This window comes from Lygodium microphyllum, chromosome 17 (assembly GCF_053477565.2).
Source record: "Lygodium microphyllum isolate KBCC chromosome 17, Lygodium_microphyllum_v1.1.10, whole genome shotgun sequence".
Classification (NCBI taxonomy): domain Eukaryota; kingdom Viridiplantae; phylum Streptophyta; class Polypodiopsida; order Schizaeales; family Lygodiaceae; genus Lygodium; species Lygodium microphyllum.
Window position 1 is genome coordinate 19,928,697 of NC_141151.1, and position 72,089 is coordinate 20,000,785.

At 42.5% G+C, this 72,089-nt stretch overlaps 1 protein-coding gene across 2 annotated transcripts; it reads right to left on the reverse strand.

The window, feature by feature from the left end:
- Window positions 1–20,670: 20,670 nt before the first annotated feature.
- On the reverse strand, window positions 20,671–52,888 carry LOC148021651 (uncharacterized). 2 transcript variants are annotated; one of them, XM_087697122.1, is made up of 13 exons: window positions 52,531–52,888; window positions 51,998–52,071; window positions 51,789–51,893; window positions 51,314–51,563; window positions 51,047–51,127; window positions 50,261–50,455; window positions 50,065–50,184; window positions 49,164–49,280; window positions 48,708–49,046; window positions 48,464–48,628; window positions 48,168–48,253; window positions 47,928–48,042; window positions 20,671–21,311 (listed from the first exon to the last, which is right to left on the reverse strand). In XM_087697122.1, exons 1-13 carry the CDS (start codon window positions 52,732–52,734, stop codon window positions 21,210–21,212), a joined length of 1,953 nt encoding a protein of 650 aa, XP_087553248.1. In that variant the 5' UTR covers window positions 52,735–52,888; the 3' UTR covers window positions 20,671–21,209. The 2 variants fall into 2 exon arrangements, with proteins under 2 accessions (XP_087553248.1, XP_087553249.1); XM_087697123.1 differs by lacking the exon at window positions 51,998–52,071 and having other exon boundaries at window positions 52,531–52,885.
- Between the last annotated feature and the right edge of the window lie 19,201 nt (window positions 52,889–72,089).

The window sequence follows — 72,089 nt, forward strand, 5'->3', positions numbered from 1 at the left end:
AATACTTCTTCCACCATTAGACAAACTCTAAGCTTTCCAAGAAGACACAAAAATTAATAGCATATGTGCAACCTTGCTACACAAGAAATCCAACAAGGAGAGTATGGGTTTGTGTTTTGTGTTTGAGATTTTAGTTTTGAGTTTTTTGTGTGTGTTTTTAAGTTTTTATTTTGTGTTTTTTCCTACCCTGACAATGCCTATCTTCACAATCTCAATCCAATGAACCGGTTCCTTCCAATTCGGCCTTCCTAACCTAGCCACATGGGTTTCGGAATGCTAGCAACAAATGCAGATGATCGGAATCCCATCGATCCCATCCACGCCCATGCACAAGCCTTCTATTCAACCACATGGTAGGAGTGTGAGAACCTTGGCAAGTGCACTGTCCTAGGTCCCGGCAACGGAACCAAAATGTTGAGATTAGCACACCAACAATCAGGACTTTGGACGGACTTCTGTTGTTTCAAAAGCTGCAACTCACTTCGGCAACAATCTCTCATCTTGTGTCTCAACACTCCACTTTAACTAACTAAGCATCCTCCTCTTCAACCCAAGAAAGAAAGAACACAAGACTAGCTTGAGTTGTAGTGAACTCACCTAACTTATCTTCTTGTATTTGATGACTCAAAGACTCGAAGATGGTTCCACAACCATGATCAATACGATCCAATGCCATCACTCCTTCGCATCCACAATTAAGCACACCAATGAGTCAAAGAGCTAATAGAGAAGACAAGAAAATCAAAACAATGGCGAAGAGTATCTTACCTTAGTTGCTCGCTCAACACAACTCTCACTCTCTCCCTCTCAGTCACTCTCAACACAATGGAAGCAAGATGATAGACTAGAAAATTTGAATAGAAAGCTTGAGTAGTCACATTGATAGAGCTTCCGCCACATGGATGTGCTAAAAGGGTGAATACAATTGAGGCCTTCCACCCTTACATAAAGCAAGAATTATGGTTAGGGTTAAGGTTTACGCCCCTTTTTCATTTTTCATTTAGGTTTGCATCCCTTTTTTGTTTAGGGTTTGCGCCCCTCTTGGACATCCTGCCCACTTTGTGGGCTCTAAGCCAGTCAATCATCATTGCATACTTCAACCTTAGCCTAATTAGACCAGACCTAAGATATTCTAATTACAAATTCTCATGTATTAACTGTTAAGGATAGACATGATGGTAAGAGTAGTAATGATCGACGTGGTAGAGACCTACAAAGGTCATAGTCTCACAAGCAATCTCATAGTAAGCCATGTAGTCGTAAGTCCTCTCTTATAAGTCATTAATGTGGAAAGAAAGATTATATTCAACCATAGTGACATAAGATACACGATGATAAGTGCAAAGAGAATGGCAAGGGTAAAGTGCAAGAAAAGTTTGATAATTGTAATATTGTCTCTAGTAAGTCCATTGTAAAAATCAAAGAGATAATGGTAGTGCAACCTAAATCAGATTATGTACATCTTAGCAACTTCCTCTCTTCTTGATGCTTCTCAATTGATATATACTTCATCTATATATTATTAATGTTGGTTGCTTGATTCATGGGCTTCTTTTCATGTTACCCACATAGGGATTGGCTTTAGTCCTAATGTAGCATGACAAGTTCTGTTAGACTTGAAAACAACTTGGCATTTGATATTATTGGCATTGGGAATGTACGGCTGCAATTTCCTTCAAGTAGCTCTTGTACTTTACTTAATATACATCATGCATCGGCTTTGACCAAAAGCCTTCTATCTATTAGATAATTGGATGATGCATGCAATTATGTATCTTTTGGTAATTCCACATGGTACATTACCCATGGGAATCTTGTTTTTGGTTAAGGTGCCAAGCTTAGTAGCCTCTATCCTTTATTTATATATGGATCCATTTACCATGTTTTGGTTGTGGCTAATATACCACATGTACCTTAATGGCATATCTTTGGTACATGTTTTTAAAGGAAATGAAAATGCTTACTCGTTTGCAGTATCTTCTACCTCTTGATTACAAATATTTTTATTATCATGACCATTGTCTTTATGGCATGCAAACACACAGTTCTCATAAGAAGTCTTGAATTACATGCATGGGTGAGCCTTTAGCTCTTGCTCATTTTTATGTATATGGTCCCACGGCATGCAAGTCATTGGGTGGTCCAAAGTACTTTGTTATATTCATTGATGATTATTCACATAAGGTTCGAGCATATCCTATTAAGAAAAAATTGGATGTCTTATCTATCTTTCAACGTTGGCTTGCTCTTGTTGAGAACCAGTCTGGGTATAGGCTAAAATGTCTAAGGTCTCACAATTAGGAGAAATATGGACTCTCTTTTTTGCCCCTTAAGGGGTTTCTCTCACCTCTCTCTCTCTAAAAAGAGATTCCAAAATAATATCATAAAAAGAGATCTTCTACAATCAAGAAAATCTCGTTTTTGTGTTTTCAATAGATTTCACCTATTATTTTATTCCCAAACTGCAGGATAAGGTCACTTTTTCTCAAAATCCTCATAACAAAAAAAAATACAATTCTATTTTTTCTAAAAACGCAGCCAATCATTCTTTAATGCCTTCATGACTCTTTAATGCCCTCTTTAGTGCCCTCATGACTTTTCAATCATTCTCATTCTCGCTTCTTAAAAGGGCGGAAGTTAAAAAACGATATAAAATGACGTACACATCATATTTTAAGATTATTTTTTACCCAGAGACACCTTTTTGACTCAAGAGTTTCCTTGTAAATTTTCGTCTTTTTTGGACAAGTATATACCTATTTCTGGGCATTTTTTCATTCCCTCAGAAAGCTCTAGTTTTGTCCCAAATTTTGTGCATTCTTCTCTTTCCCTCCAGAATATGGTTTCTTGCATACGAGTTCTTCTGAAGCAGCATTGAGGAGTAGTTTTGATACCATTTGTTGAAATCAAAGAATCTCTATCTACAACACACTCTACCCTGCTACAAGCCATCTTCCTCTTCAGAAATATGCAGTAAGAAATCTCCGTCTTCAACAGTCTATACTACAAGCAATCCAGTGATAATGGAGGTATCTTTATTTTTTAAATCTTTGTGATGTTATTATTCTTCACAGTTGTTGTTCAGTCCTTAAGCATCAATTCATAGAGACAGAGAGAGAGAGAGAGAGAGAGAGAGAGAGAGAGAGAGAGAGAGAGGAGGGGAGAAGGGGGGGGACAGAGAGGACTGTGTGAGATGAACAAAGAAAATAAGTGATAGAGTGACAGATAGTAAATTAGGGTAGAAGATAAGATGATGTTATTGTTTTCCACTAGCCAAGCTTCAGTATGAATGTGTTTAGGGTTTCCTTGATGAATTTTTGTTGAGAGAGAGAGAGAGAGAAAGAGAGAGAGAGAGAGAGAATATTTTGGATAGAACAGAAGATAAGATTTGATGCTAATTAGAGGTAGATTAAAAGCCAAGATTACAGGCTGATTAGGGGTTGATTAGGGTCTATCAAGACTGAAAGCAAGAGAAAGAGACAAGAACCAACTGGGTTTTAAAAAAAACACAGATATAGTGAATCAAAGGGGTGTAGTTCTGCTATTTGAATGTTAATCCAAGTTAACATTTGCATACTTTTTTTTTTGCAAAATGCAGGTGCAGGATGTACCAAGAGAAAGAGAGATATTCACTTTCAATTGGAGGATGAATATGCACCAATGTTCAAAAGAACTGTGAAAAGAGATGATGCAATAAGATCCAGGATGCAACAAGAAAGAAATGCAGGGAAAAAAAATGTGGACCTTTGGGTTGATGGGTGCATTTATCCACCTGATCCACTCACTCGAAGGCCACCACAATTTGAAGGGCTTACATCATTTGTAAAGTTTGCTTGTGAAGGCAATGAAGGATTGTATGGATACACATGCAGACTTGTCACACAAGGAATAGCAGGGGCTCATCAAACCTTGACAAATATGCAGACAAGATTACAAGGGAATATGCAGTCTTTGATGGAAAAGGATAGATTATTGGCTAAGAAGGATAGAGAGAACCAGAACCTACAACAAGCAATGTCTGTCATTGAAGATGCTATGCATGCTACACACGTGCAGAATATGGAGTTACAGTCTAAAGTCAATGACTTGGAGAAGGAGAATCAAAACATAGAGAGGAAGCTCACAAAAACTTTGGAGATTGGGCCCACTTTAAAAACCAAAGGGGCACGTCGGCGCATCCGATCCGTTAAACCAATTGGCCAATTAGCCAAAGGAAGTGGACAATATCATAGACGGATATATGCTCAATCTACTACAATGAGAAATATGTTTCCTCATGCAGAGAATGATACTATTGCCAAAGTCCTTAGCAAGAATATGGTAAAAAATGCATTGGAAAATCGTAAATTCAGGGACATTGTGGATGGTGTTGCTAGTGAACGTCTTAGGGATGTGAGCAACTTGTTTAGTGCTACAGATGCTCAGGGATTATGTGACAAGGTGGGAATGAGTTCTGAGTCATATAGTATGCTCTATCAACAATTGGATACAGGTTTTAAGCAAGTCTTCAATACTAAGCGAGTAATGCCTCTGCCAAAACCATTTCACGTGAAGAAGGCTCGAAAACAACTAAATGAGAAAGTTTTAGAACTAATTGGTGAGCCTACGCATCTGGAACACACACACATATTGAAGTATGGTTCCAAAGAAGTTGCCTTTGTATTGAATGCATCCAACAACTTTGTATTGGATATATGTAGGGTTCAGATTGCTATGGTCAAGTTTTACAATATGTCTATGGAAGAATGTAGAGGCAAGCTTAAGTTTGTCCTCAAACTTGATGAGAGTGAGATTATCAAGGGGCAAAAACTTGAGCATGTGAGTATAACACTTATGAATCGAGCATTGGATTCCAACATCGATGAAAAACATCCTTTATACTTCAGTGTACAATCGGAGAATGAAATATGGTGGCTTGCAGCATTTGAAGTACCAAAGGAGGACCATGAAGTACTTAAAGTTTTTTTTAACCTCACTAATATACCCAGTGTTATTCAACAGCAAAATAATGGAGCAGTTTTACATGTTGAGGGGTTTGGGGACTATCAAGTTGAATGGCATCTTGCATGTGATTTAAAAACATTGAAGTGTATGTTTGGTTTATCAAATGCAGCAAATGCAAAATTTCCGTGCATATACTGCATGCAAACTAGGAAGAAAGGGAAAGATGGAAAGAAAGAATGGCTTGCCAAGGCAGGACAACAGGGTGCTCCGACACGTGATCAGAAAGTCATGAGAAATGGAATGCTAATTCCAGTGGATCCAAACTGGCGCCCTATTTTGGAAATACCACTAACAAGGGTTCACTTTTGCACATTGCATTGTTTGGTTAGAATAATTGAGAAGCTAGTATATGAATATATATGCTTTGCATACAAGATGCAGCCCGTGTCAGAATCTGATGCTACATGCAAGAAGGTAGAACAAGTCCTCTCTGAAGTTGGATTGCACGGAGGCCAAGTAGAAATAAAAAAGGACGAGAAAAAATCGGGGAAGAGTGGAAATGTTCCTTGTAAACCATGCTTTGGCGGACCCAAGGCTAGGAAGTTTTTATCTCCACCTCGAGATGAGGAAGGCAATATACTAGTACAACAACCAGAGAAGTACGAAGCATGGAAAAAGTTGCACCTTGCTGTTTCAGATTGGAGCAATGGGGGACGAACGAGGATTGCGAAGGCAGAAGTGTGGATACACCTAGATAGATTAGCAGCTCTCTTACAGAAGTTGGGGTTTATGGATGGTGATGCCAATGCATTTAAAGAGACAGCTGCTAAATTTCATAAGTCCATGGTGGAGGCATGGACTACAAATAGCATAACACACTACATGGTCAGTATTATCACCATTGCAAAAAAAAATCATCATTTCGAATTACTTTGTGTTTCTAATCTCTTTTCTTGTGCAGCATATACTTGAAGCACATGGTCCATACTTTGCAGATCAAGGAAGTTTGGCAATATGGTCAACTCAAGGCATGGAAAGATCTCACTGGCAAGCTCGCTGTGCTTTTCAAAAGGCAACTGATCATGGAGGTGGCATCAATGATTCCAATTCTATGAGGCAATTATTCCAATGGTGGTATAGGAGACTAGAGATACGATACGAGGAAAAAGAAAAGAAGTCCAAAACATCTCAAGCAGAATCTATAAGTAGGGCAATATATGAAGTGAGAAAAGCAAGATATGAAAACAACACAGCTAGACAACGGCACGCAGAATGGTTGGCAACCCAAGAGAGAGATGGCAAAAAATGGAGACCTAGATAAAGATAATAATTTTGATGCATTTAGAGTCCACAAGAGAGCACAAGTCCCAAGGATATGACACATCAATACTCATATCTCTAACATGAGATGTCTTATAAATTTTCTTTAAAATTTCAAAGGTTTGTCACTATATTTTTCAAAGTCGATTTCGAACTTTGTTTTTTAATTATGAAAAGTCCATTTTGAAATCCTAAGACAAAGATATGAAAATTCTAAACATTGGAACATTCATTGGCCTAGAGAGAGAGGGGGGGCATGAGGGGGGTGTCAGGAGATAGAGAGAGGTAGGGATGGGGTGGAGAAATGAAATGAAATGATAAATTTAAAATTCATTTACACCACAGTAAGTTTGAAAGTTTCGTATTTAAGTCGTCTCTCCTTTCATTTTTTCCCATTGCTCTCCACTCTACCCTCCACCTTTCTATCCTTCATTATCACAGCCATGGCACGTTCCAAGCTTCCTATCAAAAAGGCGCCTGCGAGAGCAAGAGCTCAACACTCTTCCGAATCTAGTGAGCGTACTGTGAGTGACAAAGATCCCCTGGTGACCGATAACGGTGGCCCTACTGCAGCCAATAATGGTGGCGCTACTGTGGCCAACAATGGTGGCCCTAGTATGGTCGATAATGATGGTTCGCCATTGTCCAGAAATGGTGGTCCACATGCTCCAGCTGCTCCACCTCCCACTACTGCTCCAACTCGTAATACACGCCCTCCAACACATAAAAAGCGAAGATGGAGACCAGGCACAGCTGCGCTATGCGAGATAAGGAAATTCCAGAAGAGTGCCGACTTGATTATTCCTAAGGCACCATTCTCCAGGTTGGTGCGAGAAATACTGCAAGATCTACAGTCAGGGCATCATCACAAGTTCTTTTCGAGGAACCAGGCAAGGAATGTGGGGCGATGGTCAAGCCCAGCCTTGCTTGCTCTCCAAGAAGCAGTTGAAAGCTACTTGATTGATCTAATGAGTGATGGTCAACTTTTAGCCATTCATGCCCGACGTATCACTATTAAGCCCATAGATCTGGTTCTTGTTCGCAGGATCCGCAATAACAAGGATGCATTTAATCTTAATGTCAACAATATGCTTTGAGAAGCTACCTTGTAATTGGATCTATGTTTTTAGCTCAGGTTTGGTTGTAGATTGTAAGGATCTTAGTTTTGGGTTATCTTTCCAATAGACCTTCAAGTATTTGATAGTAGTGGCCTGCAAAATGGAGCTAAATTTTCCCTAGCTCTAGTCGTACTTGGTGCGATGCACTATCTACCGTGTATTTCATAGTTTCGCAATGCTAAATCCAATATGTGATATTCTATTTTGACCATGTTTCGCATTGTGTGAATTTTCAAGTTTCCAATTTTGTAAGTAGTTTTGTTGAGGATAAATTCAATGTGCAACCACGTACACGTCGGTGATCAGTTGTACATGGGCCGATGCACTATATCCTTACTATATTTAGTGGTTTGGCAACAGTATATCTGATGCGATATTCCATTTTACCCATGATTTATTTTTTGTCAATTTTTAAGTTTCCAATGTTTCGCATTGCGAGGTTGACAATACATTTAATCTGCAGTTGCACACACTCATTATCAATACATTTAATCTACAGTTGCGAGGTTGACAATACATTATCAGTGCAGTATAATGCAATTAACGCATTTTCAAAAAAAGATTGAACCGTCAAATTTATAAATCGGAATCTGGTGAAACTTCACCCTCATGCTGGGCATTAGAAAAACTCATTTATATTAAAAATTTGGCCCCATCAGAAGCCTCTGGGTCACCTGTCCGGAGGCTCGCGTTTGGGGCCCTGAATCTGGGGATTCAGAGCCCCAGACGCGAGCCTCCGGACAGGTGATCCAGAGGCTTCTGTTGGGGCCAAAAAAAATTTGGATGGTTGATGTGTCCTTGAGGAGCCTAAAGGTAAAATTTCATGTGAATCGGAGCACTGGTGATATTTTTCCTAAGCGTGGATTCATTAATTGAAATTTTAGGGTTTTTGAAAAGTTTGGCTATAAGTTTAAAGTTACACCTCATTTTACACATTTCACTTTTGAGTTCTGAGTTCTCTCTCCTAGAAGACATGGTACGCACCAAGCAAGCGGCCCGGAGATACCCCCCTGGAAATTCCATACGGCAGCCACGTCCTCCAGCTCCACCACCACCACCACCACGCCAGCATCGCAAGCGTCGATGGAAGCCAGGCACAGTGGCTCTTCGCGAGATCCGCCACTACCAGAAGACCACTCACCTTCTGATACCGAAGGCTCCATTCCAAAAGTTGGTGCGGGAGATCATGGAGGGCATATTGATCATGAACAACAGGAACCAGTTTCCAAACACATCACGCGCGAAACAACCGGATCGCTGGACTGCCCAGGCCCTCCTCACACTACAAGAAGCTGCTGAAGCCTACCTCGTCGACTTATTTGGAGACTCAGTCTATGCAGCGGTGCATGCAAGGAGGGTCACTGTCACCGAGAGGGATCTGCGGATAGTCAGGTTCTTTCGGCGATGGAAAGATAGTCCTCGCGGAGGTCAGCAAGGATAGAGGTGTACAAACTCAAAAGCACATGGAATGTAGCTTCTGAAGACATTTTGTAAAGCCTTGGTCCTAATGGACCCCATGTAAAATTATTATTAATACAAATACAAAGTTTTTGGCGCGTCTTATTTTTGTTTAGTCACTTGATATTTATTTTATTTACGTCGTTGAGTTATCGTTACATGCGTTCGAACAAATACATGTTGCGCACAAATTCGATAAAGCACTGTGTATTAAATTTAGGGTACGAATCGTGTTACATATAAATTCGATAAATAAATGTAACATTCAAGTAAAAAAAAACAGTAAATGACACGTATCACAAACTACATTGCACGCGAATCCAACAAACATCAGTTTTCATTACTTGAAGAGAAGATTACAAAGTGCAGTACATCAGTGATGCGATATCAGTAGGCAATAAGTACATCTATTCTCTCCTAGGCTTCTTGGAGCTAGGCTCCCCATGGTCAGAGCTATTCTTGATCATAGGCAACAATACATTTTGCCCCAATAGTTCCTGTCTAATGACAGTGGGGTCTTCAACACCGGCAACCATGCCACGGGCCACCATGGAGAAAAGTGGGCCAGACCTAGTACTCGTGAATAAGTAGAGAAGCTTCGAACGTCGAAGCAACACTACTTTCTCCAGGCTGGAGTTGGTCGGGATGGTCTTGAAGGGCCCAGCCTTTGTTAGTGCCCTCAACTTCAAGAAGTTCTCTGCAAAAGCAGGGGAGCATGTCTTATGAAATACAATAATGTCGTTGACAAGCTGCCCAACATACTCCTTCAATGCCGAGTCTTGCACCCTTCCTTGGCTACCAGATCGGCCACCCTACCTAGATGAAAACTCATCTATATAGACAATCTCCTGCAACACGCAAGTTCAGTATCAGACTCACTATGCATGGAGTGTGCTGAAGATATATAAATCATATTCATATGAAACTTAACCAGTTGCAGATTCAGGCCCCCAGACGCGAGCCTCCGGCCAGGGCACTTCTGGGGGCCCGATCCCGACAAAAACACATGTGTGTGCTCCCGATGCCCTAGAGGCCCTACTGGTTAAGTTTCATATGAAACCGAGAACATTACCTTCTCTGCATCATCTATATGCCGCTGTAATGGAGCATCCAGGTCTGCTCCTGCCACTGGGCTGCCCTCGTCTCTCTCCTGGGTAGGCACTGCATAGTCGGGTCGAGGACCAAAAAGGCTTTCCTGCAACCGCTCGAACTCCTCATCAGAGATCTGATACTGTGGCGCCGCATCCTCAATCTGCTCCTGGATGCTCACAATGGCAGAGATGTCATCGATGCTCGTGCCATCATAACGAGCCACCTCATCAACATGTGGTGGGGCATCCTGTAAATCAAAATCTATGAAATCACTAGGTGCATCACGCACCATGATACAGTATAGTTCTTCTTCCCTAAGCTCCAACAACTCTAGCACATCCTGCATGAGTAGATATTCCACCCCCTCGATGGTGATAGCAAGGAGAGAAGAGAGGGGTGGCTCTTCGCTCGTGGGCATCTCATCAGGGCAGGGAGGTGGGTGCACAATGGCCAAGCTTTGTGCTGCCTCAACACTCAGATCGAGAGTGATCTCCTCAGGCTCCCTCTCAAAGTACTCTAATAGTGGCCGAGAGGGTGCGTCGATGTCCTCGTCACTGTCCTCTTGCACCTCAGTGCACATAACATATATGGCAAAGGCGGCATCCCTCTCAATGAGATCCATCGTGACGTGGTCCTGTGACGAGGTGGGCACTGCTCTAGCGCGGAGATGTTGCCCCACATGCACCAGGGCTCGACTTATCACCTTTGCATGGCTGGATCCGGCACACAAACTATACAAAAAATCCATGGGAACCCACCTGAGAGTGGAGTCGGGAATAGAGCAAGTGAGAGGGTTCACTGCATCACAAAACGATGCTAGTATACTAGAGTCAGGGTCTACAGCGGAAAGCGAGCTCTCTAGACTCAAGGTCACGCAAAACCTAGGGTATATCTGGTCCCCTATGTGCGCGTAGCATGTGGAACTGATCCATGCGGCGAAGGCGGGAGTGGTAGCCATGGCACACAAAGAGAGAAGGAATGAGAGCACAAGTGTAGGGAAGTGGAGAATGAAAGCGAAAATGAGTTTGGAGTTATAGCTTTTATGTGTCTAGGGTTTTAAATAAAGGTTCTTTATAAAGTTATTAATTCTAAAGTTTCAAATTAAAACTCTTACCTTAGTTTCTTTATTTCAGTACTTTAAAGTCACTGTTAAAATTACTCATACAGACAAACGCTTCGTTCTACATTATTATATCCTCGAATATGTTTGGGTCGCTGAGTATATTCAAGTCTAACGAGAGAAAATATATAATTTTTTAAAGAAAATAAATCTAAAAGGCCTTGAAATTCCCTTTGGATCCAATTTAATATTAAAATGTAATAAACGAGCAGCAGAGATGCGCTACAATATATCATTGTGCAAAGACAATATTCTCTAGATTATAGACCTCTAACCTGCAATTTAATTATGATTTTTAACTGCACGATTGAGTAATTACAGTATGTATTATCGCACGCTTGGATCACAGTAAACTAAAATTTAAAGTACTCAGAAGTTCAAAAAATGTATGTATTCGCTCTTTATAAAGTTTTTTTACAAGGATTCCACTATCTCAAGGATATGTGGAGAAGCACATTGTTTACATGTCATGGATTGCTCACTACGAGTCCTGACTTTTCTATTATCTAACTTGAAATAGAAGTTGTAGAGGGGCTCACTAGACATTAATTGGATTTCTTGTCTCAGAAAATAAATGGGCCAATGACTCTCTGCACTGACTACGAAAGGATTATGACCACTCCACAAGATTACCACATCTACGAGCGCTGTATGTGTGTCATCTCGGATATCTTGATCCAAGCTGATCCACTCCCCTCGCAAAAGTCGCCATCTTCTATATCGAAAGCGAACGCACAGAGTTTGTCTAGCAATGAAATACCTGTAATAAAAACAAAAATAATGGTAAGTGATCAATGCGACTAACATAACAATTCATCTAAGCGAGACCTATGTCAATTAAATCAAGGTATGCAAAGTAGTAAAAAAGTTTTACCTGAATGTAATATCAGATTGGTTGACCCTGCACTCAATCGTCTCATCAAAATGTGTTCTTTTGACTTCCCAAGACTCACCCAATAGCTGACTCATCCATTCCTCGGATGGACACTTGCATTGATAAGTAATCTTTGTTTTCTTCAAAACATCACATGAACCAAACAAATGTGCAAACAATGAGAATGGAATAAACCAATTAAGATGCACATCTTTGGAGCCTGTGGTGGGTTTCATAGCACTATTGATGTCAGATTTTATCTTCGACTTGCAAGCTCCTGACAACTCCAAGCTACCAATGAACCATTCACCACTAGACAATGGCGGCAATGGGACATGCTGCAATCTCTGGCTTTCTACCACATACAATGAATTATAAAAAAAGATATTTTGAGTGGCAAGTTGACTTGTAGAGGTATTATCATAGATCAAAGAACCTATCTCTTCATGCCAAACATGTATCTTGCCGCTTAAACATTCCACATTCTGCCATTCATGCAAAGTCGATGGATATAGAGCTGTCAATCAAACAAGACTGAATTAGAATACTGCAAAGACTTTTAAAAACAACTCTGATACAAAAGAATAATCAATGATAAAATTTAACAACTTACTATTTTGTTTATAATTTGCAATGTTGTTCTCGTCATGTACAGAGATTTGTTTATGCGTATAAACATGTTGAATCAACACTTCTGTTACTGCACCTGTGCCATTAAACACTTTTCTGAACTCTAGAATTCTACCTTTCCAATGTTTGCTAGGGTTTGCAACATCCTTGCGCTTGACCTTGAAACTCCCTCGAGTACTTGGGTGCATCAAAATCCAATCCAACTTATAATACTTATCACAAATCCAATTACCGCCATTATCTTTCCTATTGAAGACCTCCACTGCAAGTATGCTACTGATATTTTTCCTCCGTGAAGACATCTGTAACAACCAAATACAAAAGTTGCCTATTAACATGTGTATAATTTGCAAATGTTATCTCCAAATGAAATTAAATTTAAATGGATCAATTTAAAAAAGAAACATTGTACCTGTAATTTCTTTCACAAAGATCCCTAGATATGTTGAACAAGAAGTTGACTTATAGCAAGACCATTGTTCCTTCACTGACAGATTCCTGTAGTACAAAAACAAAAGAAATATTGGGTCAACACATACATATAACTTATATAGGCTTTGTCCAAATGCGTTGAAATTTAACCATGGAACAGTAGTAAAAAATGGCAATATACCTGTGGCTTTCTCTGCAAAAAATCCCAAAGATATTGTAGAAGTTGAGTTCTTAATAAATCATTGTTCTTCACCCTCGGAGATTCTTGGAGTAAAAAAACAAAGGAAAGCTCAGTATGCATGTAACTTGTATACATTTTGTCTAAACGAGATAAAATTTAACAGTGGAGCAACAAAAAAACAAGACAATATACCTGTAACTTTGTTTACAGAGAAACCCTAAGATGTTGAAGAAGAAGTTGAGTGTTCAAAATCCCAAAGATGTTGTAGAAGTTGAGTTCTTAATAAATCATTGTTCTTCACCCTCGGAGATTCTTGGAGTAAAAAAACAAAGGAAAGCTCAGTATGCATGTAACTTGTATACATTTTGTCTAAACGAGATAAAATTTAACAGTGGAGCAACAAAAAAACAAGACAATATACCTGTAACTTTGTTTACAGAGAAACCCTAAGATGTTGAAGAAGAAGTTGAGTGTTCAAAATCCCAAAGATGTTGTAGAAGTTGAGTTCTTAATAAATCATTGTTCTTCACCCTCGGAGATTCTTGGAGTAAAAAAACAAAGGAAATCTCAGTATGCATGTAACTTGTATACATTTTGTCTAAACGAGATAAAATTTAACAGTGGAGCAACAAAAAAACAAGACAATATACCTGTAACTTTGTTTACAGAGAAACCCTAAGATGTTGAAGAAGAAGTTGAGTATTCAAAATGTCACTATTATTGACTGTAAGAGACTCCTAGAGCATCAAAACAAAAGAAATTACATGTCAGAGAATGCACATAACTTGCACAGGTTTTCTCCAAACGAGATAAAACTTTACCATAGAACATCTATGGAAGAGAAAAATATACCTGTAGAGTTTTGTGAAGAGAATCTTAGGGCTTTGGTAAAACAAGCTCTGCTCTCATGAAACACATGAATCTCTCTCTGTGCTTGTGCAAAGCAAATGAAATTTTACAGGGTTACAGACATGGCAAGAAACAGTGAGGCTGTAAAATTTCGTCAGGAAAGAAGAAGCGGGGAAAGAGATATGACAAATTTGAGTTCCGCCTAAAAAAGAGGGGGAAACTGAAAAGGGGAGAAAAGAAAAGTCAAACATAAAAAATAAGAAAATGAAAATTCGAGGCACAAACTTCCAAGAAGTGACAGCTTTGTACTCCCCTTTTCCCTTATTTTATTGCTGAGGGAAGATTTGGTCCAAGATATGGCTAGAAGATTCATGTTACATGAATCTGGAATCCCAGCTCTCTCATTGGTTAGGCCTATATTTGTTTATTCACTCCTTAAGGGGCAAAAAAGAGAGTCCATATTTCTCCTAATGGTTTGCGCCCCTCTTGGACATCCTGCCCACTTTGTGGGCTCTAAGCCAGTCAATCATCATTGCATACTTCAACCTTAGCCTAATTAGACCAGACCTAAGATATTCTAATTACAAATTCTCATGTATTAACTGTTAAGGATAGACATGATGGTAAGAGTAGTAATGATCGACGTGGTAGAGACCTACAAAGGTCATAGTCTCACAAGCAATCTCATAGTAAGCCATGTAGTCGTAAGTCCTCTCTTATAAGTCATTAATGTGGAAAGAAAGATTATATTCAACCATAGTGACATAAGATACACGATGATAAGTGCAAAGAGAATGGCAAGGGTAAAGTGCAAGAAAAGTTTGATAATTGTAATATTGTCTCTAGTAAGTCCATTGTAAAAATCAAAGAGATAATGGTAGTGCAACCTAAATCAGATTATGTACATCTTAGCAACTTCCTCTCTTCTTGATGCTTCTCAATTGATATATACTTCATCTATATATTATTAATGTTGGTTGCTTGATTCATGGGCTTCTTTTCATGTTACCCACATAGGGATTGGCTTTAGTCCTAATGTAGCATGACAAGTTCTGTTAGACTTGAAAACAACTTGGCATTTGATATTATTGGCATTGGGAATGTACGGCTGCAATTTCCTTCAAGTAGCTCTTGTACTTTACTTAATATACATCATGCATCGGCTTTGACCAAAAGCCTTCTATCTATTAGATAATTGGATGATGCATGCAATTATGTATCTTTTGGTAATTCCACATGGTACATTACCCATGGGAATCTTGTTTTTGGTTAAGGTGCCAAGCTTAGTAGCCTCTATCCTTTATTTATATATGGATCCATTTACCATGTTTTGGTTGTGGCTAATATACCACATGTACCTTAATGGCATATCTTTGGTACATGTTTTTAAAGGAAATGAAAATGCTTACTCATTTGCAGTATCTTCTACCTCTTGATTACAAATATTTTTATTATCATGACCATTGTCTTTATGGCATGCAAACACACATTTCTCATAAGAAGTCTTGAATTACATGCATGGGTGAGCCTTTAGCTCTTGCTCATTTTTATGTATATGGTCCCACGGCATGCAAGTCATTGGGTGGTCCAAAGTACTTTGTTATATTCATTGATGATTATTCACATAAGGTTCGAGCATATCCTATTAAGAAAAAATTGGATGTCTTATCTATCTTTCAACGTTGGCTTGCTCTTGTTGAGAACCAGTCTGGGTATAGGCTAAAATGTCTAAGGTCTCACAATGGGGGTGAGTATAGTATTTGAGAAATTTTGTAATGAGAGGGATACTAAGTGTCATTTAGCAACCATGTACATCCCACCCCATAATGGTATTGCAAGCACATGAACATGACCATTCAGGAAAAAGTCCAAAGTATGTTTAGCCAAGCAAGCTTACCGCAACACTTTTGGGCTAAGATTGTTACTATTGCCATACATTTGATAAATAGACCCCCATGCACTACTATTGGTTGTTAGGTTGCAAGGGAGGTATGGTCTAAAAAACCTCCCTCATATGCACATCTTAGAGTATTTGGATGTGAGGCTTTTTTCCATATATCCAAGGATAAATATAACAAGCTAGGTCCTAAGGTGAGTGAAATGCATATTTCTTAGTTATGGGAATGCAAGTGAGATGGACTATCACCAATGGGATCCGCACACTCAAAAGGTCATATGTAGCAATTATGTTATTTTCCACGAGGAGAAGATGCATAAGTAACTTGAGTAGCTAGTTGAGATATGTAGGGTGATCTTTCAAGAGGAGCACCCTATTACCATACAACCAGGTGGACAACCTACAATTGATGTTCCAATGGCCCATAATTATGATATTAGACAAGATATACTAGCCTCATAGCTTATTTTGAGACGGTCTACTGGAAAAGAGACGTCAGCCAAGATCAATTTGCACCCTTCATAGACTATGTTTGGTGACAAATTTGGTAAGTCTCTTACTTATGATTAGAGGGCCATGTATAGAGGTGATAGTCACTTTTGGGAGAGGGCCATACAGTCTTGAGTTTGATTCACTACAAAAAAACTACACATGGAATTTAGTTTCTTTGGCTAGTGAAAAACATACATTTCTATGCAAGTGGATGTACAAGTTGAAGAGTATGCCTAAATGCCCCAAGATAGCACACAAGGCCAGATTAGTTACTAAGGGTTTTAAGTAAGAGCATGGTATTGATTTTGATGACAATAGTTACAAAGCTAAATCTAGGCATCTATCAAATGGACATGACAATAACTTTTCTCCATGGGGACTTGCATGAGGATATCTATATGCGGTAGCCTAAGGGCTTTATGGAAAAGGAAAAGGAATATCTAGTGTGCAAGTTGAGAAAGAGCCTCTATGGCCTTAAGCAGGCACCTAATAAATGGTACCATGAGTTTCATTCTTTCATGCATCTGTGTCTTTACACAAAGAAGGCTCGTGATAGCGGCCTTACTATCTTGGTACTTTATGTCGATGATATGTTGATTGCTGAGAGAACTCGTGATGAGCTAGATGCTTTGAAGACTCGGCTCAAGAAGAGCTTTGAGACGAAGGACATGGAATAGTCCTCACATATTCTTGGTATATTCATCATGTGCAATCACTCTAAGGGGTTCCTTTAACTATCACAGCAGGCATACAGATAGAATGTACTTAAGCAATTTTATATGCCGCATGTTAAGTCTTTTGGCTATCCTTTACTTTCCCATGTGAAGGTTAATTAAGCAAATTACCCCCAATTAGATGAGCAGAAGGCCGAGATGGCCGAAATCCCTTATACATATATCATGGGGCAGTTTGGTGTATACCATGATAGCCACTCACCTTGATATAGCATTTATAGTGGGAGTTGTGGCACGCTATATTGCTACACTTGGACAACGACATGAGAACTCCATGAAGAGTATCATGAAAGGCACTGTAGATATATGAGCATTTGCTATGGTGGCCAAGATACTACAGTCGTGAGCTATATTGACTCCGACTATGTAGGACATGCAAATAGTAGAAAATCCACCTTTGGATATATCTTTACTTTTACTAGAGAAGCGCTTTCTTGGATATCGTGGGTGGATAAATCCACTTTGGGTATCTCTTCACTTTTACTAGAGATTCTCTTTCTTAGATATCCAAGGTCTAGAAATGCATGGCCTTGTCCACTATTAAGGCAAGGTATATTGTAGCCACTAATGAGGCTTGCAAGAAGGCCATATGTTTAGGCCGTTTGGTGGCAGACCTTGGTATTATTGTTACTCCTACATTACATTCGGATTCTATGATTATTATTCAATTGGCTAAGAATTGATCTTCCATCTAAAGATGAAGCACATTGAGGTGTGCTATTACTTTATTAGGGAGGTGATAAAGGATAAGTCTATTAAGCTTGTTAAGATCTCGACTGATGAGAATCCTGTGAATCTACTCACTAAAAGTCTCTCAGTGGAATGTTTTACCTTTCTTAGGAAGATGATAGGTATAGGATGAGATGACATCTATTTCTTATCATGTTGCACTTAATGTATAGTTGTACTTTGTCGGCTTTTTCTTGTTCTCTCCTCACTAGAGATACATTCACCTTTAAGTGGAAGGTTGTTGGGAGTAAAGGGGCATGTGCCTACACTGCCTTGTATTTACTTCACATGTACACTATTACAGGTGGTAGGCATCCATCATTGTCACTTTATTCTTCACACACTTGTACACTATTACAAGTGGTAGGCATCCATCACTGTCACTTGTATTTACTTCACACACTTGTACACTATTACAGGTGGTAGGCATCCATCACTGTCACTTGTATTTACTTCACACACCATGATCACACACTTGTACACTATTACAGGTGGTAGGCATCCATCATTGTCACTTTATTCTTTATTCTTTTAGTGATGATTGTTGATGAATAAGGGAAGGCCGATTAAACATTGTAGCTGTTGGAGTTTCCACATCTGTGTGTATATCTCTCTCTTGCTCTCATTGCTCCATCCTCCATAGCTCGCATCTCTCTTGCTTCTAGTTGCATGTGCTTTCACTCGTGCTTACTTCTTCCTTTACAAAGCCGCTCTATGAAGGGAAGAAACTAATTGCGGTTGAGGGCCTCCAAATATTTTTTAAAAAGTTGGTGGTCTAATAAAATAGATAGACCGAACAAAGAAAACTTTAAGATGCTCAAGAAAAAACAAAGTAAAGAACTTATCCCTCTCCTTAAAAAAGAGGATAGGATCTTGGTCCCCCAATCATAGGAAGAGAACCTTGCAATTGTCCATGAACTTTGGGTATCCTCAAAGTTCAAAACACCCAAAGTAGCATGAACCTTGCAATCATCAATATACTCTCTCTAGTAAATGAACTTGTAGGTAAGTGGGTACTGAGAAGTATGGCCCATCCCCAAGAGGATTGGGTGACTCTCTTCTCTCTCTCTTTATCCAAGTTCAAAGCCTCATCTTGCCCTAGGCTTCACAATGTCCCCCATCACATGGTGATCTTTTCATACTTTAAATTTTCTCCTTGAGGCACCACTCTATTGGTCAAGTAGTTATGGAATGCATGGGTAAGATTCAAACCCCTCCTACGACTACAACCCAGACCTAAAACAAAGTGTTGGTCTACTAATGACTCCTCCTTAAGGATCAATCAAACTATTCTTCCTAGCCCAACAAACTCTTGCTCCATATGGATTATTCTGACTATTGTTCCCAACCCCTCAGACTACCTAAAGCAAGTAGCTTGACTCAACCAAAAAGGCATCCAAGTGTGGAAGGACCTTTGGGATTTCTCCTCTAAAAAGTGGCCAGACAACAGAACACTATAGCAAATGTACATGCCTAACAAGGTGGATATCTAACTCATTATGAAAAGAATAGCGAGGTAGAATGATTATAATCCATTGTTCATTCGTCATGATGTTAAGTTTAATGGTAATTCTTTTTGTTACAAGATGCATGCTCAACCCTTTCTTATGCACAACTTCCACCCTTCAAATGCTCAAGTGATTCATAAACTCAATAGATGGTGGGAAATTTCATGGTCGGAGTCTTAGTGGAAGTCTAGGTTTAATCGAATTTGGTCATTGAGACGATACAACCTAAAATCTCAATCCTTTTGTGGCTCATTCTCCACAAAAGTGTGTGGACCCAAGAAAAAGTGAGGAGTATTGGGGTGGACACAATAATGTGTTTACATTGCGGCAAGGAAGTCAAAAGTCTCCCTCATCTTTTTCTCAGTTGCTCTACCAATAAGAATCTTTTGCAGTGGCTATACAAAGCTATCAAACACCTTCTCCCCTATCAATTCAATGGGAAAGAGCTCCTATTGGGAAGAAGCCAATGTGTTACCATCTCTACAGTTACTCTCGGAAGTACTACATCATGCTAAAATGATTGCAAATATGAAAGGTAAAATGGAAATCACTTGCTCACTGGTGGGAAGCCATAACAAGGAGCAAAAGGAAGCATTACTCCATCAAAAAGTTTGTGAAATGTTTGTTGTCCTCTCCCAAATGAAAAATGTGGTCTAATTGCTAGAGAACTTGGAGATTGATCAAAGAAAGGAAAAGGAAGGAAGAAGAAGAAGTTCCAGTTGAAATAAGGAAAATGGTGGCACATCATGAAAGGAGCCTACAACTAGCACACTGTGACGCCTACTCAGCTTCAGCCTTCTAGAAAGGGGACTTAACCTCTTCTAACATGGCTTGATCTTGGTTGTACTAGCTCCAACATATCTAATACTTGCCCAATTGTAATAAATGTTTGGAAGCCTTGTTGGTTGTCCTTCATGTCCAAGATCTCTCAAGTCCCCATGCCCTCTCCAATGGATGGGCCTCTTTATCTTACATATGGACAATGCCCCTTTTTTATGTCATTGTGTTTTCCTTTTAAAACAATTTAAGCGCAATTACATAGAAAAGTGTTTCCAAAACTTCCCCCCTTTGTAAAAGATAATATAGGGTTATCCTTAGAAACCAAGGGTCCCTTGTATTTTGCAAATTAATAACATAATGTCTACTAGTTTTAAAAAGTTGAGAGGTATCATGGTTTATATGACAATGTCTTCTTGTTTGAAAAAGTTGAGAGAGAGAGAGAGAGAGAGGTATCATGGTTTATATGACAATGTCTTCTTGTTTCTATGACAACAAATATATTTTAAACGGCATAGTATTGAACCTACCAAGGAGAAGGGCCAAAATCTGCAATTACATTGTTCTTCCGAATAGCCACAAAAGACGTGGGATTCAAACCAAACCCAAATATTGGAGGAGGTTAGTTCCAAATGATCTTACAAAACCACAATAAGTGAGGTGCTCTCTTGCTGAGCACCAAGGCCCCTTTCTTGATGTCCATGTCCATTAATTCAAGGTGGAGGAAGAGGAGCAGATCCAGGCTATACATTTCAATCTTTCATTGACAATGGTTTCAAAAAAATGTGTGTGCGTGAGTGAGTAGATACAGATATGCGCTAAGACAGGCATATGATGTTAACGTTTTGAACATGGAAGACAGCTTGGAGATCATGATATTGTGTACAAAGACGTCATACATGACAGAACCCAATCACCAGGCACTAGCCTTCAAAGACATCAAAACAGGAGCAAGTCTGCATCTTGGATTAGACGCATGATACAAATAGCTTCTAGGACTTCCAGAAGGGAGAGACCTCGCAATAATGGCAGCGCAGTACATGAACGGCGACTGCTATAGTGGTGACTTTCTGGAACTAGGCTTTCTCATGGACATAACCCTTTGTGCCCTTGTGCCTGTGGTTTGTCCAGCAAACGGACTTGATCTTCTTCTATCCTGCATTGTAAAAGGATGCCATGTACGATCCGTTAGCAGCATTATAAAAAGCAGTAAATTAAACAAACTTGATCTTTTTCTGTCCTGCATTGTATGCAAAAGGAAAAAGGTTGCTTGTAGGATCCGTCAGCAGCATTGTAAAAAGTTCGGAAAATATGTTTTGTGGAGTAAATTTCCTGTTTCAGGTAGTGGAGGCATTTGGAAATTGGAAATTTAAATCTGTGTTTTTTTCATAGCTTCGAGAAATTACAAGTAAATGTATGGAATTTTTAAGGCGGCCCTTTTTCCTTCTATCATAATTCTGAGAAGGCTTTTTCTAAACTTGAGGAGGCTCTAGGATAAATCAATCCCTCCTTTTCTCGATCTTCAGATAGTGTCACACCTAAAGTCTTGAATGGAATTTCAAAGTATCTATAGCCGTATTTTTAGTAACGAAACAAGAAAACATGTCACACCATGTTCAATTTACTCCCAAAACTCCCACAGACTCTAGTCTAAGAAAGGCATAAAACAACCCCCATACCTTGATTGACATTTAAATTATGTGCATTCCAACTGCGAGGTATTTTGGAGGCATAAATTATAAATATTAGCAATATTTTATATCCAAAATGTGGCCATTCTTTTTGGAGCACTTAAAAAAAAACAAACAATAAGCAAATTTGTAAATGTATTTTACAACATCACCATGTCTAAGCACGCATATCAAGCTTAGCAAAAGGCCTTAGGGTGATGTCACACATACTGCCTATTATACTTTGTGGATGTTAGCAAGTACATGGAATGGCATGTGGCACCTTGTTTAAGTCGCATACTTGCCATAAAAGTGGCTTAACTTCACTTATTAGAGATTGTAACCAGCCTAAGGCTCGGTTCACAAACGTCCAGACGGGGGATGCATCCAGGGGCGTACAATTGACGTGCCACAGGTTGACTCATTGAGAAAGTGTCCGCATGAAGATAAAATAACCAACTCAACGAATGACCATACCACCCAACAAATGACCGAGTGAGCATATGGCTGCAAGCAGAATTTGAACCACATTGAAGTTTGTAAAGCTGGCAGTCTTTTAAATAATCTTGTCCGTTACGTCTGAAAACACCTGCACTTAGAAATCTTTGGTATTACCCATCCGTCCGGATGGCTGTGAATCAACCCTAATCTCTCCTTAAAAAGAAGTACCTTTCTAAAAGTTGGGTTGCACCCAAGGTTAGCAAGGGGAGTCAAAAACCACTGGTCGCACCAGGGAGCCATAGGCTGAGTGGGATAGCCTCACTCCACAATCACCCTAAAAGCCCTCACACATAAGGTACTACATTCATGAAAAGGTCACCATAGTGGATACTTTGTTTATGTGGCAAACAATTTCCAAGAAAAGGTGTGTTCTCATCAGAAGCTGGATTGCTAAGCGAGCAGGATTGACCATGTGGAGGTTTTTCATTCATAGTTTCAAATAACCATGTTCAAATAGATATTTTGAGATAACCTAGAAAGACCAGTTCTTCATGAGGATTGCTGTGAGTAGGTAAATACCAAAATGATCCTTTAAACTGATTTGATCCTCTGTGGTTTGTCATCTGCGTGGTCTGCGATAGCACCATTTTAGAGGGTGGTACTGCGATGCTGGCAGGGGGAAGCATCCTGGTGGTTCCTGTCGAGGAGGCTGCGTCCCGGAAGCATATTGTTGGTCCCATATAGCCCTATCGATATATTTCCTTTCCTAATTTCACACAAAGGGCTGGTCATCTATGCCTGCTCGCATGGGGCAACCTAGCTCTAAACTACCAAATGTGGTGGATAACTACAGCGCTCACTATGTTCCAAGCCTGGATCAATTGGTCGTCCATATTCGAGTATTCTTTGAACAGGATCAGTCTCTAATTTGTCTGCTCATTGAAGGCCACATTCTTAATGCTTTTTAACCCTAGCAGCTAAGTTGCGAAGAAACGGTGTTTCAGACACCTGAAACCGAGATGTTTCAGAAACTAGGAAATGTGTTTGGGGCTCACTGGTAGGTTTCTAAACTACCAGCAGGTGTGGTAGATTACTATAGTGCTCACGATCTTCCAAGCCTTGACTGATTGTTCATCCATACTCGTGGGTTCTCCGAACAGGGTCAGTCTCTAATCTATCCGTTCATTCTCAAGCCTTTACTGGTTCTTCTTCCGTACTCGAGGGCAGGATCAATCTCTAATTTGTCCCTTCATTGAAGGCCGCATTCCGTATCCTTTCTGACCCTAGTGGCGCCATAGTTGCCAAGAAATGGAGTTTTTTTTTTTTGTTTTGACGCGAAAAGATAATGATATTTCTGATAAAGGCTTTTGCATCATATCAAAGGTCACAGAGATCTATCAACCTTTCCTATTACCCTTAAATTTCCTTTCCACCTCCTAAAACCAAGAGTTCTTATATACAATATCCAACCAGCTAAATGCGACCCCTGGTGTCCTCAAAGACCAGCCAAATTCGCGCTTCCCACAAAAGGTTAAAACCTGACATCTTAGGTGGTGGAAGCCCGCAAAAAGGTTAAAATCTGACATCTTAGGTGGTGTAAGACTTTGCTACTTTTGTTGTCAACATGAGAACCACGGAGCCCCAAGACATATATGTTGATCAACTGTTCTTCATTGCCGTTGACATTGAAATGTTTAAGGGCTTCCATCCAAACCATCTCTGAAATGCCAGAAAATTTTCAAAAACTATGAAGAAACGTGTTTCAAGACCACTTGTAGGTTTCTAAACGACCAAATGTGGTGGATTACTATAGCTCTCACTATCAAGCCTCGACTGATCGTTCATCCATACTCGAGGATTCCCCAAATAAGATTAGTCTCTGATTATTGTTCATTGAAATCCGCACTATTAATACTTTTCGATTGTAGCCTATAGTTGCCAAGAAAATCTTCAAGACTCACATTCTCCAAGAAATAGTTTTTGATCATCCAAACAAAAAAGCCTATAGTTTCCATTTTTGACATACATAATGTCTCAGTTTAGGTTTTTGTTGCTTTGAGGGGAGGCTCTAATCGTTACCCACCCATGTTTCCGATTATTGGCTAACATGCAATCTATTTTAGTTTTCACCTTATTGTTTAGGAGAGGAGGCCTTGAACTTTACTCACCCATGTTTTCAATTATGGCCACTAAGCAATGTGTCTTACGTATTAGCTTTCATTTCTTGTCTTCAAATTCTATATTTACTGCATGTGTTTCCATGCCATTTTCTCTTCATTAAAGCCATCTATAGTGAGAGGATGCATTGGGTCACACAAAGAACATATAACTATGAAGGTAGTATTAACATTTAACTCTTGCTAAAAATCAATAGCAAATGTAATGTGTATGTTTGGCAATTTAAGCATTTGATTATGTAATTGCTATTGTAATAGCTTCTACCGCAATTGGACAAAGGCCAAAATTGCATTTTGTGACTCCTACACATGATTCTATTTTTCTATTTTCAAAACTCCTAGTAACTATATCCTAGCCCAAAGAACTTTAGCTTTCTTCTTGTCCTAAATGAGGTGAGTAACTCTCTTTATTCCTTTTGCATACAATATAGATAGGCGAGACTACAATAGCCTTGGATAACTTAGCCTTACCAAAAATCAATAGCGAGTGTAATGTGTATGTTTTGCAATGTCACCACTTGATCATGTAAAGGCTAAGTAGTAGCCTATACTATGGGTAGGCGAAACTTTGTTTTGTGACTCTTGCAATGTCACCACTTGATCATGTAAAGGCTAAGTAGTAGCCTATACTATGGGTAGGCGAAACTTTGTTTTGTGACTCTTGCAATGTCACCACTTGATCATGTAAAGGCTAAGTAGTAGCCTATACTATGGGTAGGCGAAACTTTGTTTTGTGACTCTTGAATGCATTCTTGTTTTACCATTTTCAAACTCCTAGTAACTATACCCTAGCTCAAAGAACTTTAGCTTCCTTGCGATCCTAGAAAAGGTGAGTAACTAACTTTTCATTTATTTTGTATAAGAGCTAGATGGGGGGGTTGTAGTAGCTTGGTAGTAGGGAAACTTCTAGTTGAGGATGGGGTAGCACTTAATGTCTTCTTCACTTACTCTCTCTCTCTCCCTCTCTCTCTCTCTCTCTCCAATGAAAAGTGTTTGTTGGGTGGTGGAGCTCACAAATAAGGCCAACATCTAAGGGAGATGGAACTACATTGCAAAAAGACAGAGAGAACACAATGCTAAAGCTGAATGAAAAATGATTAAATGATTGATAAAGACATATGAAAGTACAAAGCCTAGGGCCTCAATATCTAGGCCTAGGTATGCACCTACACATTTTCCCCTTATTTAATGCAAGTGGTGTAAAAGGTATTCACACCTTTATGTACAAGAGTGTGTGTTGGGTGGTGGAGCTCACAAAGAAGACCAATGTCTAAGACAGATGGCACTCCATGGTGGAGAGAGACAGAGAACTCTTGCAAGGACACAAAGGTAAAGTTGAATGAAAATTTATTGAATGATCGATGAGGTATGAAAGTACAAAGCTTAGGGCCGCAACATATAAACCTACATATGCACCTAAACATTTAACCCTTATTTGATGCTAGGTGGTGTAAAGGGCATTCAAATCTAAACACATTCTTACACACAATAACGTGTGTTCACACACAAAGGTGAATAATAACTAATAAAAAACCCCTTTGGATAATGAGTGACTAAACCATTACACAAAACGTAAAGACAGAAAGCATGAGAAGGTGATATCTCAAAAGAGGCAACATCCAATCCCATAAAAAAGATTTTGGAGAGGAGATATATAAGATAGGAAGATACTTATAATTGAAGTTAGGATATGGTGTATTCTACTAACAAGCTCAAGGACCTGTGACGGACTATGGTTCAGAGGTATGTGTACATGGCTCAAAGGTTGATCAAAAGCCAATGTGGTCTAAAGGCACTATGCAAGTGGCCAAGGGCATGGTGTAGAGGTACATGTGCATGGCTCAAAGACTAATGAAAAGCCAATGTGCGCAAAGGCACGATGCACATGATCAAAAGCCCTAAATTAAAGTATAGCTCTTAGGCTTAACACAAAGGCCATGGAAATTGGTTACAAATTCCCCCCAAGAAAGATAGCTCCTTCAAGAATCAAAAAAGAGAAAGAAAATTAAAAGAAGTACATCTCTTTATAGATTAAAATCCAAGCACACAAACCCCATATAATTATTTAATATGTGATGAAAAGGTCTTAGCACATATGTCACATGGCCAATATCTAATTCTAATCACATTTTATAAAGATTTATATTTTGTTAAAGTTTTTTATTTTTTTTATTTTTCAATTTGTAACATTTTCAACAAAATTAAAATCTCTCCTCAATATCATTGTCGAGGACAATGTGGTTGATATCAATCACTTGCAACAATGTCGCTAAGCACTTCACGCTTGCAACTCATTTTTACATGTGTTGTTGGAACCTTCAATTTGATGGCAAAGCCTTTGACACTAGACCATGCACTAGACTCATAAGGAGGTTGCAAAATGTTGGAGTGTCAGAGGAGCTGCGATGGCAGGTAAATGTTTTGTAGGAGTTTGTGACAAGTAGAATGCACACACCCAAGAGGCTTGTCAAACACAGTGATCAACAATATTGGGGTGAAAACAAGGGTGCCTAATATCATCCACTTGGTTTCGCACCTACATTCGTGAAGTGGAAAACTACATAGACATACTAGGTGGCTCTGGTAGCAAGCCTTGTTGGGATTCTCATGCCTATTGTATTGTATGCACATGACATGATTCTTACAGTGATCAATAGTATTGAGGTGAAAACAAGGGTGCCCACTGTTCAAAGACACTTCTTCCCTATATCCACCTCAGTTAGGATTTCGCACTGCAGCCCCAAAAATGGTAGGTGCCCTCATTTTGGGCACTTTATCAATGGGTGCCCACTCAATGGTGCGCCACCCTAGACACTTAAGGCCTATAAATAGGCAACCTCTCCACTCATTTACACACCACCACCCAGATTCTTCGCGATGCTTCTTCCGTCGTCAAACACCCTTCCCTCCTCTCTCCAGCCCTTCCACTGCCCTCACACCCCTTCTAGCAAACATTATAGTTCATGGTTCCCGGCTATCTTCCACCATCTTCTCCCCTTGCTTCAAGCGCCCTATTCCCAAAGCATCACACCTTGCGTTTGGAGCATCTTCCACTTGGTGTCACCATTTCTCTCCTGGGCATCAACACCCTTTTCCTTCAAGCTCTACCTTCACCTACGTTTTTCAGTTTGGAGGCTTCCCCATTGTTTTGCATCATCTCCTCCTACTTGGCATCAACATCTGCTGCCTTGGCACACTCTTCTTTCATCTGGTGTCATTTTGGCAGCCCTTCTACCTTGCTTTTGCAGCTCCCAGAATTTGGTGTCAACACACAAGCATCTAGCATCAGTTCCTGCCTAGTGGTTTGCTACCTTGTGGCCTCTAGCATTTGCGTTTGCAGCCTTGGCCCACTCTTGGCTTCAAAGGACTGTACTGCACTCCTTTGTTAGTTGGTGATCATCTTCTTTCTCCTTGACCGCATCAAAGGACTGCAGTTCGCTCCGTTGACAGCCGTCCTTCACATTTCAATGATTATTTTTAGTGCCCACTACTCGGAGGATTGCATTTTGCTCCCTTCACTCTGCAAATTCCCTACAGGTGCTACCACCTGATTCAGACAAGACAGTGCAGTCAGCTTCCAAGCTTCGGATCTACTGCAAAGAGTGTGGACAATGACTTAATCCCACTCCCTACCATCACGTGCACTGCTGCTCTGCCCCCGCCATCGTACCAGCTCTCCCCCCCTGCTGCTCATGGCGCACTGTTTCCTCTGCCTTCTTCCCCGCCTTCTGCTCCGCCTACTCCCCCACCTATTCCCCCCTATGGAGCGCTGCTCCCTAGCGCATCCCTCCCCAGCGCTGCCTCCGCCTCACCCACGCCCGCCTGCTGTTCCACCCCCCGCCAGCTCTCCCCCGCCTGAACCCGTCCCATTTCTCCCACCTAATGGCCTGATCCCCTGCCTCTCCGCCCTGACCCCCCACCTCCTCCGCCCTGATCCCCTGCCTCTTCCATCCTACGGCCCCATCCAGCGAGACCAACACCCGCGTTGTGCCCATTGTGAGCCGGCCTACAACGGTGTCCAACACCTCCCCCACCGTCGGAAAAGCATTCTCCCCCTCCTCACCATCGCCCCCCCCCCCCCCCCCCCCAATAGCACGGCAACGTGATTGGTAGGTTCTCAGCAAGGACACGCAATGGAAACCTCTGCTCAGACTTCGGTGCATTCTGCGAGTGCCCCCCCAGTCAAACACCTTGCACGTCGTCCTCTTTGAGGAATAGCACTTAGCCATCCATGCCACAAAGCTAGAGCTAAAAGAAATAGCAATCTTTGGTCACGTAGTAGGACACTCCCCATCTAAGGCCCTAGCTTCGGGATTGGCTTCACTCCACGCTGCGCATCGACCTAGCGTAGATCGTGGAGGCAGTTCTAATGGGTCAAGGGATCTTCATGGTACGACTCACCTCGGCAAACACAGCCTGCGGCTAGCTCACCCTATGCTTCCACAAAGGGGGTCGTCTACATGGTTCCCTAGTACAGTGGTTTCATAGTGGAGGCATTCGCACTCCACAACAGTTTCCTTAGACACCCGGTCACCCTACTCTTCCCCGAACTGGTGATAGAGTATTGCCAGTTAGTGGAAGACATTCGACAGCTCTTCGAAACTGTCCTTCCCGCCTCTTTTGTGGACACAGTGACAGCCGCAAGAGTCCCAAAGGTACGGTTGGCAGTGAAAGAGACAAAGAATATACCACAATTTCTAGAGATCAAGGCAAGCGGACACTCCTTCAAGTAGCACGTTATTGTGACTGGGCACCAGGGCAGTGCCTGCCTTGCCATGACTTTGGGCATCAGGCAACAAAAGTGCACGCGCTTCGGAGCCAAGGCGGCTTCGCCGACAAGCCCACAAGTAGACACGGACAGCTTTCCACGGTTCCAAAGACGACAAAGAGGGAGGCAACAAGGGAGCCGCAGTCAACCCCTCAGACACAACCACGGCAGCAGGGAGCACGAGGGCAAGCGTCGCTCCCTCGACAAAGCACCATGCGGCCGTCTCACCCGGCTAGACCACAGGCCTACACATCCACCCCCCACAGAGGCGTCACAGGCCACCTCACCCGAGGGCCCACATTCCCCACCTTTCCCCCCCTTCTCCCCACGGTCTCCCCCCCAACCCTAGCCCACAACCCCCCCCTCCAGAGCTACCGGTGCCCCCTCACACCCGCCTTGTGCCTCAAACCGCCTCACCATCCCTCAATCCTCCCCACCATCACCCTCGCCGACTAGCCCCCCTGATCCCCACCCAGAGTACAGGTGACCCCCACCACCCATCCCTCCCCCCCTCCCCCCCCCACAGGAGGTGAGAAGCCCCATACGCCGACATCCTCCACTCATTGGCAATCTAGCCCCCCCCCCCCCCCCCCACAGCCACCAATTCACATCCGTCCATGCCGCCCATCACACTTTCCCGAGACAAGTGCAGCTGCTACCACAGGAGTTTTTTCGCAGTGGGCCGTGGTCTTACCTGAGAGTTGCGGAGCACGGAGAGTTCCCACTACCCTTGGAAGTGGGAATCTTCGTGATACACAAGTCAAGGAGCAGCAAGGTCCATCTACTAGCACCACCGGATGGACCAAACTACGCTTTCTTCCTTCAGACTTCTCGCAGAGGAGACTGGACAATGACACAGATAGAAAGTGGCAGACCACATCTCCCAATGGATGGGAAAAGAACTGGCACTTTTCTCCTAGCAGTGGCCAGGTTGCATGATGGACATTAACTAGTGGGCTGGGGCCGAGGTCCCACATTTGAGCATTATCTTTCGAGCCCCTCCGCAGTGGCGAGCTCCGATAGATATAATCGAGTGGCCCCTGGCACATGCGGCCCATTTCTACCAGTGTACAGAGTCTCACCTCTCAGCTTGGCTGATAGATGCCTTGGTGGTACCACCAGGCGCATCCATCACCCCCATGGTCCGCCCCGAGGGCTACCATGGGGGAATGGAGTTCACCGTCCAGGCCGGCAACGAAGCATATCCACATGCCTCATAGCTCCTCTTCTTCCTTAGCAACTTCCACACCGAACAGATGCTTGTTCGGTCAGCCACAGGTTTTCCTATGAGTTTACATCTTGCATCCTAGAATGTTAACAGCCTCTACTATAGTGGAGCATATGGTTCCAGGAAGTTGATTGTTCGGCAAGAGCTACAGCTTGCCCTTGCCGAACGGATCGACATCTTCCTTTTACAAGAGCACAAGCTCACTCCCGTCTAGGCCTAGCGGGTAGGGAAGGTACTCCCGGGCAGTTCACACACTTACTGGGAGCACGCCATCGGTACCCATGGCAGGAGTGGAGACGTATGCACCTCTATTGACCCGAGCCTCACCGCTTATGTATGAGACCACGGAACGATTGTTGCAGGGAGGGTTCTATGGATTAGATTGGATATTGGGAACTCGTGCCTTGGAGTCCTCAATGTCTATGTCCCTACTAAGGTTAGGGCACGCAGCACGTTTTGGGTGGAGATTGCAACAAGACTCCCAAAGGTGGACTCCTAGATTCTTGGAGGAGACTTCAACAACCTAGAGGCCTTATAGGACCAGTAGAGTAGAGGCAGAAACTACCAAGGCATGGATGGGGAGGAGCAGAAGGCATGGGAGGTCTTCCTACTAGCAATAGGAGCACGCAATGCTTGGAGAGACCCAACTTTCCACGGGAGGAAGAGGTCACTGGACTTCTCTTGGGGATACAAGCGGCTAGGCGGAGTCTTGCTGGAGCAGTTGGATAGGTTCTATGTGGGATAGTGGGGATGCTCTCACGGAGGCCAGGTAGGGCAGTTGGCTGGCACCACTTTGTCCTCGATCACTGCCCGGTTCTCCTGACACTTGATCCCCCAGCATCTTTACTAGACACACGATCCTGTCGAATCCATGACTCGATCTACAGAAGGGAGAAGGTGAAGAGATAGATTGAGCAGATTTGGACTAGGAAGTGGGGCAGAAGGGACCGGATCGTAGAGAAGGTTGCAAAGGTCCTAGCCGAGTCAAGCAATATCTGCTAGGAGGCAACCCTACAGGCCAGGCAGCAAAGCTGGGAGGAGGAGAGAGCACTCCGACGAGACTTAGCAACCACGCAGAGATTACTACAGGAGGCACTAGGGAATCCCATCCTCCACGCACAGGAGATGCGCGCATGAGCAGCCATCGCTGGCCTAGAGGATAGGCGCTCGGAGTTCTCATTTCCCACCTCAGCAACCTTCTGGGCGCGGAAGGGGGACACGATGTGCAGGGAGTTTTTCCAGGTGCATCAGCCCCACACCTTAGGAGAGCAAATACACAGCCTTCAAGATTAGTATGAAAGGATTTACTCTAGCCCAGAGAGGTGATGGAGATTGCCATCGACTACTACAGACGCCTTTTCAGCAGGAGACAGCCTCAGCTAGAGGACAACGATGTAGATAGCATGTCTGGGATCACACCGCGTCCCTCGTCACAGAGGAGATGGGACACTCCCTCCTAGACCCCTTCACAAAGAAGGAACTAGAGGAGGCTTTCCATACACAGGATGGGCAGAAATGCCCGGGAAAGGATGGCCTCTCTAAGGCCTTGTTCACTACCTATTGGGAGGCGGTGAAGGACCCCTTACTGCTGACCTTCCAAGAGATTTTCAGCTCAGGACGGATGCCAAGGAGTCTATTGGCAGGTCTTATCAGTCTCCTCCCCGAAGGGGGAGTCCGGTTGGAGCTATCCCACTGGAGACCGATCACCCTGTTGTCAATGGCCTATAAGGCACTGGCAAAGATGATTGGTAGGCAACTCCGCTCTGTGCTTCCAGACATCATTCATGACACACAGACAAGCTTTGTCCAGGATAGGAGCATCCTAGTTCTTTGAGGCAACAGAGTGGGTCCAGCACAGTGGTCAGGGATTGGCTGTACTACTCCTGGATTTCGAGAAAGCCTATGGCACGGTGGACTGGGACTTCTTAGAGGGCACCATGGTGAGGTTTCGCTTCCCCCAAGCTTGGATCCGCGGGGTCTATGTACTTTACAAATTGGCTACCAACAGGGTTTTCATAGGTGGCAGGCAAGAAGAGGAGTTTCGGCTGGAGAGATCGGTTCGCTAGGGCTGCCCTTTGGCCCCTTATCTGTTCTTATTCTTTGCAGAGGCGATGTCTCCTTCCTCAAGTCATGTGTGAGCGGGTTATGTGGCCTCCGACTTTTGGTGAGAGAGGAGATGGAGCTGTTAGACTCAGAGTATACAGATGATACAGCACTTTACATAGAGGATGATGAGTTGATGCTAGAGAGAGAGAGACTAGCTCTTGAGGTGTTTTGTATTGCAACAGGAGCAAAAATCAACTGGAAAAAGTTGGTTGGTTTCCTTACAGACCCGGACTCTAGCACGGAGTGGGTTGTCCACTTGGGATTTAGATGGGTGTGCAAAGGGCAGAACCATCCGTTACCTAGGGTTCCAAGTGGGACTCGACATCACTCCCACCCAGCAGTTTCTTCCAGTCCTTGACTCTATTCGGAAGAAGCTGACCTACTGGAAGATTCTCCTAGCGATGGCTTGGTACATCACCTCATATTGGTGCTTCTCCTCATCATGTGTAGTTCAACTTCATTGCCTAGTGCGGAACTTCCTCTAGGCCGGGTCAAACCGTTCCAGGGACTCTCGAGCCAAGGTGGCGTGGGCGACCATCATCCAGCATCGGTCAGAGGGAGGGCTTGGAATCATAGATCCAAAGTATCAGAGTCTGGCCCTTTTGGGCAAGCTAGTAGTCCGTGATCTCACACCAAGAGGGCAAACCTTGAAGGTCCTATTGCATGAGGGTCTCCAAGAGTGTAGACCGAGGCTTGGCGGTGATTGGAGATTGTCCTTGAGATGGATCTTCACGACAGCCCAAATCATGCCCCCCAGATCCCCCTTCCTACGCAGCTTACTTCGTGTGTAGCAGGGCCTCTGTAAGGCCCTAATTCAGAGTCCCCCAGGCTACCAAGAGGAGATAGACCGCCAGTCGGTGATCTGGAACCCCCAAGTCAGAGATCGGGATGGGGTACAGATTGGCGAGTGTCCCCACATCCAGCACCCCACATCCAGTGGGCTGGTTGGGAGGCCGGCCCGGCTCGTACCATCAGGACTTGGCGGGAGGTGTACAGGATGGTAGAAGAGGAGGTGTTGCAGTGGGCATCAAGTTGCCAGAGAGGAGTTGAGTTGAGGAGAAGGAAGATTGACGCAGCAATACCTCAGGAGTGGCTTGCCCCCTCCGCCGATACGAGAGCTGCTAGAGCCCAGGGAGGCATGAGCCGCTAGGTTTTCACCAACAAGTATGTGGGTGGCGCTCCATATGGGACTTTCTTCACCGTGCAAGACGGGAGGCGTCTGGCCCTTGACAGAGCGCAGTAAGATGAGGGAATAGTTGTCCTTTCGTGGAGGAGTATTCGGGTGGTTGGCCTTCAAGGGAAGACATGGCGGCTAGACCCTTATGTTTTCTGGGAGGAGCTCCAAGAGTAGCGCCTTTGGATTTGGGAGGGCATGCCACTTGATGAGCTGGAGTGGGATCCGGGAGAGTAGTTATGGCCGGCCACTGTAGCCGCCAAGAAGCCACCAAGGTTCCTAGAGTACATAGCCAGGATTAGCGGACACATATTGATGCAGGAGGACATGGACTGAGCGCCGTCGCGTAGCAGATACTGGGCAGAGCACAGCATCACGAATGCTTTCCGACGGACTTTCTGGCGTCACCTATGGGATAGCTAGAGGCCAAGAAGGGTATCGTATTTCTTATGGCTGGAGGCACATGGAGACCTGGCGGTGGGGAGTTGGTTAGCCCAGATGCAGAAGGATGGAGGTTGTAAACGCTGCACATACTAGCTTCTGGAAACTCCAGAGCGCTGCCTTTGATCGTGAGGCAGCGCAGCTCGTGTGGAGAGGAGCATGACGCATCCTCCGCTGTATAGCACCCAACCTTGGATGTATCTCATGGGGAGCTTTCTGCTGGCAAGCAATCAGCTCGGGCCGTCACCTTCCGTATGAGGCTGGGATGCAGGACACGATATTCATTATTGAGGCTAGGTTATGCGCAGTGGTTGGCTTGGAGGCTCTACCCATCCACCAGGTAACTGGAGCCTACAACAAACCGCTCTGAGGTATGGGAGATCATAGGGAGTCTTACTAGATGGCATATCTAGAAGGCATGGTGTCAAGAGGTTTTTGGTGGGGAGAGACTTTCTATACATGCAACTTTAGCAGAGCTCTGGACCTCCATCATCCACTCCCTCTGCGGCCGATGGGACCAGGTGTAGGGCAATTCTTGAGCTCGTTAGGAGCTCCGTTTTCATTTCATGCGCACTTGGGGCGACCAAGACCTATTTTTCGTGATGCAGGCAGGCAACTCAAAATGATGATACATCTCCCCCCCCCATGGCTTCTTGCCCCCATCACCCCTAGACCACCCTGAAAGGCTTATATACTTGATATATATGTGACTCTGCATAAGCTCCAGCTAGTAATCTTCCAAGCTTTGGCTTCATTGTGTCCGCTTTTCTTCACCTAGCATGATTCAAAGCGTCATCGTCTTGTTCTCTTGGGTATCCAAGTTTCTCTTCTCTCTCAGTTTTTACCATACATACTCTGTGTTTCTCCATGCAAACCCTACTATCACTTTGCATCATTGCATATTCTACTATGTTTTCAGAGTGCAAAAGCTCAAAGAGCTAAAGATCCCATTCATTAGAGAAGGCAAAGATAGGTTGCAGATTCAGCACCATCTATTGATTTCCCCCTTCATTTCCATTGCATCATCAGGAGACAAAGATACCCTTCTCTTCCTCTCCCTCCCACCCTCCCTATTGATTTCCCCCTTCATTTCCATTGCAAAAGCTCAAAGAGCTAAAGATCCCATTCATTGGAGAGGCAAAGATAGGTTGCAGATTCGGCACCATCTATTGATTTCCCCCTTCATTTCCATTGCATCATCAGGAGACAAAGATACCCTTCTCTTCCTCCTATTGATTTCCCCCTTCATTTCCATTGCAAAAGCTCAAAGAGCTAAAGATCCCATTCATTGGAGAAGGCAAAAGATAGGTTGCAAATTCGGCACCATCTATTGATTTCCCCCTTCATTTCCATTGCATCATCAGGAGACAAAGGTACCCTTCTCTTCCTCCTATTGATTTCCCCCTTCATTTCCATTGCAAAATCTCAAAGAGCTAAAGATCCCATTCATTGGAGAAGGCAAAGATAGGTTGCAGATTCGGCACCATCTATTGATTTTCCCCTTCATTTCCATTGCATCATCAGGAGACAAAGATACCCTTCTCTTCCTCTCCCTCCCACCCTCCCTTTTTACAGGTTGACACTTCAGTGCTATGACTTCTCCACAAGTAGATGGATAGACCATTGGGTGCTCCTCTTCCAACATCACCAAACCCCCCACTGATGCTTGCCAACATCGACCTTTGCCTACACCATCGGAGCACATGCATCTACCCCCAAGCACTCATTGTGCCACCTCTTTATTCTGGGCCACAAAGTTTATTCTACACCAGCTTTCAAATTTTTATGCCCAAGGCAATAAGACGCATCCGATGCGCACTAAGTCCTTTCAAGCCAAAGGAGGATCACCCGGTACCTCGACCTCCTTGAGACCACTGCACTGGGCTACAAAGGTTTCTTCTACTGCTTCTAGGGTTCAGTGGTTGCCCCCACGACAAGCCACAATTTTGCAATCCGCTTCTTTGAGAGACAATGATTGTTGGACATTGTTTGCTCGTCAATCCACTCCTTCGAGAGACAGTGGCTGCTGGACACCTTCCATTACTTCGGTTCTGGGGTCCACTCCATTGAGAGAGAGAGACTATTGTCCACCCTTGGCCCGGTACGAGCCTACCCTTTCCCCTCCCTCGACTACTTAGATTTGAGAGGCCACTTATGGGAGTTTTTCAACATCCTTGGCACACTAGATACCCATTCCTTTTTGGGCCTAAGAGGGGGAGTTGAGAAACTACTTCTTCTAGGTATACACCTCAGTTTTAGGGTTTCGCACCGACATCCCCAAAAAGAACTAGCACCCTCATTCTAGGCACTTTATCAATGGGTGCCCACTCAATGGTGCGCTACCCTAGATACCTGAGGCCTATAAATAAGGCACCTCTCCACTCATTTACACACCACCACCCACATTCTTCGCAACGCTTCTTTTGTCATCAAACACCCTTCCCTCCTCTCTCCAGCACTTCCACTACCCTCACACCCCTTCTGGCGAACATTGCAGTTTGTGGTTCATGGCCATCTTCCACCATCTTCTCCCTTTACTTCAGGCACCCTATTCCCATAGCATCAGACCTTGCATTTGGAGCATCTTCCACCTGGTGTCACCATCCCTCTGCTTGGTGTCAACACCCTTCTCCTTCAAGCTCCACCTTCACCTGTGTTTTTCAATCTCGAGGGTTCACCACTGTTTGGCATCATCTTCTCCTACTTGGCATCACTCTTTTTCCACCTAGCGTCTGTTTGGCAGCTCCTCTACCTTGCATTTGTAGCTCCCAGCATCTTGCATTAGCACATAGGCATCTGGCATTAGTTCGTGCTTGGCTGGCATTTTTCTGCCTTGCAGCCTCTAGCATCTGCATTTGCAGCCTTGGCCCACTCCTAGCTTCAAAGGACTATGCTTCGCTCCCTCAATAGCTAGTGATCATCTGCTTCCTCCCTAATGGCATTAGAGGATTGTAGTTCTTTTCCTTGACGGCTATCCTTCACCTTCTAGTTATTACTTGAATAGCCCACTTCCCGGAGGACTGTGTTTCTCTCCCTTCACTGTGCAAATTCTCTACAAGTGCTGCTATCTAATTCAGATAGGACAATGCAGTCATCTTCTGAGCTTCGGCTCTGCTGTATCAACTTTTCATTACATAGAATGATTCAGTGCTTCATCATCTTGTTCTGTTGTGTTTCTGAGTTTCTCTTCTCTCTCAGTGTTTGCTATACACACTCTATGTTTCTCCCGCAAACTCTTTATCTCTGTGCATCGTTGCATAATCTGACACTCACTTGGTTTAGCATCTACATTGATGAGGTGGAAAACTACATAGATAGACTAGGAAGCCCTGGGAGCAAGCTTTGTTGGGATTCTCATAGCCATCCTATTGTATGCACATGACATTATACTTATCTCAAACTCCCCTAAGGGATTACAACATTTGCATATCTTACATACCTTTTGTATGGACAAAGATCTCTCAATGAACCTTGGAAAGACAAAGGTCAAGGTGTTCAACACCACATAGGCTGGACTGACTAGATCAAAGTTCTAGTTCACTTTTGGCAAAAACCCCATTGAGATTGGCATATCATATGTATAGTTGGGAGTAACCTTCAAGGGCCACAATTCTCCATGCAAATAGCTAGCTGAGGCTAGACTAGCATGAGGTTTTGCAGCACCAAGGGCACAAAGACAATGTGCATATGTACAATTTCAAGAGTTATGCACCAAACTTAGGCTCTTTGATACATTGATCAAACCAACGTTACTACATAGAGCCAAGATATGGGGACCTAGTCTTTATCACACCAGGAGAGAGGCATGTCCAGCATCGAAAAGAGAGTTCCACAATTCTACAACGAATGGCAGCCCATGGAGAGACCATTAGTTACGATGATAGCATGCATGATCCAAAGCAAGTCATCAATACCCATGAGGTTATTAGAAGTTGGGCACCGCATTTATGGTCACACAAGCCCTCTTCCAAGCAATGACATTCCTTTAAGAGAGCTCCCATAGCAGGGATACCCCCGCTTGGACTCAATCTCCAGACAGTTACCTACAAAGTGATAGACCCACTGCTGGTATCCCCAAATATACACATGGTTGAATTTACATGGGATGAGGATAGATGCACTTCTTGTAAAGAAATGCTTGAATTGAGAAATGAGAACTCAAAGTGTATGAATGAACTCGAGGAGAGAACTCAAAATGAAGAATCAGACTATGCTGGTATGATAGAATGGGCCTCAAACATCCGTGTCTCAGATGAACCAGGGATGAGGTGAGCTCCATCGAGGAGGAGTCACCGACATCAATGACAGCTTCGAGAGTGTGTTGTACCTCACATGGATCTTGAATGCAGCAGGCAGTCTCTCTGACGATCAGCTGCTGAAATCCAGATCAGTATAAATCACCTTTCTGAATCAGGCAAATGGCAGAGGGCTGCAGCATGGTGGCAGCATGGCCGGCCTGCTAGCTGCAAAAATGCAGACACAGCAGACAGTAAACGGCCTCCAGACTGCAAAATGCAGGACTGGCAGTGATGGCAACTGCTGATGGTGGTGTACTGATGGCTGGGTGGCAGGTGAGAGCAGAAAATGTGCCAGATCCAGGCAGTCACAGTGCCCGGGCAGGCAGGCGGCAGCTGGAACAAGTAAATGCAGGCTGTAGAAGATTATCAGCAGCTCCAAGAAGTGCCCAGTCCCCAAACAGGTAGGTGACAACTGGAAACAGGTTGCCCAACAGTAGGAAGGCTGGAATCAGCAGGGGCAGCACTCGAAAAGTCTCCACAAACTGAGGTATCTACCGAAAGGGGTGTAGACAGAAGTGGGAATGAGGGCAGGTGAGCGTGTCAGACTGCAGCAAATGTGGAAGCGTATGACCAGACTAAAAGAAAATGAACACGAGAGAAGAGGGAGAGAGAAAAGAGACAGTAGAACACAGAAATTTGCAATGAATGAATGCTGAAATGAAGAAGGCAGATATGTACACGGGCTGTCAAATGTATCTCCACAAGGTGCTCTCTCTCCCACTTGAAAAACAACAGTGGAGATGACAAGAGGCTGGCCAGCCTATAAATAGGCATGAAAAAAATACTAAAACCATCAAGTTGGCTAGTTTAAACTGGCCAACTGCTGCAAATAAACAATCATAGCCACAAATAATAATAAAATAAACTTGTGCTGAAATGCCTATGCCATGTGGCATCTACACAGCTTGTGAGACCAGCCTGACTATGCGGCAATGCTGGAAATCACCAAGTGACTGCAGAAAACTATCCGGCCTATATCCAAGAAATGCATAATTGTGCCTCAGAGTGCTAACTCTACAACAGTAAAGTGCCAATGCCTATCCAGGGAATGAATAAATCTCTAAACCCCCGCCCCCCCCAAATCCTGGATGGGGCATAAGGCTTAGGGATTTGGAGTGCTGTCAAAGAACAGCTTGAGAAAGAGCCTTCATAAACAAATCTACCGATTTGTCCTCCGTCTTGCAGTACACCACATCAATCGTCTCATCCAAGAGCTTCTCCTAAATGAAATGATATTGTATCTCAATATGTGCTTCGACTGAGCATGGAATACAAGATTCCATGCCAAAGCAATGCAACTCTCATTGTTGCAATGCAATGTAGTAGGAATTGTCTGAGGATAGTCAAGCTCTCATAACAATTGTTGAAGCCACACTATCTGACATGTGGTAGGAGATGCCGCTCGATACTCTACCTCTGTAAATGATAGGGCAACAGTGGGATTACCATTCGAGATCAATTTCTGTGTTGGGAGCAGGCTGGATATGCCAGGTGGTAGTCTGATCAATCATGGCATTTATGGCAAGTCCCATGTGTGCAGTCGCAGTAAGTTTGCCACATGGCAGGTGGTCCTACAGCTGGAGAGCCACGTCAACAGTCGGCAGCTTTTTTTGCAATCGGACCATTTATTGTGCCCAATTGGTTGCATTGACCTATGTACATTTATTCATTTTTATGGTGCTACATATTGCAGCCAGCCCCCACACATTCACATAGTTCTGATCACAGATTTCAAACACAGCTGCCACATCAGCAGTCAAACACATGGCAGTTGTGCAATCAGCAGCTTTTTTTGCAGTTGGACCATTTATTGTGCACAGTCGGCTGCATTTAATGCAGCCAACTTGTGCAGATTTATTCCTTTTTTATGTGCTATATATTCCTGCCAACCCCCACACATTTACATAGTTCTGATCGCAGATTTCAGGCAGAGTTCATGCAGACTGCAGCAAACTTCAAGGTGTACGGCAAGGTGGCATCATCGAGGTGGAGATATGCAGACATACGCACTACATCCGCGTACATATCTCCATTCCTTATTCACCATTCTTTATATTGCAGATCTTCTATGTTCTTCTGTCTCTTTCTCTCTCTCTTCTCTTTGTGTTCACTCTATCTCTCGGTCTTTGCCACATGTTTCCGCACCGCTACACTCTCACATGGTATCAAAGTAGTGCAAAGGCTAATTGATCATGGGCAAACCTAAAGAGGAGATTTTAGCACCACACAAGACTGTGTTTTCAGTGTTCGAGGGTGAGCAGGAGGGTTGCACATCAGAAAAAGGCTGAGGCAAGCGTGGGAGTGCTAGAAAGGAGCAAAGTTGTTGATTTAGCTGCAGATGTTTGCTATTCAAGAAGGAGGAAGGCTACATTTTGAGCCTTGAATTGCAGATTTTACCCTTTCTTCGCCTCTGGCAAGTGAAGAAGATGCAGGATGAGCAGAGAAGAGCAAGCTGCGTTTTGACAGTCAGAGGGGGTTACTTTGATGTTTTGTAGGCATAGCAGCTGAAGATGTCTTCTGAGGCCAATCAACAGTTTCAAGTGATTATGGATCGGAAGATGCCCACCATCCTACTGGCTCTTCCTACAAATCAAAAGCTGGATGCTAAGAACTACCACATCTGGTGGGTCATGATGCTTGCCATCCTAGAGTCTTATGATTTGGCGGAGCTTGTCATGGAGGCTATTGACCATCCTTCATTGCAGGATGAATCCAAATTATTTGCAAAAGATAAGGTGTTGTTGGCACAAGCTTGGGCACATTGGGACAAAGCGACTATCCGCATTCGCTCTTTTCTCTTACTTTCATGTACTATAGTTGTGATTGTCCACATTGAGCACTTGATAGTGGCTAGGAGGTGCAGATGAGAGCATTGAGCCCTAACAAGTCATCTTCTATGCGGGAGCATGTGAACAAGCTACGACAACTTCAAATGTAGGTTCAAAATGCAGGGAAGATGACCACATCCGAAGACATGGTGATAACTCTTCTGTCACAATTACCGCCTAGATTTGGTGCTTTTTACTCCACCTTGATTGCTCTAGGACAGGAGGCAACTCTTCGGTGGAAGGAGTTGGTTCTTATGGTCTTGGATGAGGAGGAACAATTTAAAGGGCAAAATGCTTCTAAGTCGGAGGCATTGACAAGTCAGTCCTCTTAGAAGAAGATGAAGGACAAAGAGAAGGAATCTACTTGTCACATTTGTGGCAAGACAAGCCACTGGAAGAAGGATTACCCCAACAAGAATAAGAAGGACACCATGGAGGAGAAGGCTTCAAAGGATTCCGAAGCGGTGGTTGCTCCCTCATCAGTTGTTTTCCTCCATTTGGAGGTGGTTGAGGCATCGACCCCAAAGGCTTCTAATGTTGTGATGATGGAACCACACCCCTATAAATGGATTGTTGACAATGATATCTCTCAGCACATGACCTCTTCTTCTTCAAGTGTTGCCCATTTGTGGCCTTCGCATGGGCAGATTCTCACCGGAGATAGCTCTTCTGTTTCCATATAGGGGATAGGGTTGATGTGCAGCTTATTCCAAATGGACAAGATGGTATTCATACTTCAGAGGTGCTTTATGTGCCTTGCTTGGATTACCATTTTCTTTCAATGCACAAGATTTTTGCTCTTGGCCTATTGATTGAGTTTGATGCAAATTCTTTTTGAATTCTTGATCATGAATTGAGAAAGGTACTTTCTACAGGTTACGAGGAGAATGGAGTCTACAAGTTGAGATCTCCTTCTGACTTGACCTCTTTTCTTTTTGCTTCTCAAATACAGTTTGAGCTTTGGCATGCTTGGTTTGGCCACTTGGATTATGACTACCTTTGGAAGGCGCCTAGGGGATAGCTTATTCGTAATTTACCAAACATAGTGGCGAGCTAGCAACCTTGTGTATCCTGCATTCGTGGAAAACAACCTCATGATGCCATTCCCAAAAAGGCTTCAAGAAGGTCTTCACCACCCTTCGAGCTTGTTTCTACAGATCTTTGTCGACCTATGAGGGAGTCTCTTAGGAGAAGTTTGTATTTCATGCTTATTGTTGATCATTTTAGCGGGATGACATGAGCTTACTTCTTGGAGCTGAAGTTAGAGGCCTCCAACTTCAAGGATTGGTTGCTCTTTGAAGAAAACTGATTGGGCAGGACACTGATGACCTTGCGATTGAACAAGAGAGGAGAATTTGTCTCCAATGAGCTTGCCAGATTTTATGCAAATTGTGGTATCCACCAAGAGTTTGCAAACACCAACACCCCTCAAGAAAATGGCATCTTGGAGCAAAAGAATCGAAGTGTGATCGAGATGGTTCACACCATGATGGCGTATCGAGAGACACCCCAGTTTCTGTGGACCGAGGTTGTGGCTACTGTTGTCCATATCCTTAATCAATCCCCTACTTCAGCCATTGTTGGTATGACACCCTATGAGGCGTATTTTGGGTCTAAGCTCAATGTTTCTTATTTTAGGGTTTTTAGGCATGATGCTTATATTCACATCCCGAAGACGCAACGAAACAAGTTTAAAGTGCCTTCCCGAAGACATGTGTTTGTAGGCTATAGCTCACAGTTCCAAGGCTACTGATTGTATGATCTTATCAAGTGGGATGTCTACACTAGTCAAGATGTTCGGTTCATGGAGGTTCTAGCTTCAAAGAGGGGTGAGGAGCACCCCATACTTGGAGATCCCGGAGATAGTTGAATGCTGGCAACTGTTCCTTCAGAGCCCGAGCCTCTTAAGGATCCTTCCTCAGTGGATGAGGAGTTTGCTTCAGTACTGTCCTCTCCTACTGCTTCAATACAAACCAATGTTCCAAAGACTTTAGCAGATGGTGAGCAATGAGGAGAGATCCAACCTCTTCCTCATTGGGCCTATGATACACTCCGTGATGTAAGGATTGAGGAGATCCTTGAGAGGAACCAAGCACATTTCACTAAGCTTGTTTATACTAATTACTATTTGATGACCCATGATTTGCAGGATACGGAACCAACCTTTCGTGAAGGAGGCTTTACAATCTAATCATTGGCAAAAGGTCATGAAGTAGGAGTTGGAGGCGATTAAGAGGAATGACACTTGGTCTCTTGTGCCCCAGTCTCCTCATTGAAAGGTGATTGGCGTCAAATGGGTCTTCAAGACTAAATATCGTAGTGACAGCACTTTGGATAAGCACAAGGCTAGCCTTGTTGCTAAAAGTTTTGCACAACACCTAGGAGTCGACTTCCATGATACCATTGCACCTACAGCTCGAATGGCAACTATTTGTGCCGTTCTTGCCTTGGCTAGCCATAGGAGATGGCATGTTTATCAGCTAGATGTAAAGTGTGCCTTCTTAAATGGAGATTTATAGGAGAATATCTATGTAGACCAACCTCCTGGCATCGGATGGTAAGGTATACAGGTTGATGAAGGCCCTCTATCGCCTCAAACAGGCTCCATGTGCTTGGAACAAGAAGATATACTCGTTCCCCAATAGAGATTGAGGTACCGGCGCTCCATGGCCAATCCACAGTTGTATGTTCACACTTTAAAGGGGGCATGAGCCTTGTTTGTGCCCTATGTGGATGATTTGATTTTGATAGGTGATCATGTACAGATGGTCAAGGAAACCAAGGCAGCACTTCACAAGAAGTTCGAGATGACGCACATGGGACTTCTCCATTTCTTCTTAGGAGATGAGATCTATGAGACTCAAGTGGGGATCATCTCCAAGCAACGGTATGTGCAGGAGCTCTTGACTACATTTGAGATGGAGAGATACAAGTCCATATTGATTCCAATGGAACCGAATTGGAAGGCCACAACCGATATTGGTTCACCTTTGGCGGATGCTACCTGTTACAGACAGCTTATTGGGTCCCTAATTTGGCTTTTGAATGCTCGTATCAATTTGTATTATGTTGTAGGTTTGTTGGCCGGGTTCAGGAATGAACCTAAGAAGGTAAATTGGCAAGTTGCTACAAGGATTTTACAGTTCCTAAGGGGGATCCTTGATCTAGGGATCTTGTATCTAGCAGGTACAAATGGTTCACATCTTGTGCTTATAGATTGAAGCGATTTAGAATGGGCTAGAGATGTGAACCATAGGAGGTCTACGATAGGTTTTTGCTTTACCTCGAGTGTAGGTGCTAGGAGCAGTAAGAAGCAACCCACGTTTGCCTTATCTTCAACTGAGGCTGAGTATCAAGCAGTGTCTTCTACCACATGCGAGATGATATGGCTTTGGAGGTTATTGGAGAAGCTTGGCTGCAAGCAGATAGGTCCTATACCCTTCATTGCAACAAGTTGCATTGCCTTGGCCCGAAATCCAATGTTTCATGCTAGGACGAAGCACATTGAGATACAATACCATTTCATTCAGGAGAAAATTATGGATGAGGGTCCTTATTTCTTCCAAGTTTCCGCCCTTGCAATAGTAACAAGGCCTCGAGAATCCATCTCGAGTCACGTAAATCGTTTGAGTAGGACCCGGAGGCAGAGAATTTACAGTCAAAGCCCCCTCTGGCATCCAAGCGTCCTCCTACGTTCAAACTAACCCACGGAAAGACCTCTCGTGGTGGGTTCGGTCCACGTTCCCATCGCGGTTATATAGAACCCCCTTGGATAGGGTTGGCGGCCGGCTGGGGGTGACTTAGCGCGCCCTCCATGAATTCAACCTAATTCATTAAATTTCTTTTGTGAGATTGGGTCATACATTCCTTTCACAAATAGTAATTTTAGATTTACAAGCACAAACAACAATGAAGGCGAGTGCTCAATACATCTGCTAAGGTGGAGTTTCCATCTTTGAACGCTTAGCATTGCCCTTCTTGGGTCTTTCTTGCCATGGCGTCATTTTCCATTATCTTCTGAGAGATAGAGAATACCCTCTTTCCGACCTCACTCCTATGTAATAGAGGTGAGCAATTACGCTATAGTTTCGGATGGCAACCTCCTAAGTTACTAACCTTTGGTTTTAATCTTAAGATCCCGGTCTAGGATTTTAATTGGTCAGTTGGTAACCATTTCCATCTTAGAATTTTATCGGGGTTCTAAGTTTACCCTAGGTTTTCCTTCCCTCAAGATAGCAGGAACTTCTGTTCATTCCTCTTGCAAGTCAAGCATAAACTAAGTCTATTTACCATCCTGAAATAGTTGTGAGCATCGAATGTAACTTGGCGAATGGTCATTCTTCTTGTGGATACGATGTTTGAGTTTTATTGTGTTAGCTTCGAGATGTATCATATTTTGAAAATGATATATCCAAGAGTATTTTGGATCCATCACGGCTAGCTATTGGAATAGAGACCAAAGAGCATGTTGACTAACTCAAAATATGGTCGTAAGGGCAACTTGACCTATTTGCGATTAGAATCCTAGTTGAGTCGAATTAAATCTTAGCCTCACTTATCATGTAGGATTTCATTTACCAAACTTGCCCTTGCAATTAAGCTTAGCATTTCACATGCACATTTTAAATCTACCTTTTTAAATGCATCCCTATTATGTGGTGCAACTGAGGCTATCCATGATGCCATGCAAATCTAGATACAAGTCTTCCCTGAGTTGATGATACGATGCGGGATCCCCATTCATGAAATTTTCTTCTAGTGCATTTATGCAATTCATAAGGCGTGACCTAAGTATTTAAATGCGAGCATACATGAGTTCATTGTAAATGCGAGTTAATTCACTCCAATGGTCTACAAGATGCAATTGACCTATACGGAATATTTATGTCCATCGGCAATTCATGGATATTAAGCCTTTTCAACTACCTTTCGAGTTATGCAAGTTACATGATGCGAAGTATGACTTCTTCCTAATGATGTCCTTACTTAAATGTTCGGTTTCAAGGGCTAGACACGATAGCGGTACCTGGTTTTGGAGTGTCGAATTAGCGTTTATGCCCGATAACCCGTTCGTATTGATGGTGGCATCTTTTCCCAATCCTCCTTCCGTAGTCACGGCTTTTTAGTAACTTGGGAGAATTTACGCTTTGGGGCCATTTCAGAGCTTGGAATGCGTCCTTCGCTCCTCTCGGAGGACTCCTTGGTGCCGAAGTCCCCTAGGCCTTGTCTTGACTGTCGTGATCTTCTTGTCCACTTAAAGGCAATCAATGGAGAGATCTCGGGAAGTGTTAATGGGGAGAGAGGGTACTCGAGGCTTTATTGAGGTAAGGAATTGTCCTTGGGCCCCCTCTCTCTCTCTCTCTCTCTCTCTCTCTCTCTCTCTCTCTCTCTCCTTCACAAGTTGGCAGCAAGGGGAGGAAAGAAGAATAGCATGTCTGTGGTAAGGAAGGGGGAGATTTATAAGGGAAGAAGGGTAATAGTTAGGGAAAAAGGAAAAGAAAATTATCGTCCCGCTTAGGGGGGGGGAGGGGGGGATGGGGAGGGGGTGTGACATGGGGCCCCCTTCCTTTCCCTCCATTCAAGCGGCCAGAACGGCCTTCCCGCCATGCAGTCCGACAGTTTCTAGAGGAGAAGGAGAGATAGTGGGGGTTGGAGGTAGCACACGTGTGCCCCTCCTCCCCGTTGTCGTTAACATCCACACCCTGATCGTATTCCTCATCGTTATCTTCATCCTTGCCACTGTCACCTCTGGCTCTCCGTCGTCTCTTAGTCGTCACTTCCCTCACCTCCGTTGTCTCTAAGTTCAACTCCCCCTCCCACCGCCAACCGACGGCGTTGACAGGGGGGGAAACGTACTTTTTTAAAAAAACCTTTTTTTTTATAATTGATTTTGAAGAAGGGGGTGGGGGGGGGGGGGGGAAATGGGGGGCGGCGCCGGTTCACATGGCCAACGGCGAGATATTACATGTTGTGAGAGTAGGGGGAGATTTCACTGGGTCTTCGGATGCTTTCAGCTCTTCCTTTTGTAGCTCAGCAAATATAGAAAGCTTCTACTAGACCCTAGTCCAGTAATTTGCAGAGGATCTGCACAAAGAGATTTTGCCCACTGCTTTTAGACCAAGATCCAACCCATCTGTCCTCCCGAGACCTCAACTTAGTAGCCCAACCCTGACAGAGGATGCTGGACAGAGGTGCTGAGCTATGCCATGCCTGATACCACAGACTCCAGGACCTCTCATACACCCAGAGCACCATAGGAGGATCTGGACCAGCATATCCTTCACACATTGACTCAGCTTCACCACATTGAGTTGCAAGGCATTCTGCTTTGGGATATTAGGCCTTGGGCTCATGGCTGTACTTCAATCAGCTTTAAATTCCAAGTCCGTATGCTAAATTCACTGTGTACTCCAGTAATTAGGTGATCCTTGTAGGTCATTGAGGCCTTTTTATAGATGCCCCCCTTTCTCCCTCCCTGTCTAAGTTCATTTCTAGACAGCCCATTATTTATTTTGCTTTTCTAGGTTGTCTAATCTTAATTGGACAGCCTCCGTAATTCTTTCAGCTTTTTAGTGAAACCACTGGTGTATCTAAAGGCAATAGTTTGTGTGAGAAAAACAAAATATAGAGAAGCAACTCACAAATGCAAAAATACGCTCAGCTGAAAGCATTGGAAGTATTTGTGGAGGCATTCTGTTAGTTGGTACATGATCACCAGCTAGAGGACTCAGCTTCTCCACGGAATGGTCACAAGATCTGCAATATTTAATGAAGTCCTGGGCTCAGCTGAGGTGTTAAAGTGCAATTTCTCTATATCTGCAATGTGTGGCCAAAAGATCTGGACACACTAAAAAGCATTTGAAGTCTATGACAATTCTTACATGCATTTATACCCATATAAAGGTTTCGTTGTAAATATTGCATTTTCAGGCCTTTCAAGCTGCTCTTTAACATAGCGAGCCAGCCTCTGCAAGAAGCAAAGATCAACCCTTCTAACGAGAAACCTTTTTAAAGCTAGAAGACAGTAGCCAAGGTTCAAGGTGATCCCAAGTACTGAATGCAAACTATACCATGATCAGACTACAAATAGTCCATGATACGAGTATAAAAGCTAAATAGAAGTCCAAATCAGACCTTAACCCAATTCAAAGTACTGTAACTGAGAACAAAGTTACACCTGCAGGTCCACTTTGTCAGCTTTAAATGCCAGCCCATCCTTTAAGAGCGGCAATGCTGTATCAAGATCCCGAATCCTTGTTGTAATGTTCGAGATATCTTCAGACATCTTTGATATGGTTTTGACACTCTCTTTAGGCTCAAACTTGTTCGTCTTCAAAGCTTCCTAAAAAGTATTTGGTCATACTTTGAGATGTATCATGGTCCACTTTTATAAGTTTCAGAAAAAGTGCACATGCACTTACATCAATCGCTCGAACAACTGAAGAGTCATCCATTTGTTCCACGAATCTCACGAGAGTATGTCTTTGCATGGGGATCCCTGAAAGAGTGTGTCCGAATGGTCTTTTAGTTACTTCTGGACTTAGTCCATCACTATCAGGAACTGCCAAAGATTTTGAAAGCTGCTGATCAACAGAGGTATTGGTATCTAACAGTGATTTTGATGAAATCTCTCCAGTATTTTCAGGCAGAGTTAGACTTCTTTCAGAGGAATCAAAAGCTCCAGGACGACTCAGCTGTTGTGATTGATGCCCAGACATAATTAAAATACTTCGACCAAGCAGTCCAAAGTCTTTTTGAACCTGTAACGCAACTTTTCCTTCAGTCATGTCAAGAGAGTATAATTGAATGTATACTTTTTTGGTGTTTGAGGCAAAGATCAATTCAAGATATCAATGTACAGATAACATCCATCACACCTTGGCTAACTCTTTGCTGTGATTTTCAATGGAAGATCTAACATCCTTCGTAAGCTCCTCAGCAAGTCTAGGACTTAATTCTTCTATAGTTGTAGGTTTGGCTTCTGATACAAACATCTGCAACCATAGATTTGTTACAGGAATATTCCATCATAAATCTGCAGGCTTAGACTTTTCTTTTGTAGGTTTAGCTTTTGATATGAACGTATGCAATCACTTAATCCATAACACAAGAATATTCAATCCTTGCTTTTTAAGAGACACTGCATCTTGCTATTGCTTGTTGTAAAAATTGCATTATCACAACCTACAGCCAAACAATCCACACACCAATGGATAAGAAGTTGCTTAGTAATGCAAACAAGGCAAGGCAAAACACTTTACACATGTAACTGAACTCTGTATAGTTATTGTTCTTGGCCAACAGAGGTTACACTAATTTAGTTCAGGCATCATTGAGACAGGCTGTCTCAGCCTACTAAAGTCATCCATGACCCAACTTAACTGTAAAAAGTCACAGCTCAAAGGATGTCTCCTTCAAAGAAACATGGATTGCAATCAAAAAAAAACAATACTCAATGCCCACGTTTTGCCTACATGATGTCAGAAAGCAGATGCAGTCATCAACAACTGTCCCCTTGACAGTATGAATTTTGTGTGTACCATTTTCTTCCTTGCTCAAAGCTGTCTTTGTTCAAACTCCATCATTATTTAGAGTGGCAATATGTGCAAAAGTGTTTGAGAAGCCTAATCTGGCCATACGTATGGCACATGATTAACTTAGTTCGCAACCAAATCCATGTGTTGATTTCATAAAGTTCTTACAGAGGATTATAAGTAAAAGCATTCTAATCATGCAAATAGAAGTTTAAGAAGGAATGTTGGAAGGATTTTTGCAAACCTGATTGTCTTGAGATACAAATCCGACATTCATAGACATTCTAGTAGATCTTCTGGGAGCATATATCCTCTTCATCTGAGATCGAAGTTCCACCACATTTGACTCCATTTTCTCAAATGCCTGCATAACACACTGATTATCCCTCTTCGTCTTGAATTTGAAAACGAAGTATAGATGATGGTGAGATGTTCCTCACATCTTTGACATTCTGAGTAGACTGTGAAATCTTGTTTATTTCATCGGCATCAGCCTTCTTTTGTATTCGATTCTGCAGTTCTGCCACTGCTGCTTCTAGTTTAGATTTTGATGCTGGAGAGAACTCGCCTTCTACTGCATTTGGCATCTTGCCAACATCCACAAGGAACTTCAACTCAAAGTCGGACCGGAGATTCTGAACACAACATTGGAGAGGTGAACTGCATCAGCATGTGTCACAGCTTCTGTTGCTAAAGTTTTATAATGTCTTTCGACCATGGCTATATGTACCAGTATATGCATCCTAAACAGTGGTTGCAAAAACCCTATATGCTTCACACACATCAGCCTCTTTAATCTTTCTTCGTGCATAAACTTTTCAAACTCCTAAAATTTGCATTAATAGCTTCCATGTAAACAGCTTTAAATGCTACAATAGAGGTTAAAGAGAAGTGCTCAATCATCGAAGTCCTGAAATTATTGAATGCTCCGACTAGAAATTCAAAACTTTAGAAAAACAGCCAGTCCTTTCAACATGATTTACTTCTCCCATTGCAGGAGGCTTTTCAAACTTTCAAGCACCACCTGAAGAATAGTACTTTGAATTTTGGCACTACTATGTATGTAATCTTGTAACTGATAAATCATTAACTCGTTTCTAAGCTTCTGAATTTTGTCTGACTGACACTCATTTTGTTCAACTCCCTTTCCTTAAAACTCGAAAACTTTTCTAACTGTATTCCTAGCAAAATTCTTTAGCCTCTAAATAAAATTATATCTTCCTTACTCTGCAATACTGCTGAAGAGCCTCCAAATCAGAGGAATGTGACTTTATTGTCTGCTCCAGCCTCAACTTTAGCTGATCATTCTGATATCACATGGCAAGCTTCAGTTATCACTATGTATGCATCTTAAAACATAACGGAAGAAAAAAATTATGAGGTCTATTAGAAATATTGTTCATATCTGATGAGTATAATTCAACAACATAAACAAGGCTTGAAAGAGAAGCATGCAAGGTTTGGTGTTTAAAAACCAAATAGCAAACCCTAACTTGTTCTTCCAGTGTGTGAAGCTTTTCATTTTGTTCTTCAAAGTCCACAAGCAACTCATCAAGCTTTGTATTTAGACTTTCAAGCGAGATGGGTTGGGTAGCATGAAAAGCCTCCAGTTCTTTAGTGACTGCTTCTACTGCATCCAAGCGATTAGTCGCTGCTTCTAATGCATCCAATCGTGGTGCAAAAGACTGCACAGCAGTATCTAACGTTTGCAGCTGCTTTATATCATTGTTATTGGCATCCATCCTGTGAATTGTTTTAGAAGCATGTGGAGGCAATTTGTTAAGACTTCTTTGTGCATCTACAGAAGGTTCATACTTTTGGCAAAAAGAATAGCAACCACATAATTGGGAGCGCGGGCATGAACATCAACTCATATTGCAAATCACTTGATCCCTGAAAATCAGATACGAGAAAGAAGACTATACAGCTGTATTGTACAAAAAGCAAAATGTCTTATAGTTTTTTTACCGCTGCTGCAAGCTCTGCAAACGCTCTTCAACCATTTTCGACCAATTCTGCTGCTGTTCCAATTCACTTTCTCTGGCTTCTTTCATTTCTTTTACAGAGTTCTTGCTGTAAAAGATCCAAAAGAAGGTAAAAACTTGGAAAAACTTTAGCCACATAACGAGAAACCCATTCAAACAGCTACGTTTGGAGGTCTAGCTGCTGTTTCTCACCACAAAACATCTAAATCATCCTTGAAACTGAGAAAAGTTTTTCCTTGCTCCTCTGCTTTCTCAAGCCGCACAGCCTTCGAAGGTTTAAGAAGCGGTAAGAAGCAGCAATTCCTTCTTAGATATAATTCCTAGAGGTCTATGTGAAGTTAACTTGTTGGTGTTCATTATACATGAATTGTGACGAACTTTTTAATACAGTGCCTCTGGACTGAACTTTTCGGTTTCTCTTTCCCTTTTCCCGTCGAAGACAGCAAGAAACTTGACATGTTCAAGGCTCAAAGAATAACAAAAGACTGTTCTAAAACACATTCGAAAGAAATGCCTTCTAATTTTCGGTCTGTGAATGGAAGGAAGCAGCAAACCGCAAGCAAGCCCTGCCGGTAAAAATATTCAAGGTAGGAGTGACGTGTGAAAATTTGCAAAATATGCCACAGCTTGCCAGCGGACGAGATCGTGGAGCTATGTAGACACGAGATTCTTCGTTACAAGAACAAATTGCAGAAACTCCATTTTTGAAGTGAAGGCCGGAAAACCTGTGAGGCGAGGCTATCGCAGAGGGAATGCAGAATGGAATGCAGCTTGTCCCAATGAAGAGAAGCAACCACAGGGACATGGTGGACCGAAAGAACATCTCTGATGACTTGGAGGTCGGCCCCTCCATCACCTCCATGGCCTTCCATTCTAGGCTCGACCACAACGGCCTCCACTGACAGCGGCTGCAAAATGGGATCCTCCATTACGTGATTCCTCCTTTGCAGCTGCTGCTATTCGATGAAGTATTCTCGAAGGACAGACGTCCCCAATCACACCAATGAAGGAAACACAGTAGCATGGCCAACCAAAGGAAGAAAGGAGAGCAGAGGGGACGCGAATCGCGGTACCAAATTAATCATGAATTACTGGCCGGTAATCTTGATTTAACTCTCTCGTTTGCTGGAAAGCGAATCGTTATAGGGGTTAGTCATAGTGTGACCTCATTCCAAAAATTTCCTTACTCAAGAGACGAGTATCGGTTTTCATTAATTGAAACTAGCTTTGAGTCATGGCGAGGCCTCCTAGAGTTGTCGTTGCGAAGCTCATGAAATTACACATCATTCGTTTTGTATTTTTACGAGCAGCTCACGTGGTTATTTCCCTTCACGAAAATAAAACAAGTAATTTGCTACGATAAACAATGTGATCGGCATGAAAGTATATATTTTTTAAAATATACTTGAATATAATATAAAATCTTAGACACTAAATGTAGAGTCATGTTTTCCTAGGATTTTTACTTTAGCTGGAAAATGCAATTTGAAGTATGGGGTAACATGAATAAGCAAGGAATAGTTAACGATATTATTAGGGGAAACTTTGCCCAAAGTTTGACAATAATTAATGGATAAATAAGTGATTTCCATCAAAACGTTTAAAGAATACATCCTTAAGTTAGATGTATATTTTGATTGATTCTAATCTACAATGTTTAATGTTTATATTTTACTATTATATTATAAATTTGGTTGCAAGTTCAAAAAGCCTCGAACCTCCAAAGGGCTTCTCAAACCTACATCTTTTTCCAAACCTTCTTTTTTCAATTAAAACCCCCTCCCCTCTCCTCTCTCTCATGTGTAATCTCTCGTTTTCTCTTTTCTATCCCCTTTCTAATTAAAAGCCCCTATGCTCCCCCGCCCCCGTCTCCCTTCTCTCTCATTGTAAGGCCTCGGCTCTCTCTCTCTCTCTCTCTCTCATATTTAGATTAAACCTTACTACTATATTATTTTGGTTGTAGGTTCAAAAAACCTCGAACCTTTAAAAGGCTTCCCAAACCTGCTTATTTTTTCAAACCTCCCTTTTTTAATTAAAACCCCCTCCCCAACCCTCTCTCTCATGTATAATCTCTCTTTTTCTCTTACCCCTCCTCTTTTTAATTAAAATCCCCTCTGCTCCCCTCCCCCCCCCTTTTCTTTCTCATTGTAGGGCCTAAACCCACACACGTGCGCACACACACACACACACACTCTCTCTCTCTCTCTCTCTCTCTCTCTCATTAAAACCCTCTTCCCTCTCTCTGAAGTATAATCTCTCTCTCTCAAGTATAATCTCTCCCTTTCTCTTCCTCCTCCCCTTTTTAATTAAATTCCTCCTCCCTTGCCCCCCCCTTCTCTCTCTCTCTCTCTCTCTCTCTCTCTCTCTCTCTCTCTCTAACACAACTAGATTCAACTTTTTAATTAAATATTTTAAAAATTAATTTAATTTTTTTGGACGTAGTTTTGCACACTTTGAGAGGGAGATAGAAGAAAAAGGAGAGAGAGAGAAGAATAAGCATTAAAAAAGAAGAAAGAGAAAGACGAAAAGAGAGGGGAAAGACGAAAGAGTCTTTTTTTAATTAAATATTTCTCTTTCTCCCCTCTCCTCTCTCTCTCTCTCTCATGTGTAGGGCCTAGGCTCTCTCTCTCTCTCTCTCTCTCTCTCTCTCTCTCTCTCTCTCTCTCTCTCTCTCTCTCTCTCTCATTAAACTTTTTTAATCAAACATTTTTAAAATCTTTTTTAATTTAAAGTTTTTTTGACATAGTTTTTCACACACTTTGAGAGGGAGATATAATAAGAAAAATGATAAAAAATGAAGAAGAATGAGAAAAAGACGGAGAGAGAGGGAAAAGAGAATAGTTTTTTATAATTAAAGCTTTTTTGTATTGTTTTTTACTTAGAGAGAGAGAGAAAAAAAATAGGAAATATATCATTTAAAAGATAGAGAAAATAGAAAAATAGAGAGAGAATAAAATATATATAGAGAGAAAAGAGAGCAAGAGAAAAAAACTTGAAAGAGAAAGAGAGCAAAAAAAAAAAGAAGAGGAGATATAGAGAGGGAGAGAGAGAAAGCGAATTATAGAGAAAGGAAATATAAAATTAAAGAGAAGAAAAAAGAAAAAGAGAGGAGAGATGGGGAGAGAGACAGAGAGAAGAAAAGCGAGGAGAGAAGAAAAAGAGAGAAAGAAAAGAAGAAGAGAGAATTTGAATACACAAAGAGAATTATAGAGAGAGGAAATATAAAATTTAAAAGAATGAAAAAAATCAAAGAGAGAATGAAGATAGAGAGAAGAAATTAAAAAAGGAAAAAAGAGGAGAGGGAGAGAGAATGAAAAGAGAGGAGAGAGGGGGGAGAGAGAAGAAAAGCGGTGAGAGAGAGAGAGAGAGAGAGAGAGAGAGAGAGAGAAAGAGAGAAGAAGAAAAAGAAGAAAGAGGAAAATAGTAAGAGAGATGGGAGAAAAGAGGAAAGAGAAAAGTATTTTTTTTATTTAAATATTTTTTGAGAGGGGAGAGGGAGAGAGGAGAGAGGGGGGAAGAGAGAGAGAGAGAGAATATAAAATTTAAAAGAGAGAGAGGGAGAGAGGAAAAAAGGAAAATTAGGAGAAAGGGGGGAGAAGAAAATCGGGTGGAGAGAGAGAGAGAGAGAAAGAGAGAGAATAAAAGGAGAGGGGGAGGAGAAGAAGAGAGAGAATATGAACATAAAGGGAGAGAGTTATATATAGGGAAAAGATAAAATTCACAAACTTTAAGAGAGACTAGGGAGGGGAAAGAAAGTGAAAGAAGAAGAAGAAGGAGAGAGAGAGAGAGAGAGAGAGAGAGAGGAAACATAGAGAGAGAAAAGATAAAATTTAAAGAGAGAGAAAAGAAAAAATAGAGGAGAGAGAGAAAGAAGAAGAAGAAGAGAGAATATAAATAGGGAGAGGAAAGATAAAATTTAAAAGAGAGAAGGAATATAAAGAGAAATATAAAATTTAAAGAGAGAGAGAGAGAAAGAAAGAGAAGAAGAAGAAGAAGAAGAAGAAGAAGAAGAAGAAGAAGAAGAGAGAATATAAACAAGGTGAAAGAGAATAATAGAGAGAGGAAAGATAAAATTTAAAAGAGAGTGAGAGAGAGAGAAGAAAATATTTAAAAAGAGAATGAAGAGAGGGAGAGAGAAAATTAGATATAGGGAATTGGGGGGAGAGAGAGAGGGTGAAGAAAAAATTAGAACCGAAAAGGGAAAAGAGGAGAGAGAAAGAGGAAAAATGGATTGTTGAGTGAATCACACGGCAACTTTGCTGCCATTTTGGGACAGCTGCCCAACGCGGCCTACCGTTCTATGTGCGCGAAGCGTGCACAGAATGCTAGTACTATAATAACAAATCATTTGCATCTAGATGACCTTGTTGAGCACGCACACACACATACACACACACACACTCTCTCTCTCTCTCTCTCTCTCTCTCTCTCTCTCTCTCTCTCTCTCTCTTTTGTTCTATTATAGGTAGACTTGTGTGTATACATGTATGTATGTGTGTATGCGTGTATGGCAATTCCTTTGATACAAATACACATCATGTTTGCATATGCTCAGAATAACTAATTGTAGGCGCTCCACACCTAGATTCTCTTGGCACTTCACATTGGTGTTTTCACATTAAGGTTCGAGAGCACATTTCATGTTGCAAGATGGTTCATATAAGGAACATAATTCGAATTTTGAATTTTTGGCAACTTAGATTAACACAATGTTAAATGTAGGAAAATAAAATGCATGGGTATGTGGCACTCACTAATATATGATGATTTCTATTTACATCGTTTCATGGAAAGTTAATATAAGAAACACAATCTGAATTTTGAATGTTTAACAACTTAGACTGATACAACAGGAAAAATAAATATATGGGGATGTGGCACTCACTAATATATGGCAATTTCCATTCACATTGAGCTTACAACATTACATAAATTTGATTACCCATAGACTATATTCAGAATTACTACTATTGTTGTTGCTATTGATGCTGTTGTTGCTGCTGCTCCTCCTCCTCCTCCTCCTCCTCCTCCCAAAAATGCAAGTTGCTACATACAAAGTATCTAGAGACACAAGTCAACAAAGCATGTCCATTCTAAACACTTTGTTCACTCTAGTCCACACTATAATGAGCAAGGGAACTTGTCATGCAGGTTCAATCTTTGTGCAATTTGTGTGGTAATGTCTAATTCTTATTTTATGAAGAATGGCATTAACTTTAACAATATGTTTTGCTTTTAGATATAAGAAACCTCAAATTTGCTACATTATTAACATTATATTGTACTCATTAGTACCACCCAAAACCTTTGTGATTTGTGTAAAATGTACACAAAGTTTCACCATATGTCAAACTTTCACAAACTCTATTTTATTTGTTTATCAAAATGAAGAGCGCCTTAGCTTGCATTCCCAAGAACAAATGGAGTGTATGCATAGTCTTAATCATTAGTATAACCCGTCATTGTCATATGTTGCCTTTATTCATTTTAACCATCCTATCAAGATTTATGATAGTAGCCTACACTCTAATATTATCTGTTAAGAATGATTGAAATTTTGAGTCTTTAATTTGTAGTTTAGATCTCAATGTACACATAAATATGCATCTAAAAGCATTCTACAATGCGTAGCTAAACTCTCTCTTAATGCACATATGAATGTCTAGTTTAGAGCTCAATGCACACATGAACATGCATTCAAAAGCATTCTACAATGAATAGCTACACACACACACACACACACACACACACACACACAAGTTATGTGAAATCTAGCACCAAAAATATTAAGGCTATGAGTTGTCCTCATTGATGAAAAACACCCCCATACATACTTAAGAAAGAAAACATACAAAAGACAAATTGATTTGAAGTATAAAATATTAAATAATACATCAGTAGAAAATTGTGTTATGATATTGTGTATGTGAAAAGCAACATTTCATTACCATGACCATGCTTGACATGCATTTTTGCCCCTTTAGGATGGAAGCAATGGAAGAAAGAAAAAAAGTAGTGGAAGAAAGAAAAAGTGCAATAAAATTTTATTGGAGTACAGGCTGGTGCATGAGGGAGAGTTTAAATTGGACCAAATAAGGAAAATAATTCAAGTTGTATAAGTGCCAAGCTCCCTCTTGTGCAAGTTGTAAAATTAGAGAGTTCACAACAACATATATAATGATTTGTATTTTGTAGGTTAAGAAAGAATATAAGACATGTATTGAAAAATGGCCAATGTCGAGTGAGCAGATGCCCAAAAAAGTGGACATGTATACAAGCCAAAAAATAAGAGAATAAGCTCATTCTTGGAGTGTGCAAACTTATGGCTTTCTTCTTGCTCGTGTCTATCTTGTTGTGTGTGAGAGGGAGAGAAGGATTGAGAGAGGGGAAGAGTGTGAGTGAGACTGATAGACTGGCTTGAGAAGCTCTTGCTTCTCTTCTCTTCTTCTTCTTATATTCTCTTCTCTTTGCACGACAAGCACAAGGGGGTAGAGCATGGAGATAGAGCTACCTTGAGTCCATCCCTTGGATCATGGAGCTATTGGCAAAATCGTGAAGCTATACTACAACAAATGGATTGGTCGGTAAGCTCACTTTATTCAATTTGAGCATGTGCATTGGTGATGTGAGAGGTAGCCATAGTTTGGTTGGTTGAAATGCTTGAATCAATAAGTGGTCTGTAGGCCTAATGGTATTGCTCATGAGAACGTCAACATTTTGGTTTCATTGCCAAGACCACAGATTCGAGCAACTAGGCGTGCATGCTCTAGGACAAGCAGAGAATAGGAGCTCACACTTCAAAATATTGCATGGATTAGTATAGAACGACAAATTTGAGAGGCAATCAATTCATGTTTGTGTATTAGATTTTTCATTTTAGTTGCATGGATGATTGGTTACATAGTGTAGATTGTTTTGAGATTGCATGTAAATATAGAGTTTTAAGCATTAAGGTGCTAAAGTTAAGAAAAAAATAGAAAACCTTTAAAAGAAATTTGAGTCTTGGTATACTCCACTGGGTTGCAAGAAGAAAGGGGCTTACAAGTAGTGCACTTGAGGGAGCTTGTGAGTTGGCCAAAAGCAAGGTTCTTGCTTTTTTCCTCTTCCTTGCCTTTTGTTGGATCTAATGTTAGAGTTTGGAGTTTGCTTTTTGCTTGGATGTTCATGTTTGCTCTTGGTAAAAAGCTTCTAAAGTGGGAGAACTATAAGAGTAAGGGAGGCAAGAGAGAAGGCAGTAGTGAAATCTTGCATTAGGAGGAGAACGAAGACAATAGAATAAATTGTAAATGAGTCTACTTCACCCTACTCAAACTTATGGATATGACTACCATGCCCTTTGGATGATGTTAAATTGTTTCCATCCTTGCTCTAAGCCATGCATGCATTTGTCATTTCCCATTGTACTTGATCTTGCCTTCATATTTTGTTTTAAGACCCGTAAAGCTACTCATCCACTTGGATGAGAGAGAGAGAGAGAGAGAGAGAGTTGGCCGTGGAGACATGGAGAGAATTGAGGCCTTAAGGCCTTAGTGTCCATAATAATGCTTTGAACTTTTTTGTTTTGTTCATTAATGCCCGTCCAAATTGACAAGCTGAAATGATTGATGCCCATTCGAATTAACAAGGTGTTAAACTTTAGACATAAACGACCATTCGAGTTGCCATGATAAGGTTTAAACTAGCGTTCCTTGCACGCTTCGCTTCCCTAACCAAAACAAAGCTTTCTTTTCTTTGAGGAAGCACGGGGAAATTTTCCACTCTCAAACACAACATGGTTAGGTGAAGAAGTCTCGTTGCCACTTCTCGCCTTAGCTATGCTATAGGGGACATGACAGCCTTTCCTCTCTTTCTTGCACCTAAAATTTTAGAAAGCCACAATGTAAACGTAAACATGTCTAATAATTGACAAATATTACTTAACTTTAGAATAACAATACATGGCCTAATACCTGCAAACCACTCAGCAGGCATTATCATAGCTTGATGTAGCGTCACAAAGCAACAAAGGTCTTTAAATTCATACATCGGCCACCCCCTTGGTATTCTATCAGTGTGAGATCATCGAAACCTCTTTTCCTATTCAGCTTCACTCATATGCACTCAAAAACACTGAGTATATCTACAAAGCACCACCTCAATAAAAACTGGAAGTAAAATCTCTATATTGACATCATCATATAAATGCTCAATGACCTTTGCAAGCGTTCTTCTTATAATATCATGTGTTGTTACTGCGCACAATATACATTGTAGTTCCTTCCGATACTCAGAAGCTGGATAATAGCCCCAACATGGAGTAGGCATCTGCAAAAGTGGAGTAAACACTTAAACATAGTGCAGGAAATAATTAGTTACTACTGAGTATATACCAACCGAAGGTGGCATAAAGGCCATTTCACATATGAGCCAAGCAATGACTACGAAGCTATCAAATTTCAATGGATACATCCCTACAAAAAAGCAAGCATACCATTGCACCCTCCAAAAAAACACATATTTGCATGCATCCTTGCAAAAAAGCAATACACCTTATTGCATCTTCTGAAGCACATCCTTGTATACAATGTTCGTTGTGACATTCATAATGCTCCCATTTTCATCTAGCAAGATGCTCACACCACATGAGGATTTCACCCTTGAAAATGCAACATACAACTGTCCATGTGTAAATATCGGTGTCTTCAAGTAAAGACCAACAACAAACAATGTCTGGCCCTGCGAATTATTGATGGTCATAGCAAACACCAATTGAATAGGAAACTGCCTCCACCTCATAGTAAATGGAAATTGCAAAGTGCTAGGAATAAAAGTGATCCTAGGAATGAAAACTCGTTCCCCTACATTTGTTCATGTTATTATTTCAGCAACTATCACCTTTCTATTGAATGCCTTACATATCAACCGTGTACCATTACATAAACCTTTTCCCGAATTTAAGTTCCTAAGTAGAATAATAGATGCATTCATCTTTAGCAGCAATAGATGGGGAGGAAACCCTCCTCCAAGATCTAGTGTATTTAGATACTCTATAGAGTACAAAAATGAGCTACCAGCTATCTCTGCAATCGAATTTGCACTATAGTACTGTATAACCTCTCCATGCATCAATTGCAATGCATGATGATTCAAAGAGGTCACCTCCGTATTCCGTGTTGCAAGTATAGCATGCTCGGTGAAATATGCTCCAAAGTTTATCACAGTGGATACTTCAATGTACACACTATCAACCAAGGTTTCAATAGAGTGTCCTTTTAATACCATGCCAGATGGAATCTCCATGCATCAATTGCAATGCATGATGATTCAAAGAGGTCACCTCCGTATTCCGTGTTGCAAGTATAGCACGCTCGGTGAAATATGCTCTAAAGTTTATCACAGTGGATACTTCACTGTACACACTATCAACCAAGGTTTCAATAGAGTGTCCTTTTAATACCATGCCAGATGGAATATGTAACTTATCATAATTCTCTGTAATACCCACTCCATCCCCTATCCCTTGAATCCAACCAATAAACCCATTATCGATTACATCACCAACGGTTGACATATGCATAGTCCCAGACAACCTTAGCACCTTAACACACTGCCATAAATGAGAGTAACATAGTGCCGCATTAACAATATCTTCACGGGAGCCCTTCATCACAACAGGAAGAATTTGTCTAAAATCACCTCCAAGTAAAGTGGCCTTTCCACCAAATGGTTTATCACAATTCATAATATCCATTAAAGTTCTATTAACTACCTCAAATGCATATCTATGCATCATCGGAGCCTCATCCCACAAAATAAGACTCGATTGTCTCAATAGTTGAGCAAGATTGCTCTGAACAAGAATATTACAGGTGGATCGATTACTTAGATCTAATGGAATTTTAAACCTTAAGTGAGCAGTACGACCACCCCGTAGAAGCAAAGCAACAATGCCAGATGATGTTGTCGCCAACGCTATATGATCACTGCGTAGCCTAGCAAACAAACGCTTATAAAGAAATGTCTTCCTAGACCCACCAGGACAATCCAAAAAAAAAAACATCCCCAAAGTTTGCACCAATAGCATCCATAACTGCAGTATATGCAACTCTCTATCCGTCATTCAACATTGCCTCCATAGAAAGACAAACTCTACGTTGCTCTAGTATATCATATGCATATTCATATTCTAAAAGAGGGTTAGTACACAACTGAGAATCCGTTCGATGAGACTCTGGCAATCCATCAAAGTCAGACGATCTTCGCCCATGTTGCCATAAAATGTCCTGAAGATGCAATAAAGCCTTGTTTAATGCCTCTTGGTGCAGATTTGCAGAAGATAGATGTGTATGCTCTAATTGCAATTTATACAAAATATACTCTACCATTGGTGCCATAAACCTATCCCAAAGCTGAGCAGGCTGAGCAGGCTTACAAAAGACCAAAATTGCAGTAAACAAAGCACATAATTGGGCACCAATCTGCACAGAGGCAGCTTCTCCCAAGCACATTGCACACTCATCATTACCCTCTAATACGCCTTTTGCAATGTAAGCTTCCTTAAAAGTATTGTACATCACATTGCCAACAGTAGGCAAATCCTCAAAAGACGTACATCTGCGAGACACTGTTAAGAGCATTCGCAAGTAATAATGCTCACCACATGTAGGCGGCACAAAGTATATTCAACCACATGTATTTCCATGCTTTCTCTTTGTCCACACCTTTCATTGTGCATTCCACACCCAATACACTGGGAAGTCTTAATAGCGAATAGCTCAAGCCTCTAGATGAACAAGATTGCATGCAAACCACTCTATAAGAGTGGTTTTCTTAACATCTTCATTTTGCATAACATATGATATATTGTCTGTGTCCCAAAACACCACACAATTCTCACCAGGCAAGTGTACCTGCAACCGCTGTATATCAGGCTTCTCATTGCGCAATGCATAGTCATATATTTGCCAACACGCTTCTGAAGCAGAAACATACCGTGCATCTAAATAACTCTCGATCTCATCCACTTCACGGATGCTCGTACCATTCAACCCTGAGCTTCCAACAGAAAACTTAATGGTTGCACGATCATGTCCCTTGTGTATATACTTATATAAATACTTAACAGCTACCACTGTTGAGCATACCTCAACATTTATATGTGCATTGTATTTCTTACTCAAGTAAGGATTATATGGAACAATCCATCGATTATCAATAGTATTACCCTTTATTGTGACTGTGTTTCCATCATCCCATCTTCTATAAATAGGATAGCTAGAGCTATCAACAATTGCCACATTCACAAACCTTCGAGGAAAATTTTTAGTACCTTGACTATCACACATGCAAGGGCTCTTGGGATTCAACGCACCGCAAGGACCATGGACATTGCACTTTGAGACAGTTTCAAATAGAGTTGAAAACCTTGCTTTATCAAGAAACTCAGCACAAACAAACCTATCATAATGGCATGCTTCAGATGGTTCAAAAAGGTGCTCCAAAATCAACAAAGTATGAGAATGTGCCAACCCTTGCTTTCGAAACTCGATCACACTAACATAGGCTGCAACATTTCCACAGCTTACTCTTTCTTTTCTTGATGATGTACCTATCAAGGGATGTGAAGTCTATGAAAGGAATGAGGAACTTGATGAACTTTCCTTTTCAACAATGTATGCATCATATCAACATGTTTTTTTATGAAAGACCCGAACAATCAAATCAGGACGATCATAAGCAACCTGTCCAGGAAACAAAGCATTAGTTATCTTTGACCACTTTGGATTATATATAATTGTTATAAAGAGATCTGGTTTTCCCTTACTCTGCACTATAGCCATGACATCTTGATACAACTAATACATGTGCCTTGGCCCACCAGTACATCTTGATGCCAAAACCACCCTTTTACCAACAGAGGCACCAATAACCTGTACTAGTCCATTATCCATCAATCCCATCATATCTACCAAGCCTTTATAAACTTCTGAGCGTAAAACTAATTGATTCTGAGGACACCAAGCCAACCTACATTGCTTTACACTACAATAAGCATCAACAATAAGTTGTTGCAACAATCGACCACCACACAACATGCAAACCTCGGTATCCTCATGCACTTGTAGTCGAAATGCATAAAATTGTATCTGAGTGACACAATCCTTATTAGACAATCCATGTACATTAACTGGAATATTAACATTACTATAAGGCACCTTTACATACCAACCATCATCACCCATAGGAAAAAGTGAAAGGTGAGAAGGATCGAAGCTTGCACGCGAGCTATGGCGGGAGAGCAAGAGCAAGAAAGAGAGAGACAAGAAATGGGAACTCCAACAGTCACAATGTGTGACCGGGCCTTCCTTTATTCAAACTGTCACTAAAAGAATAAAGAATAAAGTGACGTGACGGGCGCCCGCCACCTGCAGTGTGCAGTGGCGGGTACTGTCAGTGTAGTATATACACGGGGCGGCACGGCGGAGGCGCCTTTACCCCCAACAACCTCCCACTTAAAGGCGAATCTGCCCTAGTGAGAGAGAAAAGAAAAAGAAAAGACAGTACAAATGTACATAGGTACAAGGGATGAGGAAAGGTGACATCTCATCCAACGCCCATCAACCTCCTGAGGAAGGCAAAGCGCTCAGTAGTGAGGCTCTTCGTGAGCAAATCTGCAGGATTCTCGTCAGTGGAGATCTTGACAAGGTCAACAGACCTGTCCTCCACGACACCACGTATGAAGTGATACCTCACCGCAATGTGTTTCGTCTTCGCATGGAAGACCGGATTCTTAGCCAACTGAATGGCACTCATAGAATCCGAATGCAGTGTAGGTGTAGCATCAATCCCAAGGTCAGCAACTAGACGGCCTAACCATATGGCCTCCTTGCAAGCCTCAGTGGCTGCAACATACTCGGCCTCAGTGGTAGACAAAGCCGTACACTTCTGAACCCTGGACATCCAAGAGATAGCCCCTCCAGCATAGGTGAATACATAGCCAGAAGTGGACTTCCTACTATCTGCATGTCCTGCATAATCGGAGTCAGTGTACCCCACGACCCCTGTATCCTGGCTACCATAGCAAATACGCATATCTGCTGTGCCCTTCAGGTACCTCATGATACCCTTCACGGCATCCCAATGTCTGCTGCCAGGTGTAGCCATATAGCGTGCCACAACACCAACTGCATGTGCAATATCTGGACGAGTGGCTATCATGGCATACATCAAACTGCCCACGGCTGATGCATAAGGGATCTTAGCCATCTCGGCCCTCTGCTCATCTGTCTGCGGACAATCGGCCTGTGATACCTTCACATAAGAAGGTAATGGACAGCCAATAGGCTTTACGTCCTGCATGCGGAAGCGCTCAAGGACTTTATGAATGTACTCCCGCTGTGAGAGATACAAAAGTCCCTGATGCCTATCGCGCTTAATGCGCATCCCAAGTATATGTGAGGCCTGTCCCAAATCCTTCATCTCAAAGCTCTTCTTTAGCTGAGATTTAAGAGCATCTAGCTCATCATGAGCTTTCCCTACTATCAGCATATCATCAACATAGAGTACCAAGATAAGCAAACTGCCATCACGGGCTTTCTTCGTGTAAAGACACGGATCCATAGCACTCCTGCTGTAGCCCTGTGACTGCATAAGGGCATCAAACTTATGATACCATTCCCTAGGTGCCTGCTTCAAGCCATACAAGCTCTTCTTCAACTTGCACACTAGGTGCTCCCTGCCAGGTTCTGCAAAGCCCTTAGGCTGATCCATATAGATCTCATCATGCAAGTCCCCATGTAGAAAAGCCGTCTTGACATCCATCTGATATAGATCTAAGTCAAGCTGTGCAACCAAAGCCAAGACTAAGCGCAGGGTGGTCGGATGGAGTGAAGAGAGAGAGAGAGAGAGAGAGAGAGAGAGAGAGAGAGAGAGAGAGAGAGAGAGAGAGAGAGAGAGAGAGAGAGAGAGAGAGAGAGAGAGAGAGAGAGAGAGAGAGAGAGAGAGAGAGAGAGAGAGAGAGAGAGAGAGAGGATCGTCGTAGAGGTCGAGTGAGTGAGTCGAGCTGAGCATGGTGGAGTCTATCTCAGACTGCATAGCCCTCTCCCAGGAGTGACTGTTACCCCTACGCATAGCCTCATCATAAGTGAAAGGCTCTCCTGCATCTGTAACCAAAACATAATGCATAGAGGGCTGAAATCTGTCAGGTGGACGTCTATCTCTAGCAGACCGTCTCACCGCAGGCTCTGCTGCCTGTCTAACTACCTGTCCAACATCCTGGCCCTGTGGAGGAACTGCTGCAGGCTGTACTACTGGCTGTGCTGGAGCTTTAGGCTCCTCCTAAAAGATCACTCTGCGGATCTCAACCACCTTCTCAGGCTGCCTGTGCATCTTGTCTTCATGGAAGACGACATCATGGCTGCGTACTATTTTCCGCGCCTGCGGATCCCATAGGCGATAGCCCATCTCTCCTGACTCACCATAGCCAAGGAATATGCATTTAATGCTCTTTGGATCCAATTTACTCCTCTTGTCCTTGGACACATGGCAGAATGCCTCACATCCAAAGACACGGAGATGCGCATAAGAGGGTGGCTTACCAGCCCAAACTTCCTCTGCAACCTGGAAATCCAATCCACTGGGAGGCAATCGGTTTATGACATGCACTGACGTACTAACTGCCTCAGCCCAAAAACTCGAGGGTAGGCCTGCATGGCTAAGCATAGAGCGCACACGCTCCTGAATAGTCCTGTTCATGCGCTCAGCCAAACCATTCTGGGGTGGGGTGTAAGGGGCGGTCAACTGACGCTTAATACCCCTATCATCACAAAACTGCTCAAAAGCATGCGAGACATATTCTCCCCCATTATCTGTCCTAAGGCATTTCAGCCTATACCCAGTCTGGTTCTCAACAAGAGCAAGCCATCTCTGAAAAACTGCCAAGACATCAGACTTCTGCTTTATGGGATAAGCCCACACTTTCCTAGAAAAATCATCAATGAAGGTAACGAAGTACTTCGCGCCACCCATAGACATGCAAGGCATAGGCCCACAAACATCGGAATGCACCAATGCCAAGGGCTCACTCATGCGTGGCCTACCCGATTTCTTATGCGTAGACCTATTCTGCTTACCATAAAGACAATGATCACACGAGTCAAAACATGCATAATCCAAAGGCGAAAGATACTGCAAACCAGATAACATTTTCATTCCTTTCAAAGACATATGCCCCAAACGGGCATGCCAAAGTGATACATGTGGGATAGAGCCCACTGCCAAAACATGGTCTACAGAAGACCCAGATACAACAAGAGGATAGAGGCTGCCAGCCTTGGCGCCTCTAGCAAGCACAAGTCTGCCTTTGGTAATCTTCCAGGTAGAATCCCTAAAACAGACATGAAATCCTGCATCATCCAACTGTCCTGCAGACATAAGACTACGCGTAAGCGCAGGTACATGACGTACATCCCTGAGCAAAAAGGAACTGCCAGTGGAAAACTGCAACTGAATATCTCCACAGCCCACAATATCAAGAGACCTGTCATCTCCAAGTTTGACTGATCCAGATACAGTACGATAAGAGTGAAACCACTCACGGTAAGGCGTCACATGGAAGGACGCACCTGAATCCAATAACCAGCACTGTGCATACATACTAGGTGTCTCAGTCAAGTGTGAAGCATCAGAAGAACTAGCTGCAAGTATAAACTCATCACCACCATCGGACTCTTCAGTCTGCGTGACATTAATTTCCTCAATCTTGACGTTGGACTTCGCAGGTACTATGCTGCGATCAGAGGACTTCTCCTGCACTTTATCTTTCCCCTTATCCTTGCGCTTCTCATTGCGCAACTCATGACACTGTGGTCTAATATGGCCCTTTTTCCCACAATGATGACAAGTGACATTTGCATTGCGTCCACGCGACTTACTACGCGACTTGCCACCACGAGATTTAGACCGACCCTTCTGCGAGTCACGGCCTCGGCCATTACCACGGTCATACCTGTCATTCCTGCCTCTAACTGTCAAAGCATGACTACCACGAGAGGCATCCAAGTTTTTGCGATTCACCTCTTCCTGAAGAAGAGCACTCTCAACATCTGCCAATTTTAGAGTAGCACTAGAGGCACAAAGAGCAGTGCGGAATACATCCCATGACTCATTCAGAGTTCCAAGCAAGAAAAGAGGAGTTACTTCCTCTCCAAAGGTGATATCCTGCGAAGTCAGGTTCTTCAGTATAGCATGGAACTGGCTCAAGTGAGCAGACATAGTCACATTATCCTTCATGCGCAGATCCATAAGCTGCTTCAACCAGTACATCTGACTCGCCAGACTTTTCTTATCATAAAGATTCTTGATCTTATTCCATAGATCCCATGCACTCTGTGCTTCCTCAAATACATTATAATGTACCTGTTCAGTGAGAGACAATACAATCGTGGACTTGCATAGCTCATCAAGTTCAAGCCAGTCGTCAATGTCCATAGTTTCAGGCTGCTCCCCACTCAACCGAAGTGGCTTAATCTGAGATTTCTGCACCAAAACCTGCCATATTTGACTCTTCCAGTAAGAGTAGTTGGTACCATCCAACTTTGTAATGTTAAAGATGGCACTATCATGCGAAGATGACGCCATTATGCAGGCTGGAAATGCCCAAACAGTCCAAAACTGCTTGCTGTTTTACTACAGAAACTGCCCAAAAATGACCAAAACGGGGTCCAAAGGGTGAGCAAAGTGTGCCAAAAGTTGCTGCCCACTTAGTACTAGGTGCGGTACACCAAATCATGATATTTCAGCATGAAAAGTACACCTCAGTCCACCAATAACTGCTTGCTGTAATAAATTGCAGGTATGCAGTCTAGAGAGCAAACTGTCCCAAAATAGGATCCAATGTCAAGCAAACAATGCTAGGTCCAAAGCCGGCATGAAACGGACATAAGCAAGGCCAATGACAGTGAAAAGAACATGAGCTCAACACCAAGCATGTCAAAATAACATCTGCCAGTGAAAGGCACACCCCTAGACACTCTAGGCAAAGTGTTCCTGTAACTGCCAAAACCTGACACAAATAGGTATCTGCTCAAAGAGAAAGATCCAAATATGAGACTCAGCTCATAAGCATCCTGTGAACCAAGAGTACATCAATGCATATCCATAAAGATCGGAGTATGATCCCAAAGTCTCAATGTGTATGTAGCTGCTCAAGACATAAACTGCTTCAAATACATGTAAGTGCTCCAATAGCATGCAACTGTCAAAGGTCAAGAAAGCATGTAAAATGCTCCCACTGGAACAAAAGGCGTACAAAGCGAGCTCAGAAGCTCAAACAACCCAAGAGAAAGCACCAGTGATAAGTGACCCTGTCAATGCATCAAGCGCATCCGAGAGAGCATGACATACATGAAGCACCGGTCGTATTAACCATGAAGCAATACATAAGCCCAAATAAGCTCTCGGTCAACTCAATGACATCCAAATAGCAACCAAGATCAGTGATCAAGTAAGCCGGGAATGCTCAAATACATCCAAATCCAAGCTCCAAATGTCGGTATGGCATACACGAACCAAATAGCATATGTCACGAACCAAAGCATGTAATGCAAAAGCCTAACTGTCAAGCAGAGACATGAGGCATAGGCGGTCCACGAGCATGCCGAGTCGGTCCAAATGCCAGTGAAGACGGAGCTAATGCGAAGCTCAAAAGCATCCCATAATCTCATACATATGCTCCAAGTCGTCCCCAAATGTCAGAGATATCATGCCAAAGCTCAAAGCATACATCCGGTATCGGTAGGTAAGTGCCAAAGCATGTAAAGTACCTTCAGCCCACTGTTATTCCAGCATGTATTTACTGTTCTAAACAGTAGATTTCAGCCCCAAATTCAAGCCAAAATCATGGTCAAACCAAATGCATACATCCCCAATACATCCGGGTAGGAAGTAGACCGCATACGGGCATCAAACAAGGTAACCGGAGTAGAGTATAAGCATTAAATGCCAATGCCAAGTGTGGCTGCCCTGTTTCCAGCACTGTATAACAGTAAATAAAAGTCCCAAATCAGCCAATATTTCAAGCCAAAATCATGGCATAATCATGTGCATACATTCCCAAGGCACTAGGCATCATGTAGATCGCATACGGGCATCAAATATCACAACCGGAATGGAGTATAAGCAACAAATGCTAATGCCAATGGTGCTGCCCTGTTTTCAGCCTGTTATGACAGTTTATGACAGTCCCAAATCTAAAGAAATCAGCCCCGAAAGATCAAGACCAATACCCAAAGCTTGAATGACATCAAACATGAAGTCTATAGCCCTCTTGATCAAGGTAGAGAGCAAGAAGCAATGGCCAAGTGTGGAGCTAAAGTAGATGAGTGCTCACAGCCTGGAAAAAATGATGCAATCTGCCCTGTTGGTGCTGAACTTGCTGTTGCTCCACATGGGCTGAAAAGGGGGTAATGGGGGGCTCAATGATGGCCCAAGGTAGGCACATACCAAGCCATGAAGGCCCAATGCAAAGGGGAGGGAAGATATGAGCTATGGAGCTCAAGAAGAGTGGCTGCCCTTTGTTCCTGCCCTGTTTCAATCTGAGAATACACTCAAATGCCTGCAAATGCTGAAGCAATACCTCAAGGGCAAGGCCCTGATGAAGCTCAAGAAGGCCAGGATGGAGCTCGGGAAGCCGGGGAGAGTCGGGAGCTCAAGAGGTCGGCTATGGCTGCCGGGATGGAGACCCAATGCGTGAAGCGAGTCGATGCGAAGGTCGGGAAGCACCGAGTCGAGCTCGAGCAAGAGAATGCCAAGCTCTGATACCAGTTGAAAGGTGAGAAGGATCGAAGCTTGCACGCGAGCTATGGCGGGAGAGCAAGAGCAAGAAAGAGAGAGACAAGAAATGGGAACTCCAACAGTCACAATGTGTGACCGGGCCTTCCTTTATTCAAACTGTCACTAAAAGAATAAAGAATAAAGTGACGTGACGGGCGCCCGCCACCTGCAGTGTGCAGTGGCGGGTACTGTCAGTGTAGTATATACACGGGGCGGCACGGCGGAGGCGCCTTTACCCCCAACAAAAAGAAGAACATATAGCATTGGCATATATGCCCTATGCAAGTTAGAAATAGCAATACATAGTCCATCTTGACTATAAACATGTATATCTCGATGATCGAGACTATTCTCATCGCCTTGTCCTGGCATGATAGCTGCAACTTCAGTTGCCACTAGAGCTGAGTATTGCCTATTAGCATGCTGAATGCGAAAAATAGTCATTCTTAAATCATGCAAGGGATTGTTTTGCAATTGCATACCCACGGATCTAAAAGCTTGCGCATATACATTGTATTGATGCATCATAGATTGAAGCTCCCCAAGTAAATTTGGCAATAAATTTGACATAACACCCAATCGATTAGATAACTCATGCTCAGTATCATAAACATAAAGTTGTGCAAATCTTGGCCGTTCTTGTTGTTGCAAATTAGGAAGCAGAGGGCCTATACGATGATAAATGGAGCCATGCACTCTAAAGGTATAAGAATTCCCCGCAACAGATAAAAACTCATCAACATTGGCACCAAGTGACACAAATGCAAGAGTACTATTATATGCCCATATATTATTCTTAAATACTCTACTTTGAGGATGTATACCATGCAACAAATCATGCAATGGCTGCGGTGGACATTGCAACGATGGCGACGTTACTTTTCCATTCTGACAACAATGTTTACCAAACAAAACCGATCCTTGCACTTGAATTTCACATCTCCACAATTTAGCCGAACATCGCTCACACATCTCAAAAAGACTTCCCATGGAATGCACAATTGGGTCTTGAAATAGCAATATTGTAGTTGCAGGATGAATATCCATTGCAGGCAAAGCATGCAAAATGGAGAAAAAACCTCCATTTTGAGGGCTAAAGGTTGGACCATTATTGACACATGACTCGTTAATCACAAGATTTCCTAGATTTTGGCTATTTTCAATATTGCAATTATAATTCATAGTAAAAGAAAATTGTTGCTCAATCAATTCACCATTCCCATTTAGAACCCCCACGCGAGAAGGCATATTTTACATACTATGCAAGGTACTCTAAACTCCCCCATGTATCACACTATCGTGATCTAGAGCTTCTCTCTGTGAAATGTTCTAGCACCCAACCATAGCAAAATACATCTCTTTGTGCCCCCTTCGACCATGTTTTATTTGTAGCCGAATCATTTGAGTCCTAAGCCTAGCAACTCGTCGTCATCTATGCCATGTAGAGTCAAGTCTGTGCATATGAATACGTACA

What these genes read in the sequence shown, in the direction of transcription:
- LOC148021651 (XM_087697122.1), bottom strand. Translation starts at nt 52,734, where the DNA reads ATGGAGGATCCCATTTTGCAGCCGCTGTCAGTGGAGGCCGTTGTGGTC. An exon ending in GCGATAGCCTCGCCTCACAG is followed by an intron (nt 52,072 to 52,530) that starts GTTTTCCGGCCT and finishes AAACCTTCGAAG; the next exon opens with GCTGTGCGGCTTGAGAAAGC. An exon ending in TTGTATCTCAAGACAATCAG is followed by an intron (nt 49,281 to 50,064) that starts GTTTGCAAAAAT and finishes CTATGGTTGCAG; the next exon opens with ATGTTTGTATCAGAAGCCAA.